The 72089-nt window shown below is 31.6% G+C and overlaps 4 protein-coding genes across 5 annotated transcripts; 1 reads left to right on the top strand and 3 right to left on the bottom strand.

Moving 5' to 3' along the window:
• Positions 1–17682: 17682 nt before the first annotated feature.
• On the bottom strand, positions 17683–23540 carry LOC143052664 (perlucin-like). Its single transcript, XM_076225739.1, has 5 exons — positions 23401–23540; positions 22048–22151; positions 21198–21288; positions 18766–18976; positions 17683–17780 (listed from the first exon to the last, which is right to left on the bottom strand). Exons 1-5 carry the CDS (start codon positions 23441–23443, stop codon positions 17756–17758), a joined length of 474 nt encoding a protein of 157 aa, XP_076081854.1. The 5' UTR covers positions 23444–23540; the 3' UTR covers positions 17683–17755.
• Positions 23541–25166: 1626 nt separating this feature from the next.
• LOC143052665 (perlucin-like protein) lies at positions 25167–33546 on the bottom strand. The gene is made up of 5 exons (XM_076225741.1): positions 33422–33546; positions 30288–30394; positions 29451–29541; positions 25738–25945; positions 25167–25228 (listed from the first exon to the last, which is right to left on the bottom strand). Exons 1-5 carry the CDS (start codon positions 33450–33452, stop codon positions 25204–25206), a joined length of 462 nt encoding a protein of 153 aa, XP_076081856.1. The 5' UTR covers positions 33453–33546; the 3' UTR covers positions 25167–25203.
• Positions 33547–41980: 8434 nt separating this feature from the next.
• LOC143052663 (perlucin-like protein) lies at positions 41981–47504 on the top strand. The gene is made up of 5 exons (XM_076225738.1): positions 41981–42118; positions 45179–45282; positions 45525–45615; positions 46279–46489; positions 47440–47504. Exons 1-5 carry the CDS (start codon positions 42067–42069, stop codon positions 47462–47464), a joined length of 483 nt encoding a protein of 160 aa, XP_076081853.1. The 5' UTR covers positions 41981–42066; the 3' UTR covers positions 47465–47504.
• Positions 47505–50055: 2551 nt separating this feature from the next.
• On the bottom strand, positions 50056–65290 carry LOC143052661 (fatty acid hydroxylase domain-containing protein 2-like). Of its 2 annotated transcripts, none has more exons than XM_076225735.1 (6): positions 65169–65290; positions 60892–60995; positions 59817–59938; positions 57304–57509; positions 55649–55921; positions 50056–54043 (listed from the first exon to the last, which is right to left on the bottom strand). In XM_076225735.1, exons 1-6 carry the CDS (start codon positions 65216–65218, stop codon positions 53905–53907), a joined length of 894 nt encoding a protein of 297 aa, XP_076081850.1. In that variant the 5' UTR covers positions 65219–65290; the 3' UTR covers positions 50056–53904. The 2 variants fall into 2 exon arrangements, with proteins under 2 accessions (XP_076081850.1, XP_076081851.1); XM_076225736.1 differs by having other exon boundaries at positions 59817–59878.
• Positions 65291–72089: the final 6799 nt, after the last annotated feature.

Below are 72089 nucleotides of genomic sequence, written 5' to 3'. Positions count from 1 at the left end.
ATTGTCAGCATAGAAACGGCATATAATGATATTTCGTCACCGCCTGACATTTTTCTAAAATGCAAGTTAAGTACCTTGTGTTATGTTAAGGTATAAAGGTATCTTTTTCTGAGACAAGTGCCTGTGATTATATTACATAACTTTTCAATTTTCCGATTTCTAGTAGATTAATTCTGATTGCTGTTTGAATGTTTAAATGAATTTATTTTTTTTTTCACGGAAAGTTAGTGTTAAAATAAAACTATACGGAAGACTTAAATGTGAATATATTAAATCATAAATTATTTTTATTCATATATATCCAATTTAAATTCTTATTTGTCAACAAGACTATTGTTTCCTGGTTCTTGCAGTACTGCACACTTCGATTAGGAACGTTAACAAAATTTGTCTGTATAATGTTCTTTTCAAATAGCATCGGAGAAGTTAAAAAACAGTTATTTCTAGCCTTTATTTCTAGCCTTTGAACACTAAGGTTTTGAATTTGAACCCCGCCCCTAGATGGTGTTTTCGACTGTGATCGCAATTGACAATGATTGTAAATGTTTCTGTCCAACGACTCGTTTACCTCAAGTACTCCGACTTTATCCGTCAATAAAATGGGTCCACTATAGTCAGTTTAAATTAAGTTAAAATAACAATCAATAGTATGAAGTATGTATGTATTTCACCTATTGACAATCCTCAACAAAAAGATAAAAAAAAAAAGCTTCATCAGTGTCCCCGTTAAATTTTAGGAAGATTGTGACACATTCTGAACACAGTTACTAAGAGATTTTGATATTTATAGTATTGTAATTGTTATAAAATACATCAAATACCATCATTACAAACTTTTAACTTTTAAAAAACCGATTTTATCAAAATTTTTGAAATTAAATGTTATTTGTTTTATTGCTTTGAAACGTTCGTGGGACGTTCAACTCGTGTTTTGATTTTGCTGTTTTTGTGTAATGTCCTTAATTCATTTTAAGTATTCACTGTTATTCAGTGAATAAAATAATGAAAAGTAGTATTATATTATTTATTTTTATATTTCTCTGTCCTAAGTGTTGCATTTATTTGTACTGTATTCTTCAACTTTGTACTTGTTTGGCTGTACAACTATTTTGATTTGGGCTTCAGTTATAAGTCTTATGTATATATACGCTCGTCTGACCTATTAAATTACAATCCTGGTACCTTTGATAACTATTTACATTTATTTGAATTGTATTCTTGTCATATGGTGTTGTCAATTTAGCGGTATTTATAACATTTCCATTTATCACGAGGTTTTGTCTAACCATCAAAACCAGGTTCAACCCATCATTTTCTCTGAAATTTTCCTGTATCAAGTCAGTTGTTATCTAATAGTTCGTTTCAATGTATGTTGCATTGGCGTGTTTTTTTCGGGGTTTTTTTCGCACTTTAGTGTTTCTGTTGTTTCATTGTTTTCCCCTTTTAGTTAATGTGTTTTCCTCAGTTTTCTTGTGTGGCCTAGAATTGTTTTTTTCCTCAGTCGATTTGTGACTTTCGAACAGTGGTTTCCAAAACAAACAAAAAAAAATCACTCAGTTCTTTTATTTTTTTCTCACTACGAAAAACCGTGTGTTCAATAATAAAATTGTGTAAATCATATTATTTTGATATTCGTTTGTTGGTTTATATGTTCCGGACCATATGAGTATTTGAACCGTACGCATATTTTACTTTTAATACTTCTAAACTCTTCATATGGTATGACTGTTCATTCAGACGCTATCATATAGGTAATTTTATCATTATATTATAATAACACGATTAGCTAAATACAAATTTGAAGTTTCACACAGTTAATTTTACTTACTTGTCAAAACTATAATAAACACGTTTTATACCGATGGTCATTACAAATTTGTTATTACGAGTGAACGGCAATATGTCGACTTAAAAAAAAAATAAAAAAGTTTCTTAATGAACTGTTACACAAGAAGTCACTGGAAAGTAATAGTTTATTTAAGTTTTCTTTTAAGTATGGTGTATTGCAGTCATGCTACGATATTTGAGATCTAGAGCGTCTTAAAAACACCGTAGACATATCGGAAATGGTCTAAGACCGCGGTATCACTGTACGCAGGTACAAATTAGGCTAGCTTTTCACTCGCAAACAAATGGTGTAAATGAAAAGGATTGTGTGGAAGTAAATGTCACCCCAAGTCTACATGCAAGAATGTAATTAGCGACGAAACTATAACTATGGCATCAATATTTATTTTTTACGTAGTATTTGAATTATAAAAATACATTGTCATGTATCCATCATTTTTTTTTATACAGGTTTTGTATTATTGAAACTTTTAAAATTCAATTTAATTTTTTTTATACCTATATGGTCCAAATACTCATATGGTCAGGCTCGTTAATAACCAAACGAATATTATACTCATATGGTCCCACCATACGCGTATGGTCGGACCATATGAGTATACGCATATGGTCATGACCGTACGCGTATAGTCCAAATACTCATATGGTCCGGAACATATACAAACGTCACCCTTATAGTATTGTTGCTTGATGTGTTTTACACCTGTTCATTCATATGTATGGGTTTTTAAATCGTGGAAGACTACACAATGACATATTGATGTAACCATCTACGTCATTTTTGCTATATCAAAGAAGTATCTTATTATCAATCGCATCACACCACCGCTTTTTCAATCGAACGTTACGAATTGAAGACATGTATGTTGCTTTTTTTTTCTGTAAAATGGATTGATTTAAAAAAAAAAAATGCTTTTTCAATTTTATTTGAATCAAAATACATCATTCTTAAATATGATATATTCTAAACATACAGTCTTCTAGAACCCAGTGATTAATAGATTTTTCTGGGATACCAATTGTAATAATATATTGCATCGTCGGTTGATTGTGATTCTATTTTCTACATTGAAAATGCCTATACCAAGTCATGAGTATGACAGTTGTTGTCCATTAATTTTTTATGTATTTTGTCATTTGATTTTTCCATGTGATAAGGGACTTTCCGATTTGATTTTGGTCGGAGATCAGAATTTTTGTGATTTTACTATTTTGCCCATCGTCCCTCAATAAGTAATAATCCGCAACACACTACCAAATAAATTAGCAGGAAATATTGAATCATGACAAAATTCTAATTACAAAATGTATAAGTTTACTTAAAATTACTGTTTTTTTTATGTTACAGTTGATACAAGTCTATTTGTTTAAATCACAGTATCATATAACTAGAAACTCAAGACCATTCATCTTTGCCTTAATTGAAAGCAGGTGTGTAATGTTTTCTATGAATATATATTCAATAGAAGGGCGTATGTTCTATCTCTATGGCGGGTTCTGATAGTTTAAAACAATATTATATGTGTTCTTTAAAACCAGTTCAAAACAAGTACTTACCTGCAATTAGTATAACATTTATATCGTGAAACCAAAACTCCGAATTATTCACAAGAAACTAAAATTAAAAATCATACAAGGCTTACAAAGGCCAGAGGCTCCTGACTTGGGACAGGCGCAAAATTGCGGCGGGGTTAAACATGTTTATGAGATCTCAACCCTCCCCTATGACTCTAGCCAATGTAGAAAAGTAAACGCATAACAATACGCACATTAAAACTCAGTTCAAGAGAAGTCCGAGTCCGATGTCAAAAGATTTAACAAAAGAAAATAAATGAAATGACAATAATACATAAATAACAACAGACTACTAGCAGTTAACTGAAATGCCAGCTCCAGACCTCAATTAAACTGATTGAAAGATTATGTCTTCCTCATATGAATACCAGGCACAATCCCTCCCGTTAGGAGTTTAGTATCATACTATAATAAAATATATGAGAAGAACATAACCTGTGTCATGCCAATAACTGTGTTTAAAAAAGAAATAAATGTGTTTAGTTCCGATGCAAAGACCCTATAAGTGAATCAATATTAATAAAAGCCAAAATATGCAATCTTTAATGACCTGACAACAGTATTGTAATGTGTACTTTTAAATCGCAGTCTTGACGACAAATGTTTAGCTTAACTACTTAACATGTTTGAAGTGCTGATTTGAGAGCCGATAGATTACCGTAGCAGGTAATTTCGTGATTTGTTTTTGTATCATTTAAAGCACATTCTTTGTCAATTGCGATTCATTTGTTTTTTTTCAACCTTTTTTCGTACTTATTAAACATTATTAATTCTGGCAAGTCTGTTTAAGATGTCATTGAATTAATGTATTTTCTACCGCCTATTACTTATAGTAATTGATCGTTCCAAAACATGTGTATTTATATGAGCATGCCACTAGTAATAGCTGTACTATTCGGACTTATTTTTCATTTTAGTAAATAATTGTCATGATAACACTTCTTATTTAGTTTACAAGCTGAGCTCAATTCATTTCTGAATAAATGAATAACATTTTGAAGCAGTCATAATTGATCTATAAACAGAATTCAAAAACACCAATTCCTGAATCTTCTAAAGAAATTAGGCTTTTGCGAAATAGACAATTTAATTAAAAAAAAACAATCTCTCGTCGCTCTCGTTTTCTGATATGTCACCTGGGAGATATGAGAAAACTGGAGCGATGAGCGATCGGTTTTTAATAAGATTGCGAAATAGATGAATCTTTCCAAGAGTCATCGACACAAGGAGAATAGTTTAACACGCCAATATGTAAACTTTATTCAGGCCAATGATAAAGTCTGTATCAGCAAAATCAGTCTGATATAATAAGTCATCTATTCACATTTTATTTATAGCCTTCAACTATAAAAAAAATTCAATAAAACACAAGTTAGGTTAAACATACTTTTATCATTAAGCTGTAATTGTGAAGCACTGTTCGTTACTAACATGTTTACGAATAATTAATTTTTTTTTTTCATTTGTCGAATATGCATTATTTTAGTCAGCTAATTTATACAATATATAAGTACAGCGTAGACTGTATAAAAGACACCAACTACGAGTTTGCGGGTATATGAACGTCATTTCAAAAAGCAGTTTATATTGTTTGGAATAAAACATGCCTTTTATTTTGAAAATAGTGTTATGTTTCTGTGTTATTTCTATTTATTGTGGTATGTATGCTAAATTTGTTTTATCTATTTTACTTATATATGCATGATAGTTGTTCATTTGTAAAATATATTGTTTATCCCAATTGTACATTTTAAAATTAAATTTTTCGGCATTCTTTTTATAAGAGTTCATACGTTTTGCATTTACTATAGATTTACGGAAGAAACATATTTCTACGGAAGATTTGTATACAATGTACAAGCTTAATTCGCTGATCTACAAGAAGTAGTTGCTCATAAAAAAACAGGTTTTCCGTACATGAATCCTACAGTAATGCGGTCTATGTTTGCATATATATTTAAAATTTAATTCTTATATATATAAATATATAATGTGCACGATTAAGAAGTAGTGATACGAATATACTAACAATGTCACTCGTGATGAGCAAAAAAAATTCAAGAAGGCATTTAAGATTAGATGTTTTGGGACTGGCAAACGCAACCATTAAAAAATAAAAATAATTGATTTACTTATCAGCCTTATCACAGACTAGGTGTTAATGTATTTTACTTTTTATGTTGTCGAGTGTCTCTCTCATTGATTTATGAACACATTTCCTTTCATTTATATTCAGTAGATAGCAAGGTATCATACTGTTTTGGGATGAATTAGAATCGTTTGGCTTCCTTATCAAACAAATTGGGAGATTTGAAGAAGAAATTATATGCTGATGTTCTGGCAGTACGGGTGGCGATGTATGTGTTGTCATATGATCACATATTATTAAATAAGGGGTTGATAGTCAAAATCGTTATTTGTGTTTTTATGAATTTTCTTACCTTTAATATGTATACATATAACACGATTATTGCATGTCTTTGTGTTATGTGTATGGGGTTATTATACCTTCAGTCAGTGAATAACTTATAAGAAATTGTTTTTTTTTTTATGTTTAACTTTATTATACATATTACACAATTTAGGAATGCATATGGCTAAAGCCTCACATCGTTTGTTCAAACATTTATTTACCTCACAGTTTACTTTTTATGATGATGCAGACGAACGTATTAGTTGACTATTACCTGAAAGAATTGATTTATCTTACTCCTTAAAATTAAAATATTCAGTCAGACTTAAAAGTGTTAATATAATCAAGGAGACACGAATATAACCTCCTCAATCTAATCAATAATTTGTGAAATTTACTCATTTATACAGCATTTTCCCTTCACTGTAATTGAATCGCAAACGGAGAACTGTGTGTTACGTTCTGCTACCTATAACATGTATAATATCTTATTCAGTTTTTAAACTATACAAAATCTAAATTTCAACTCCATCAGGCAAAGTTGGCCTAATTTTTTTTTCTGTCCTTTTTGGTTTATACATGTTATAGGTTAGAGCCTTCCACGTTTTTAAACATTCGATTTTGAGCGTTCCTGATGAAAGTAAATCCATTAAAGTGCATGAGAAGCATGAAATTAATTACGTGTTGTTTTCATTCTTATCAAAAAAGATCCTTTAAATGTACCCATTCTTATATGATGTCCGTTATACCAGAACAGGGACACTAAGGGATCTAATGATTTAAAGTTTGCGTTCATGAATGATCATCCTCAGCACTCTTCACCTTTTTTATATTATGTGAACTAATTCGACATAAAAAAATCGCCGTGTTTCAACATCACTCGAATTTTATCTTCGAGGGTGATCAAAATGCAAAGTAATTTTGTCCTTTTAAAATCAACTGTCAATTAGTTAACCGTATCGTATTCAATGTAACAGAAAATTAGTAATACATATATAATATTAGGTCAATGGAAGAAAATATAAACTGTTTTGTATGAGGTTGAGAAACTGGGGAAGAGCGAGGTTCTACCAAGCCTTTCCTCAGTTTTGCGCCGAGTACAAAAAAAAAAAAGATTATATTTATATGACATTGACCTAATATTGTTTTCATACTGCAGCTGAAATTATTACATTGATAGGTTTTTAAATCGTTACACAAAAGTCTTTTTTTCATCCCTCAATAGACCCCTGATTGTGGAGAAAGTGTTCAAAGATGAAATTGACAATGCTCAAACTATAGCTTTGTTACTATATTTTGAAAATAAACACAACTAGTTGCAGTATAAATATCAATGGTAATCTAAATGATCTCCATTCATTCTGGTAGACTCAATCTTTTAAAAATATCACTTAAAATCTTCTATTGTTAAAAGTTAATTAATTAAATTACCGATATTCCATGAAAAATTCTGAAACTGAAAGTCCTTCAACAAATGGCAAAATCAATACCACAAACTCATAAAACTTATGGAGAACAACTGCAATATTCCTGACTGGGTACATGCATTTCCTTATAATTGATTGATCCTAGTGTAATAGTTTGTCAAATCTCTCATTTAAAAAGCTTGTATGACAGTCGTATGTAAATTCTATATATTGACAACGAAGGGTGAGCAAAACAAACAGCCATAATAGGAAAGTGTATGAACAATTGGTACATAGCAGTCATCATTGTGTTATAGCAATTTAAAAATAGACCTCGTCTTGCATATGAATGATATGCTTGCTACTGAAAGATATTTTCGAAGAACTCGTTAATATGAAGGTGAAAAAGTCGTAAACTGTATTAATGATTAATTGTTTTTGTAGAAATTAATATTGAAACAAAAAATGAAACAAAAGTACTAGACGACAATTACGGATTGAATGTAACAGGTCAAACGTCAATACATTTTAAGATAAAAGCCTGCAGTGAAGTAAGCATTGGTTTACGTTATAAAATAAACAACGAACTAGCCATTTACACAGTACTGATTGGAACAGAAGTCTCGAAAATAATATCACCTTTCACTGTTTGGAATGTTTCAAGATCAGGATTACTAGTAAATTGTAACTGTTATGTAAATTTATGGATTTCCTGGACTCAACCAATCCTCAAGGCGGGAACTGGGACATATATTGGAGAAAAAATATTTATCGAGTACTTCGGCTTATTTTTAAATGGAATGAATTACATTGAAATTGCTTCTATCAATCAAGCCTATTGGATGTTTGATTATCCCGCAAACTCAAAGAATGGTAAATATTAATGTCATATGTGAAAACATCCTTAAAATCAATATTTCTTCACACTAATGTATGATGAATGTTAACTCGAAAGACTTTATTTGGTCAAATATTTATAACTTGCATGTCAAATACAAAACAAAATAAGCAATAAGGAAGATGCAGTTATGGCTTTCATTACAGACCTTTGAATTGTTTATGATAAGACATTTCAATCAACAAAAGAAGGTATGATAACCAATTTGGAGCAGATAAGGTTTAACTGATTTTTGGTGGAGTGAGTATTGCTCCATCGTCTTTTTTCCATAAAAGTTTTTTTGTGGCTGTTTGACTTTTTCAAGTGATTCTGTTGACTAATAGTTTGTTCTTATGATATCTGCTCACACTTTGATTTCCTGAAATGTCTAATAAGAACATGTAATTATGATATAGCTAATTTACGAAATTTGACCTTAATCTTACTTACAGATATTGACCTTTCTCATCACAGTAGAGTGGTGTAAAACATTGCCGTTGTAAATGAAATAAACAATCTCGTCAAAGGTTAAATAGTGATACACAGATAATCATAAGTCATCTTACCTCAATTGCTTTTCTTATTTCCCCGTACCGGGTATCGAACGAGAAAATTCGTTCAGAAGACCAACCATAATCTATAATTGTCACATGTAAGAACATGGTATATCATAGTTTGTTTATATCAAAATCTGATTAAGTAAGATATCTATGTTGATTCAATGTATGTCCTTTCATGATCGGTAAATCAATTACATGAGCAGTTTTTTTATTTATAAAAATTAAGCTCATATTCAGCTGATAAAATTGTACGGTGACCATGATGAGTATATGCATGGAACAATTGAGTGTTTGCAATTTGAATAAGAACAAATATTTTGATACAGAAAAAAAGTAAATTCTATTGACACCGCTACCAATCATCCGTTATAAACCAATTGGCGATTTCATAAACAAGTGCCAATGGTTAGTGTTGGCTTTCTGGTAGATTTCTGTTTCAACTCTGTCTTACCTCATTTCTTGTCTATTGTTTTCATTTTTTTTGTTGCTTTAATTCTTGCTGTTATGTAAGTTGTTATTATAACAATATTCTCTTTTGGAAACAGCTGTCTGTCTTTTTTTTCTAGATTTGTTCAATGATTATTCTTGCTTATCGTCAAATACCAAATATTTGCTGTCGAAATGATATCTGAAATTGATCAAAGCACATGAACATGTTTGATAATTTCCATTTAAAAGCCATGTATCCATCATCCGGAGCCTACATAGAATTTTGCAACAGGTTTTGGAATGCTCAAACTGGGACAATCAATTAGGCATTACTTGAAATTATGAATAATGAAAACAAATGTGTCATATTGTACCACTCAAACAATATTACATAAATAGATAATTTGAAATACTAAATAGTATAGAGTGTATAATATTTATCGTTTTGTAGCATGCACATCGGCGATTCCAGGATCAAATGACACGACAGCCATGACAACACCACCAACAGCTCATATGATTCAAACAGATCTTTCAACAGAATCTCAGTGTATTTGCTCATGTGATAATAAAAACTACATCCCAATACCAGACGATGCACTCATCCGAAAGATTGAACAGTTAAGAACAGAACTAACTGTGGAAATTAAGAAAACAAGCAAATACAAACGTTCACTTATGTCAGCCGCAGATAACAGGCCTTCCTCAAAATGCATTGGATCATTAAGTATTGTTATCTTAGTAATTTTGTTTTGCATTAAAGTCATGATAGACTTTTGCCATTATGCTCCTCATATATTTCCTAAAAAGAATTAACTTCGCTGAAACAACTATTAAACAAATTTACAAGGAATAACAGTAAAGTTGTTGGAGAATTGCTGCCGTTGATTGTCAATCTGATTATCATAGATGCCGTTTATTCTTGCAACGTGACCTTCAAATAAAAATTAACGACAGAGATTTCAATTACAGCACTTGTATTCCATTTTTTATGTATTACAAGAATATGGGGACGTTACTTTTACAATTAAAGTTTGGACATAATTTTACCAAAACGGCATATTTAAGGTATGTGTTTTTACCCCCGATTACATTGTAGTAATCGAACATTTGTTAATACACGTAAACATGACGTTTTTTTCCTTAGACACGACATGTCAATAGTTAAATAGATTTATGGTAAATTTTAGCCGATGAAAAGAATTGTTACATTAAAACTGCATTTAATTTGATCATATGTTCATGATTGAGTTCATACAAGCTTTTTATCAATGCTGTATCCCTTTCAAATAAAAGACTTCAATGGCTCCAAAATGTCATTAGGGGTTGTGTAATATAACGAATGACGTCAAAGTTTGGTATGTGACGACAGATACATCGAACTGTCGTATTTTCTTTACAAACTACTGGTAGTTACAGAGCTAACGATAATAGTAATTTTATGATAAAGGTTCTGCGTATCTATAGACGGTCAGCTATGTTTTGATAAAACCTTCACCATTCGGAAAGCCTCAAAGATCAGTCTTTTCCGTAAAAAGATGAGTTGCATTTTGTCAGTGTTCATTTTAAAATAAATTGGTTAACAAAAATCTCAGAAACATATTCGTGTGCATACATATTATTCATTTAATCAAATCAACACAAATACAGTGTTAAAATCTGTACTATTAAATGGGAATACATCATTTTTTGTGTTGTTTCTCTTCTTTCACATCAAATTAATTATCATGCCTGTGACCAATATGTACTATGCATAGCTGCACTTCTCATACTCGCTTAAGATTATAATTTTTTGGTAATTTTGGAGCAAAAATAAAGGCGTCCCAAATATTGTTTCTGTCATCGGACGGACTTTTAAGTCATGGACAAGACTTCCGTTTAGCATAGTCACTGTTTAAAAAAATTCACATCATTTTTATACGTACTTGGTGACAGAACCATTTTTTTGGTGTTTTTCTGCATACTATGATCATATATATTACTTACAATTCCAAAACACTGTACGCGGCTTTCACTGATATTATATAGAGATCGAGTCTCCAGATTATGACTACATGGATGTCGCCTTGGGTAGTATTCTCGGAATTGATAGTAAATACACTTTATTTATATAATATGTACTTTCATAGTATACAGAAAAACAGAAAACAAAAAATAACGGACTATGGAAAAAGGGAAAGGGCTTAAAAAGATTGGCAGGTCCACCAAGTACCTACTACTTTTGTTACCTTTCTAGATTTCCCGTCATAAAATCTTTAACACAAATGTATCCTACAACAGTTTACATACTTTCAACCACGCTCTAAACATGTTGACTGCTGTACCCATATTTGTGACATTTTTCATGTTATGTCTGATGGTATTGTTCACACATTGTTGTCAATATATTTTAATTTGTTGCGACTGTCATACAAGAGAAAGCTAGCTTTAAAATCAGGTAAAAATCAACATTTTCCACATATTAAAATGCATGTACCAAGTCAGGAATTTAAAAGTGGTTATCTATTCGTTTGATGTATTTGAGCTTTTGAATGTGCCATTTGATAAAGGTCTTTCTGTTTTGATTTTTCGCTGGAGTTTTTGTGTTATTTTACTTTATACTTGAACATCAAGTAAACCCTTATTAAAGCAGCCGTTTTACTGTTTCAATTACTCTGTTTTTATGTAATAGTATTTTTTGAACGACAAAATTAGTGTATATCTCTTCCTGTGTGACGTTAGAATTATAACATCAAACACGCGACCCTCAACTAGAGTTGATGTGAACCTTGTCATACAGTCACGAGACATCAAATATTTGGGCTGATTTTAAATACATATATAAGAAAGCAATGCATGTGATTGTTAAATCTTATATATCACCTTTTTGTGCTTCTTTGTTAAATATTTGTTTGTTTTTTGTTCTGATTGAGACTGTGACACGGTGATGATTGTTGTATCCTTAATTTGACGATTTTACCTATTTTGTCTGTTTTGTTCAGTCATCGTTATAAATATAATAAAATTTGATGCGGCTGTCAAACAAGTGAGAGGTTTAGCGCTAACAAAAACATGTTTAATCCACCATTTTCTACATTTCAAAATGCCTGTTCATTCGTTTCATGTGTTTTATCACTGAATTTTTCTATTTGATTAAGAACTTTCCGTTTTGAATTTATCTCAGAGTTCAGTATTTTTGTGATTTTACTTTTTACAGTTCAAAATAACTCATGACAAAGTATTAAAAGTGACGGAAAAAAAACCCGTAACAAGTCGATGTTTGACCATTTTTGATAGGCTTTTGTTTAGTCATACAATTATTGCCCAAGAAAATAAGAGTGCTGAATCCAGAGTCTTATATGAAGTCCAATTACGCGTGTGGCTTGTATCAAAATACATGCCTGTTATCTTTGATAAGATTTAGACTTTAAAACTGTTATTTTCGAGATAATACATTTTTGTACATCCAAACATGTATTGACTTCGCAATTTTGTAGTAGACCGTATTGACGTTATTTTTATGAATTTTTTAGTTATTCTTTAGCTCATATTAAACAAAATATATTGATGCAAGTTTTAAAAGTATTAAATAGACATGAATTGTATGAAATGTACATACACGTTAGACAATGTTTCACTTGACGATGATGTAATAAACTGTTGTTCTGTGCAGATGTGGCAATCAGAATAAAAATAGTATTTAAAAGAATGTTAAAAGAATGTGACATAAGCAACACGACGGGTGCCATATATGGAGCAGGATCTGCTTACCCTTCCGGAGCACCTGAGATCACCCCTAGTTTTTTGGTGGGGTTCGTGTTGTTTATTCTTTGGTTTTCTATGTTGTGTCATGTGTGCTGTTGTTTGTTTGTCTTTTTCATTTTTAGCCATGGCGTTGTCAGTTTCTTTTAGATTTATAAGTTTGACTGTCCCTTTGATATCTTACGTCCCTCTTTTATACATCATTTGCTTTTGAAGGTTCTTGATGAATGCAAATAAAAAAGAAAAACAGTGTCCATGCTTAACGTGTTGGTGTTTTTTTCTCAGTTTCTTGAGAGTCTATTAGTTTTGTTAATTACAATGTTTGGCTAAAACAACTCAGCTGTTTTTACAGCAGATGCTATCATAAATGTTAATCTACTAACTGTATCTTTTATCTTTTTCCTACTACTACTTTTTCGGATAGTCTACATATAATTTATTACACAGCGTTTTCTTACATTCTTGTAGATTAATGTTGATTGTGTATTAACTGTTTACATCAACTTATAAAATAAAATTTCTTTGAACTGGTAATTGACAAAAACTACATGGAAGACCTTTTACTGAATATATGGAAATATAAACGAGCTATTAGTTTTAAAATATCATATAGCTAATTACCACATTTTCCTGTTTTTTTTCAGTGAAACACAATTTTGTTATAAACATATACAACTAATTAACATATTTATGACATGTATCAACCGTTGAAGTAGTTGAATTACATGATTATCTTCATTGTGTGCGTTCAATCCTGGTACTTCCGCTTCCTGCATCAATAGAAACCGACCGCTCTTATTCGGTTTGAAGTATAGTAAAATACTTACCACCGAAATTATTCTTTCTTGATTCATTTCACATACATGTATGGATTTTTCTACACGTGACCTTACTGTGGATGCATAATTGTGTGTTAAACTGTATGTATAATAATATGAGGCAGGCATTACCTGTAAATGGGGACGAAGTCTGTATGAATTTTTTTTTTGTAACTTAAAAATATTTGTTAAAAAAAAAAGAAACGGAAATACCGTAACGTTTCCGATTTTGGTTCTGTTGTTAGGGATTTTAGTTGTGACGTTATTTAAATTATGACGTCATATGCAATGTAAACAAAGAAACGCTATCATCAGGTAACGTTTTTTCATATCAAGGAATTATTAAAAATGAAATTGGTATTGCGCGTTCCTTCCTATTTTATACTAGACTGATAAATATATATTTTACTCAAAGTTTCATACAAACGAGACCGGAAAAAGAAAGTACATTGTACATTTCTGCGTATGTCCGGGATTTCAAAACATGACATAAAAAAAAATTGAACGATTTTGAGTTCATTAGTACAATGAAAAATTCGGGAAATTTTCCCGAATTTTTTTTTATTGAATTTTCTACTGTTATTGGGGAATTCGTCCCCATATAATGGATAACAGTGAGAATAAAAGACACGTCAAGAAACATCCCCTGATAAGATTGTCTATGATGGACATGATGATCGGCAGATGATAAATTAAAGCTGCACAATTGATTAAAGTACCTGTTATTTGACAAATATATAGAACTCCTCCCATTTATTATGGTTGCTGTTTGTGTTGATGATGGACGGGATCTTGGCGGGTTTCCTTATATTTTCTTTCAATTTAATTTCCTATCCTGCTGTGGTCCTTACTCAAAATAACAATGACAGGATACACTGAAGAGGAACTGAAGGTATCCAAATTTGATAGATAATGATGAATATTTGAAACTAACTGACCATTAGAAACTAATGCCAGAGTGCCCTAAAACTTAACTCAACAATAATTTCAATATTTCAGACGCAAATACAAAAGTATTACTTTAAAGCTTTTGACGTGAAAAGACATACAGGAGCTCAGCAAATTTTCTTTTTATTCGTGTTGATCCCAACTCTATAATAAAATCGTGAAAAAAATCAAAAAACCAAAAAAGCATACTCCAAATGAAACTTAAAACGTAAAGATCCTTTATAAAATGGAAAAAAAATACTCTAAAGCTGAAACACATCTAACGAATCAATAATATCTGACATTTCTCTTTGTGAAAATCGTGAATTAATCCTGGTTTTATAGCTGCCCAAACCTCTCAGTTGTATGACAATAACTTAGAGTTCCAACTGGAATACATGTATTTACTTTTTGAAATGTCTTCTCAAAATGTTTCCATGTCGGGCGTTTTTTCATATAACATCACTCGTATCTTTTATCTAATTTAGATTGATTCAGATATCAGATAATCGCGCAACCGAGAAATTAACGTGCGGCCGGCTTATCAACCGTCTTTGTAAGAGACAAAATGCATGGACAAAAGCTATCCGCCAATTTTCAGTTAAACCAATAATTCTTGGCTAATAAACAATTTTATAAAATAGTCTTTGGTGTATGATTTTTTTTTTATTATTATTAATTGTCTTTGCTTTTAACTAGCTTTCAGTCACTGCGAGTACTCTCAAATGGTACTATCTTGTTAATTTGACCTGTTGATACAATTTTTAATGTTTTATGTTATTTAATATTTACTTATATATTATATAAATATAATATTTCGTCTCTCTATATAGACCAGCTTTGATAAGTGTTTGGTATGTCTTTTAGTTTGTACCTATTAAGGCAACAGTAGTATACCGCTGTTCAAAACTCGTAAATCTATGGATAGAAAACAAAAATGGGGTAACAAACTAAAACTGACGGAAACGCATTTAATATAAGAGGAGAAGAACGACACAACATTAAAATGTAACACATACAGAAACGGACTAAGCATGGACCTAAAAAGGACCTATGTTCTCGTACTATATTACTCTTTGTCAAGACCGTACGTTGAAGTAAAGTTGGGAACATTAAGTATATCATTTTTGTCTCGACTGGATAATTATTTCAATGGCAAGCATTCTTCGGAGTTAAATAAGTTGGTTTTACTGTTAGGTACAAGGATTTTTTTTTCACATTTCGTCAACCAAGGCAAAAATTTTCACATTTAGTACACCAACTCAAGTTAAAAAAAATCAATTTAATTACACACGTGGGAAGTGTATGATGTTGTATGGATAAAAATAAAAGTGAAATGCCTCTGAATGTTTTTTTTATGTGTCGTTCTTATTAACTTAAAACGCAATGACTTCAAGGAGCTGTTTGAAAATAAAGTCATTCCATTGGTAATATTTTCTGGTTTGTAATTCTAAATAAACAGTTTTACGGTCCAAATTAAAACAAATGTTGCATTATGTTAAATAACTTGTGTTTGCTTTCATAAATTTACATATATTGAATAGTTTTCACAATTTCTAATATTGATGAGTGTGCGTACCATTTTTCGATTGAGAAATGTTCCGTGAATTAATACAGAAGTATTGGCTGTTATTGTCAGATCTAAGGTTGATAAAAAAAATCTCTACAAAAGCTATAGTAATTCTAACTATATGCATTATAGCATATGCTGCCCTCCTCGATTTTCGATTAAGTAACCAGTTACAACAATGTTCATGTACATACATATGTTAGACTTCTAAATCGCACAATTTAAAAAGATATGTGTACCGTTTACCTCAATTGAATGGCACTCACCGAGAAAAAAAATCATTTTCAAGAAGACAAAATAAAACGTTTGTGCTCGCTCGGCCTGTATGTTTTAGGAACATTTGTCCGAAGAGCTGAACCATGTTAACATTAAACTAGTCTGGCCTTGTTATGATATGCATGTATGAAAATCACTTTTTTTCAGTTTAAAAGCTGCATCAATCCGTTTTTGACAAATACGATGATATACAACAACGTATATTAACACCGTTTTATCTTATTAAACCTTTAGCGTAGAATTGTTTTAATGCTTTATGTCTTGATTTAGGATTTAAGCTGCATTTTTTCAAAGGTATACATGTTAAATTACAATTTCTATGTATTTTTTGTTTGTATTATTAACTTTCACTTTAGGTTATGTGCTCTATAAGGTGTATATTTTCTTTTTCATTTTCCTCTATACATACAAGTTTTTTTTTGTTATATAGTGATTAAGACTAAAGCAAAATGCTTTACCTCTTTGTTCTGATCACACATTGTTGTCAATGAAATGGAATAATAATTATGTGACTGTCATAAAAGTGAGAAGTTTAACTAACAAAGGCTCTGTGTTAAAAATCCGTACTTTATCCTATAATTCATAACGTTTTATATATTGTTACTTAGATGGAGAGTTGTATCATTAGCACTCGTACCAGGTCTTATTGTTAATTGATCCATTAAGTTCTACATACTTTTTTGTAATAAAATGGCTGTACCAAGTCATGAATATGAAATTTAATTACATTAGTTTGATGTACATGAGCGTTTGATTGTACAATTTATAAAGGATTTTCTGTTTTGAATTTTCTTTGGAGTACGTTGTTTTCTTTATTATTTGTTAGTGAATTCTCAGTAAAAAAGTCATATGAAGATCGTAAATCATGTAAATGTAGGTTATAATTGTTAAATTTTTTGTGTGCATGATATAATTCAGTATGAGTCACATTTAGTTCTTTTTCTACTTATATTGGCTCATGAGGTATATGCAAGGTTCATAAATAGCTGATATCACTATAAGAACAAACACAAAGCATAGCATATCGAATATTTTACCATGACTGTAAATATAAGGTAAGTGCCTTTATTAAGGCAATTGATAATTAAGGAACCGGATACGGAATTGTATGGGTGTGTTGAAAACCCATTGGTGGTATTTGCCTGTTTTCTGCATTTGTCGGGTTGTTGTCTCTTTGACACATTCCCTTCTCACTTATACATTAAGAGTAATCAAGAGACAATAAGTTTACTTTTTAACACTGAAAATACTAACGAGTTTGTCATTTATTACAATTCTAAAAGTATATCGCTTCCAGATTTATAGTACATCAATGTTATCCAACGACTGGATTCTCTAACCTGCAACAGAATAAAAAAAGATGATTTGTAAACCAGATTAAAAAAAATCAAACACCGTAAAATACATTATAATTGAATATATAAGATATGTTCAAAATATGATGTTGTTTTGATATCGACAACGTCCTATCGGTTTTAATATGTAACTTATCAGTTTCGATATCGACACCTTATAAAACTAAATGTTTATCAATAAAGACAAAAGTATTCCATGTGTCTATCTTTCATATTATTCATATAGGCAATTGTTTCTCCTGGTTCCTGTATTAGAGATTTCGATATCGACGATATCAATAGCATCGAGTTGAAATAGACAAACGTCTTTATTTAAGATGTCGATGTGGGCAATATTGATGTCATCGAGTAAAAAACATGTCTATCTGCTACAGGTGTCAATATAGTCAGTTTAATTTTGTTTTGGTTAGTCTGTTTAATATGTTTACGATAAATATTGCATATCAACTTTTAAAAATTGTCTCAACATTTGTTTTTATTGCATTTGGTTCCGTTAAATACCTTAATGAAATATTTAGATAAGGAGATATACGTTTTCCGATCAGACACAGACAGCCGGCGTAATAATTAAGACAACTACACTATACACTATACATATTTTATATTTGAATATACGGGCATGTCAAAAGGTCAAATTATTCAAAGCCGACGTCATTGACTGAATCAGAGCTCAAGAGTCAGTCAAACTGATAATTTGGTGGGGTTAATATATATATAAGAAGATGTGGTTTAAGGGCCAATGAGACACCTCTACATCCAACTTACAATGCATTGTAAGTTAACAATTATAGATCAAATTAAGGCCTTCAAAACGGAGCCTTGGCTCACACCGATTAGCAAAATATAAAGGGCATCAAAATGACTGTGTGAAACAATTCAAACAGAAAAACCGACGTTCTAATCTTATTATTTGGAAAACTTACCACTTGAGCATCTTGTTTAAATACAAATCAAAGGTACATATTCTTACTTTTTCTCACAAATATATTTGATCTGGTTCGAGCAAGGTGAATCATTCCAGAATGTTTTGTAGACTCCACCTGTCAGCAGACAGTCTTCTTGACCATTACTATTATTAGGTTCTCCTGGAAACCAGTTTGAATAATCTAATGGTTCGCCAGTTGATGCCCATTCCCATTGTCCTTCAGAAAATTCATCTGTTCCATCCAACCAGAAAAATCCTAAACAGCAGAGAATATTTAAACATGTAGCAATATTAATTCCAATCAAAATTCTGATTCCTAATATTAGTGTTTTATACTGTTGATACTAGTAATACATTTTTTTTTCAATTTCTATAATGCAAACTTCAAGGTTTTTTTATTGAAGTTTAGAGAAGATTCGTGCTTTGAAATAATCCATCATATTAACCTTTTTGTAGCTAGAACAAGATATTAGCAGTCATATAAAAAGCTTTAAATCAAGAAGATTTCGTTTATTCTAATATGTATATGTATATATTATTTTATTCTGCCTTTTAACTATTTTTTTTATTTGAGCGTCACTGATGAGTCTTTTGTAGACGAAACGCGCGTCTGGCGCAATTTGAAAATTTCAATCCTGGTATTTATTATGAGTTTATTTGCTTTGTAATTTCAAACAATATTGAATAGGTAATATTTATCTCAATCAACTTCTTATTACCGCTTTGATTTCGTTTTAAATCAGTCAGAAACGCTACATGAAAATTATTGATTCACAAACATTATCATTGAAGCTCGATTGTTTGTTATCATTATAAAGTTTAAGTATAAGAAATGGTTGGGTTGAAGAAGACAAAATCAAGTTTTCTGTGATGTTCTTGAAAATCCTGATACTTTCACCCCAACCATTTTTTTTATTTCAATTGTCAATAAAAAAGATATATCTTAAATAAAATTTAAGCGAAAATATACTTAAATAAAATGTACAACTGGAAATCTAACATGACACAAGTCCAAGCAACAGATAATAATTAAACTCAAAAATAAATATTAAATTGTGATCCTGGTATCTATGATGAGTTTATTTGCCACAAACAGGGTCGATGCCACTGCTGGTAGAGATTTATTTCCTCGAGGGTATCACTAGCCCAGTAGTCAGAAGTTCTGTGTTGACTTGAGTCCTCAATGATATGTTCATAATTATAAATTAACTGTTAACAAAACTTTGAGTTTTTTGAAAAAAATAAGGCTTTTCTACCTGAAAAATAGATAACCTTAGCTGTATTTGGCAAAACTTTTAGGAATTTTTGGTCTTCAATGCTCTTCAGGTTTGTACTCTATTTGGCCTTTTAAACATTTTTTTCTTCGAGCGTCACTGATGAGTCTTTTTAAGACAAAACGCGCGTCTGGCGTAAATATAAAATTTTGATCTTGGTATCCATGATGAGTTTATATATAAAGTCATACTTTAAATATATTTCAAAATCCACATGTTCTATGCAAAAATGGATGCTTTTCGTCTTTTATGTAGTGTTAAAACGTTTACCAGATACAATTCATTTGAAAATATCTGTTTGTTATTCGGTTTTTATATAACGCTTTACACTGTTCCTGTCTTTACAAAGATTTATGACAACCAGAAAATAAGACGACAATAGAAAAGTCGAAGTACTCAATTATGGAGAGTTTTTGTTGAAGTAAAATCATTATACACGTTTTATTTCTATGACAAACATTTTTTTTACCATAATTATAACAAAAGTTTGGTTTCCCTAAAAAGGCAATATGTTTGACAAACATAATTTAAATTTAATTATAAGTTGTCCATAGGGATGGATTTAATAATTGGTTGTTAAGGTAGATTCATGGTATACCGCCATCTTGGATTGAACAATCACAGTAAAAAATCGGTCTAGTTATTTGCCTAAATCTGCAAATTTGAAGACAGATTAGCAATTTATTGGTTAGACTGTTTAATAATATAAAGAAAACTTGGCAATTTATTGTATAATCCAAAATATTTAAACAAATATAATTTTTCTTGCTTTTAGAATCATTTTTTTCAAACGAGCCATTTAAGGGAAGATAACTCTTTTAGTAAAAAATTTATACTGGACAGATAGGGAATTTTTTTCTTTTTACTTGTAGCAAGAAAACAAGTTCGGTGACACCATTTTTTCTTTTTATTTTCTTAAAACATATTACAAAACCTATCTTTTCACAATTTTTTTCAAAATTCTATCTCATAGATTTTTTTTTATGCACACAAATGTGTTTTCCCATGAACAATCTAACCAAATTTAGGCAATTTTCAACGACTCATAGCTTGAAAAATAGCACGGTGACCCCTCCTTTTTATTATATATTTGAAAAGAGCATATTAAAATCTTCATTCTGGCTAAGTATAAGAAAATTCTGTCTCAAAAAATATTTACTTATGATCTACCTTAAGTAATGTGTACATCATGAAGCTACCCACCTCCAAGTTTAGTCATTTCAGACCATATGAACGTATTTTCTTCATTTGTCTCTATGACAGCAAGTTCAGCATGATGTGCCTGGCAAGAAGCCTTTAAAATATACGATAACACTGTTAACGATAATACTTATTATTATATTGAATGTTATAAAAAAAAATTACGGACAAAAATACTCACTTGCGTTATCCTAACAATTAAACATTATCATATAAAAGAGACAATATATGTATGTGTAAGACATGCGACACAAACTCAACCTAGATATCAGGATGAAATGGTGTACACCAGACGCGCGTTTAATATCGTCTCGTCCCTGACGCTCATTTATAAAAAGGAAAAATAAAATAATAGTATCTAACCTTGCAATACCTACCTTAGAAGTATTAAAGGTTTCAAATGTTCGAGCAAAGATAAAAGATAATTGTTTTTATTCGTCTTATAATCATAGCTACAGACAGGTTCGCTTATGTTTTGTGGCATTTGATTCTGTTTTCAATCATGATGTGTAAAATAAAATGTTTACTAAATTCCAAAATAACTTAAAACATTGTTCATAAAACTCAAAGCATATAACCTCAATTTTAATAACTGTTGAATGTTTTTATTGATTACCGAAACATAGATATTCGATAACCATATAAAAGTGTAAGGAAAATCTGATTTCTGTTAGTATACGTACACTTAAACAAAGCTTTTGTATAAGCTTTTCACAGTTTGTATACAATTTTTTATACTTAAACATTTCCGGCCTTCATCACTTAAGACACCAAGTCGTTGGCAAAATGTCCATTTTGTACAGTAAAATTGCTACATTTCCAAGTGTATCAGATGAATTAGTAATTAACCTACAGAAGAAGTATCCCAGGTCTTCGTATTATCGCTGAAGTAATAACATGATGTAGAATTATGAATCCAACCGTTTTGACACTGACAAACAATGTTTTGGAAACAAGCTGCAAAATAATGCATATTCTAAGTCAAATTTAAGTACACTGATTGATATTAAATTTTGTACATTAATTATGCCGTTGGTTTTCTCGTTTGAATTGTATTGCATTTGTCATCACTGAGCCTTTTATGGCTGACTATGCTCATTGTTGTCAGTCGTACTGTGCTTACAATGGTTAATATCTGATTTATTTGGTGTCATGTGAGTAGTGGTCTAAACATATACCCCAGAACACTTACGAAGGGGGAAATATGTGTGTTCTATTTTCTTTGGGAATTTCAACCAAAAATGAAGGAGTGGATGTTAATCGCCGTATTTGATACCTGAAATTCAGAAGTTTCCTTGCACAAAAGTTAAATAGTAGGGTCTTTTTAAATTATCAACATTAACATTATCAGCAATCAAAGACAGTCTTCAGATTAATGGTGAAACTACTTATTATTACTTTGGGATACCACACATATATTTTGTTAATCATGTATATAGTGATCAAAGATATATGTTTCTTCTGGACAACATATGTGATAAATTTAGGTACACTCGTCAACAAAATTCTCGGCATTCATATGAGGAGGAACTGTGTGCATCTCCCCGACGATTGAGTCAGAGTTCCTTTTTCCATATGTCAAAACCAAGAAGATCGAAGAAGTGAGATAATCTGATTGCACATTCAGGTATATTTATGATGTTCTTTCCAATCCAAATTCTTCTGATTTTATTTTTTTAATTGGGTTCTATGATTACTTGTTATATAACTTCTAGAACTTGCAATTAAAGAAACAACGTTACATATCTTCTAGAACTTGAAATTAAAGAAACAACAGACACGGCTAGTTCATTAGGACATGTAGGAAGCAATTCACAATATTCATCAGATTTAAAAAAAAAAATAGTAGATATATATTATAAGTACTGACGTTGTTTATCATCTGAATTACGTGTTATAGTGTTCTTTTATCTGTCTTTGTAGATTATTAACCTGTGTAATGTTCTCTTCTGTCGCTATGTTCTTTCTTATAAACTATATAAACTTTAAGCTGGACATAATCTTTGTTTTTGAATTAACCGACTCTCGAATGATTAAGTTTGATGATCAATAAATAATTTATAAACAAAGAATATGATTTATAGGATTATATTTCATACAGTATCATATAGAAACATATAAATTGTTGTGCTTACTGATATCATTATACATAAATTACGAACAATTTTACTGAATATACTAAGTAAAGGAAATTAGTGTGACATACCAAATAAACATATCAAAATGTTACGCAGCATGTCTTTATACATAGCCTTAGATTCGTGTACATATGATCCTTATGCGTGCTTCTTCACAGTATATAGTTCTTATCATTCTTATATAGTTAGCACGTTCAAGTTAATCTTTGATAGTACAAGAGATAATGTTTGTTTTAAATTAATTGATATAACTTTCAAATATTATGAATTTATCCTGCAGTTAGGGATCGATAGATTGCAAGAATCTGATGTTAAAAACATGCATATTTTGCAAAATTGTTTTATTCAGAATAATGTTAACGAACGACAAATAATAATAAAGTGTCTGCCTTTGTTCGTAGAAATATAAACATGTGGCAATGTTTTGCTAGTTCACAACCCTTATAACATAAGGATTTTGTATGTATCATTGGTTTATGTTACCATCAAATAAACAATATTGTCACTATGAATTTATCCGCCATATTGACTCTCTAAAATTCATAATGTGTGATATATTCGATATAATCTAAAATGAAAAAAATAATCTCTAACAGGTCCTTTTAATGAGATATCATAGTAAAGAATACACATCGCGGGTCCGTGACTGAATTTAAGTACAAACGTCTGAGTTTTAGCCTAAATCTTAAATATTCGTATTGTCAATTGATAAAGTCTTGCTGATTATAAAGTCACCGTTCCAAATCTTTCTATTTGAACCCGCCTTTAGGCTTCGTATTGGATTGCCAAGGAACTTATTTATTATTGGTAAAACTAACTAATGTGGAAAATAAATAACCATCTAGACGTGTTGGGATTCGTCTGTTTTATATTTTCTATGATATTTCAGTATGTTTGCAGTCACTTAAAGTTGAAGCAAAGTAAACTTGGAGGCAAACCCTATGGAATAACCGTTTCACAGATGATATCGGATATGTTTCTGACGGCGTAACATAATCCCGTTCCATTCTCATGAATGTGACCTACCGAATTAGACTATTTACTGGGTTTATAATAACATGAGCAACACGAAGGGTGCCACATGTGGAGCAGGATTTGCTTACTCTTCCGGCGAACCTGGGGTTCGTGTTGCTCAGTCTTTAGTGTTCTATATTGTTTATGGTGTACTTTTAATTGTCTGTTTGTCTTTTAATTTTTTAGACATGGCGTTGTCAGTTTATTTTCAATCTATGAGTTTGACTACCCCTCTGGTATCTTTCGTCCCTCTTTTCTATATCACACATGCACAATATCAAAAGAAAAATTGTGGAGATTTACGCTCCGTTTGCAAGCACTGATTGAATGTTGCTGCATAGATATGGAAGTTCACAACTGGGAAGCTGAAATCATCTCTTTTGTCGTAAAGTTTTGTTTTCAAACCGACGTAAGTGAAGATATGAGGCAGATTTAACTGTATCTATAGTATCTTTTATCTTTAGTTCGATGGGAATTTGTTCAACATAGTCACCAAATTTTGTATTTTTTAGTGAGAGAACATCATATATATAGCAGAACGTAAAGTTAAAGGATGTTGCTAACTTCTTATAGAAATTAGTTCACATTGCATAGCTTATTTTTTACTATTTCACCTAAGGGGTAAATGTAATTGTATATAATCAGTAGATATCATTCGAATGTTAAAACAAGAAAAAACAATTATATGCCATCCTGTTGTATTCATTTCAGTTGATTTTGTCGAATTTTAATCAAACTTTCCTATCTTTTCCATCGTACTATGGAACATGCGTGCATTTGTGTTAATTCTGGGTACGAGAATTAATTAACACAGATTAACCACTGTTGTTTAATTCTCTGTTATATTTGTTCATTCGTTATCCCACGATTGTATTCTCCAACCTGAAAGAGACGAACAAAGTCAAACATATTAAGTATTTGCGCTTACATGGTATTGTATTAATTTATTCAATAAAAAAAGATTTTTAAAAATATATTACTTTGACCAATTAGTTTTAAAAAGTGCAAGAAAAATTAATTTCAGAATTGTATTTGGATATATAACGGACTAACATTTTCTGAACCTATGTTCTAGTTTTCTTATACATTATGATGGTATATTATAATGATAATGTTTTAAAAAAGATATTAAGTAAAACTCGTATTACATTCATAAATAGCTAAACGACACAAAAACAAAATATTCAAGATATAAAAAAAAATAATGCAAAGGTGACTTAATCAAAAACTATTTCAATGAATTTTTTTTATGCCACCTTTTTGTCAACAACGCTGAAAGTTTAGATTTTTTTAAGGTGCATTCAGTTTTTCAATTATTTAATAAAAGGCAATCAGAGACATATATACACAGCTATATAAATTCAAATCAATTAAAATATATATCTACCTACTTTTTCTCGCAAATAAATTTGTAATGATTCCCGCATTTGTCATCATTCCATAATGTTTTATAGTTTCCGCCCGTCACCAGACAGTCCTCGTCTCCATCATTATTAGGTTCTCCTGGATACCAGTTTGAATAATCCAAGGCATAACCAGTTGAAGCCCATTCCCATTGTCCCTCAGAATATTCATCTGTTCCATCCAACCAAAAATACCCTGTACGGCAGGAAATATTGAAAATGCTTATTACGATTTTATTACACTGGTATTAAATACAGTTGTTTTTCGTTAATTTGTTATACGCCCGTCAAAATTTTGACGGGACGTATTATGGTATACAAATGTCCGGTGTCCGTCCGTCCGTCCGTCTGTCCGTCTGTCCGGCGTAAACATGTCGCACCGTAACTTGAGAACGACTTATCTAAATTTCATGAAACTTGATATAGTTGTTTTTATGATGGTCAAATGATCTGTATACTTTTTGGTGAAAATAAGATATAAACTTTTTGAGTTACGGCACTTTGTATCTAAAACAGGGGTGTGTTTTTTTCACATGTCGCACCGTATCTCAAAAACGATTCTCGAATATTGCTTAAAACTTTACACACTTCTTAGTTATATTAATCTTAATTTCTGTATACTTTTTGGTGATGATTCAAAATTTCATTTGTGAGTTATTTAGTATTTTGTAAAAAAGGGGAGGGTTTTTTACATGTCGCGCCGTATCTCAAAAACGATTTATGATTATTGCTTAAAACTTTACACACTTCTTTGTTATATTAATCTTAAGAACTGTATACTTTTTGGTGATAATTCAAAATTTCATTTTTGAGCTTAGAGTATTTTGTAAAAAAGGGGGAGGGGATTTTTACATGTCGTGCCGTATCTCAAAAACGATTTATGATTATTGCTTAAAACTTTACACACTTCTTTGTTTTATTAATCTAAAGATCTGTATACTTTTTGGTAATGACTCAAAATTTTATTTTTGAGTTATTGAGTATTTTGTAAAAAAAAGGGGAGGTTTTTTTTTACATGTAGCGTCGTTTCTCAAAAACAATTTATGATTATTGCTTGAAACTGTACACACTTCTTTGTTATATTAATCTAAAGATCTGTATACTTGTTGGTTTGATTCAAAATTTTGTAAAAAAAAACCAGGGTGCCGTTTCACATGTCCCCCCGTGTCTCAAAAGCAATAAATGGTAATTGCTTAAAACTTTCTCAGAAACTATTTATGATTATTGCATAAAACTTCCACACAAGACGTCGGGCGTATCATGCGCTCATGGCGCAGCTGTTTATTTTACTTTAATTAAGCTAATAGTTTTCCACGGGCTTCTAGGGGCGTGGAATTTTTTTAGATCACCTGGCTCAAAGGGCCAAGTGAGCATGTCTCATCACTTGGCGTGCGTCGTCGTTAACTTTTACAAAAATCTTTTCCTCTGAAACTACGAAGAATGTGTCCGGTGGCCGGGTCAACCAATCAAGATGGCCGTCATGGCTTAAAATAGAACATAGGGGTTAAATGTAGATTTTGGCTTATATCTCTGAAACCAAAGCATTTAGAGGAAATCTGACATGGGATAAAATTTGTCTTTAAGGTCAAGATCTATCTGCCCTGAAATTTAATTTTCAGATAAATGGGACAACCCGTTGTTGGGTTGCTGCCCCTGAATTGGTAATTTTAAGAAAATTTTGCCGTTTTGGGGTATTATCTTAATTATTATTGTATATACGAATGCTACATGTGGAGCAGGATCTGCTTACCCTTCCAGAGCACCTGAGATCACCCCTAGTTTTTGGTGGGGTTCGTGTTGATTATTCTTTAGTTTTCTATGTTGTGTCATGTGTTCTATTGTTTGTCTGTTTTGTCTTCTTTCATTTTTAGCCAGGCGTCGTCTGTTTATTTTCGATTTATGAGTTTGATTGTCCCTCTTGTATCTTTTATCTCTCTTATAGATAGAGATAAACTGTAAACAGCAATAACGTTCAGCAAAAAAAGATCTACAAATAAGTAGACATGACCAAAATGGTCAGTTGATCCCTAAAGGAGTTATTTGCGTAAATAGTCAATTTTTTTACAATTTATCGTAAATTTTTCTAATCTTTTACAAAAATCTTCTCTGAAAGGACTACGACAAATTTAATGAAACTTGTCCACAATCATTATACGGGTATCTATTTTCAAAATTGAGTCCGATGACTCTGCTCGCAAACCAAGATGGCCGACATGACTAAAACTAGTACATAGTGTAATATACCGTTTTTGCCTCATATCGCTGAAACCAAAGCATTTTGAACAAATCTGACAGGATAAAATTGTTCATTATGTCAAGATCTAAATGCCCTGAAATTTTCGGACCATTTAAGAAACGCGTTTTTGGGTTGCTGCCTTTGAATTGGTAATTTTAAGAAAAATTTGCAGCTTTTGGTTATTATCTTGAATATTATTAAAGATAGAGATAAACTGTAAACAGCAATAATGTACAGAAAAGTAAGACCTAGAAATAAGTCAGCACGACCAAAATGGTCAATTGACCTCTTAAGGAGTTATTGCCCTTTTTTGTAAATTTTTAACAATTTTCATAAATTTTGTAAATTTTCCACTGTAACTACTGGACCAAGCTCATTATAGATGGAGATAATTGTAAGCAGCAAGAATTTTCAGTAAAGTAAGATCTACAAACACATAACCATCACCAAAACACAAGTTTCTCATGAATCCATCTGTGTCCTTTTTTAGATATGCAATAGACCAAGGTGAGCGACACAGGCTCTTTAAAGCCTCTAGTTTCATTTCCCTGGTGTTTATAGCTTATTTTTAAAGAAGAAATGTGTTTTCCCTTTTAACACGATCATGCAATGTCATTCGTGTATGCATGCTGACCATATTCTCTTATTTTCAATGGTAACAAGAACACATTGCAAAAACTAATCGTACAGCCATACTTTAAAAAAAAGTAAGAACAATAAAAATGAGGGCTCAATACACCACTGCTAATGAGTAACGCATTTAACTTTTCGCTACACATTTCCTTAAATATTTCTATAATTTATTAACAGAAGTTGTTCAGAAAAAGAAAAAAAAACGATAATGACCGTGTAAACATTTTCTTCATCATTTGAACTTTCACTTTAATCTATTAATAATGTAACAATGATTAAAAATTAATATACAAGTGAAAATTGTTACTTAAATTCTAAAAACTCGTGATTAATGACGCTTTTTCTGTCACACCTTATTCATTTTACAGAGAAAACAGATTTTCAATTAATCCTAGTAATTACCGGCATGATGCATATGAATATATTGCATATGGTCATGACCATACGCGTATCGTCAAAATACACAATACGGTTCGGAACCGACATACAATTTTCAAAATTGTTTCTTCTATGCAAATATTTATATATGTTTGTCTTTATTTACTTTTCTACCAACCCTCACCTATACAGTAAAAAAATGTGATTGACTCTTAATATTCTTATCGTATGTTTGCACAAAGATTTAAGACAACAAAGAACAAGGCACTTTATATTGAAACGTTGTGACGTACAAAAATTACATTTGAAATAAAATCAGTGGGTGTGTGTTATGGACTCTCCGCTTTTAACTTGGAATTGAATATTTTTGTTGCGTCATTTTTTTATAATTGAAGGAAACTGTTTCATTGTAGTTATGTACAGTATGAAATGTATGTAGTGTTAAATTGCTAACCTCCGAGTTTAGTCATGATAGAATATATGAACGCATTTTCGTCCGCCGTCTCTATGACAACAAGTTCTGCATGATGAGCCTGACATGAAGCCTGCAAGATATACAAAAATAATGAAGACAATAATACTATTTATATCATTACTCAAAATACTCAGGAGTGATAACATTGACATCGATAAAAATACTTGTTTACGATGTAATGTTTCACAAGTCCAATTGACAACTATCCGAACCAATTTAGATGTTCGAGTCCAAAACATTGTGTCATATGACACAGGAAAAACAATTCTATAAAGCTTATTAAATACTCTTGGTACTTTAAAGTATCAAAAGATAAAAAGTTGGAACAAAAGTTAAACCACATGTCATTTTATAAGCAACAGATTACCTGCATTGTCTTTTTCTGTGAATAACCATTTTGACCAGCGAAATCTCTTAAAAACCTACATATGATGACAATACCAGATTGTATAACTGATTGTTGATTGAATATAATAATTTTAAGTGGTATATGTTTAAAAGTTAAGTGTGACGTCCATTTTAACTCAACAAGTAGACATTTTAGTAAAGTAGTCAGCTGAAGTCAATCTCTGGGTGCTTGACTTTCTTGCTGTGTTGAAGACCTATTGGTAGCCTTGGGTTGGGTTTTTTGTTTGCTCTTCGGTTTGGTAGTTTTCTATTTGTTACATTCCCCATTTCCATTTTCAAAATTTATTTTGCTTCACTAAAGTGACAAAATCGTTGCCCAAATGAGCATTTTGTGCAGTATAATTACTAATGTTTCATGTAGAATCTACATTCCCAAGTATATTAGTTAATTTCAAATAAGTAACGTACAGAAGCAGTATCCCAGTTCTTTGTATTATCGCTGAAGTAATAACATGATGTACTATGATGAATCCAACCGTTTCTACATTGGCAAACAACACTCTGGAAGGAACACGCTACAAAAATAATCAGTGATGTTCATATGATGAAATCATAATCTTTCAGTCAGTTTAACTTGAACTGAATTTTAATGTGCGTATTGTTATGCGTTTACTTTTCTACATTGGCTAGAGGTATAGGGGGAGGGTTGAGATCTCACAAACATGTTTAACCCCGCCGCATTTTTGCGCCTGTCCCAAATCAGGAGCCTCTGGCCTTTGTAAGTCTTGTATCATTTTAATTTTAGTTTCTTGTGTACAATTTGGAAATTAGTATGGCGTTCATTATCACTGAACTAGTATATATTTGTTCAGGGGCCAGTTGAAGGACGCCTCCGGGTGCGGGAATTTCTCGCTACATTGAAGACCTGTTGGTGACCTTCTGCTGTTGTTTTTTTTCTATGGTCGGGTTGTTGTCTCTTTGGCACATTCCCCATTTCCATTCTCAATTTTATTGTATATTATTTTAAAATTGTATAGTAACGTACAATTTGTCTGTAAAGAGGCAGAATCAATGATCATCTGTGAAACAGATATTCAGATTAACGGTCAACCAACTAGTGATGGTGCCCGTAAAATTAACGAAAGAATGATTTAAACTTCACCATTTGGAAATCTTGATTTAATAGCTCCCTTGTGAGCAGCAGCCCTCTATCAAGGAAATACAATCCCGGGGATATTGTATCAATTAGAGATAAATATACTATTTACGAAGGCGCTGCTGAAATGCATAACAGCTTTGCAGGCGTTCAATAACTTTTTTTAATAAGAAAACGTGCTCTCCAAATTTAGCAATTTATGCCTGTGAGGAAAAATTGTTACAGGTAGACGTGCCGACTCACACTGAAGTAAAATTAAAGTCAAAGAAAGTTTCATATTTGGCTAAATGTAGTTGATAGTCTGCTTTATATTCACGTAGTTTTGTGTCCATTCAAACTACAGGTTATCCAAGATTTAAGATTATAGGGTGATTATAGGTGCTAAAAACAACTGCGTCTGAAGAGAAAAAAAATATGGATATTAAAATTAGATATGAATAAACCTATCATCGATTCCAGGATTTAATTGTGTATTTATGCCATAAGCGAGTTTCGTCTACAAAAGACTCATCAGTGATGCTCGAATTTAAAAAGTTAAAAAGACCAAATAAAGTACAAAGTTGAAGAGCATAGAGGACCAAAATTCCTATAAGGTTTGCAAATACAGCTAAGATAATCTATTCCTGAGGTAGAAAAGCCTCAGTATATTAAAAATTCAAAAGTCGTTGCTTGTTACAGACCAAAATAGGTTACTGAGAAACAGTACAGTGTAAGGCAGCAACCATTTGATTTTCTCGGGGGGGGGGGGGGGGGGCTATTGTTTTTTTTGGAAAAAAAAGTTTGTTTCCAGTTTTTGGAGAAAAAAATAATTTGTTTTTGATTCTGAGAAACAAACATTGTTTGTTTCACCCTCAGCTGACACTATATGTAATGCTAAAAGTGAAAGAAAAAAATTGTTTTCGAATTGTCGCGAAAAAAAAGTTGTCCAGAAAAAAAACCCATAGCCAACCCCCTCCCCCCCCCCCCCCAGAAAATCAAATGGTTGCTGCCTAAACACATTTGAATAACAAACATACAGAAATCGGCAATAGACATCACTCTATTTCTACAAACATAATAACAAAGTACAATTCAGGAGGCTACATATAGTAACGTATAACAAATAAATTACGCTACCTGTGAATACGGCATTTGATATATTGGCCTGATTTGACCTTGTTATGTTCAGTTCGAAAGACAAAACATTTTTACACTACAATATTCAACAGCCACCTAGTGTTGGTAAATTTTGATACTCCAAATTACTTAAAACCTTATTAAATTCTTCCATATATGTTAAGATTTGGTTTTAAAATTAGATATTCCTGAAGAAAACGGGATAGCAAATCCTTTATTTACGGAGATATAGTTAACCAAGCCCAGAAATTGAGAAACGATCCGGGTAAAATATCATTCCTCTCGATAAAATAATCATGTTTAGTCTGACTGTTACTGATGTATTTACATTAAATTCGTTAGATGTTAGGTATGTACTTCTTTTTGTCTAAGTGATGAGTGAGTTTGTATAAGTTGCTTGCCATTGGCTTTGAACTAGCTGTAAGTAACTTCAAATGCTCTCAGATCTGTACGTTTTGTCGTTTTTCGTGGTGATATATAAGTACACTGCCACGTCCTCTGTACTTTTGTTAGATGTTTATATCTTGGTATTCATCGGATGAATTATGCTTTTTTCAACTGATTTCATTTTTTTTAGTACTGTTACTCTACTGTCCCATGTTAAGGGGAGGGCTGTTGTTTTGGTCTAGTTTCATCTCGCTTAATTATTATGGACCTGTCCCGGGTCAGGAGCCGGTTATTTAGTGGTTGTTGTTTTAGTGTAACAAATTTATAATGCAAGGCCTTTTATACATGATATAGCTGGCTTTGTATATAAATAAAGGCCGTACAGTGACCAATAGTTAGTTTCTGTGTCATGTGGTATCTTGTGGAAAGTTTTCTCATTTGCAATCATACAACATCTTTTTATAAACAGCATACAAGATTTCGGGGAATAGAAAGTCGATACTGTATCGAATATCTTCAGTGATATGTAGGTACATAATCTGTATTAAAAAAAACTTTGTTAAATTAAAGAGTACACCACATTTAAAAAGTTAACGCATTCTATATCGGTCAGTTTGTAATTTGATGAAAGAATTCGTAGTACCCGAAACCACCAACCTTCTTGACTTTCGATCAATTATGTATTTTGATTAACCAGCTGTATTATGACTTGACCCCTATCACGCACTCTTACTTATGTCGCTATGCTTTTCTACTAGACTATTAACTTTAAGACGACGATATTAATATACCTTTATGTTCTTTTATTTATTTGATCAATACATTTATCAATAAAACAAAAAGTTTTAGTCATACTATAAAGTAGTCTAAATATACTGCCAAAGTCTACAAACATTTTTACCAATTCATCTTAGTAAATTAAAAAGAAATAAAGGTGACATACCAAATAAACATATCAAAATGTAGTACAACATGTCCTCATACAAGTACTTAGATATATGAATATATAATCTTATGCGTACGTCTTGTGTCTTATGATATTTCTTATCGCGGTTCTAAAGACAAGTCCATGTAAAGCTTTGACTGATAGTGTAACTTGAAGTAGGATCGGTGTAATGGTGGTATACAGTTAATGAAACTTAAACACTCCTTCCAAATTTCGGGCATTTAGAAAGAGGTAAAAAGCATGTAAACTGTTGTAGAAAGATTTTATGACCGGAGAATTTGAGAAAAAGTATCAATGGTAATAAGTGCTTGGGGACAGGACAATTTTTTTTACCTCCCCTTTTTTCCAAAGTCCGGTTATTCTCCCCGTTAATATCAATTGTTTTAGTGTTTTTTCTGTATAATTTGAACATACATAAAAAATGTACTATAAACTTGATAAATAATGTGTGTTTGCTTTTTCAATTCATTTACTCTTTTCACCGTCACGATCACATATATATTCTCTAGTATATAATATACAGTGACCATAGTACGTCGTAGGAAACTTGTAATTGGTAGTAAATAACAAATAAAATTTACTATTATTATAGTATATGTATGCTCATAGTAAAAAACAACCTATGGTCATCCGTTTGAGAAACATGTCCCAATTTGGTTACTGTGATTGAATAGCATTTGCAGGATAAAAGTTGGTCTCCAGGGCTCAATTTTACATCATTTGGTTAAACTATTATACTTGTCGACTGGTTACGGTTTTTCCATGTCAGAAAGCAACAACTCGTTGTCATCTATTCTTGAAACATGCCCAAAGTTGGCTACAGTATATCCTGCTTCCCAGTAGTACGTTCCAGATATTAGCAGCTGATAGCCATATAAAAGAGTTGTCTCATTGGCAATCATACCACATCTTCTTTTTTTATATAAACGCTGTCACGAGGTCCCGGTACTGGGTTATTTTAAAAATATCAAAATGGTTCTGAAGTCAGCATATTGGAGTCCTTCTCATGTAATCAAAAGTTCTAAATTTTGGACTTAGTAGACAGGAAATAAGAAAATGAATGTGCATATTTCTGCAAAAAAAATATTTCTTTAATTCAAAGCCTTAATGATTCAAATTGTGACACATATGAAATATGTGCAAACGATTTAATCCAAGCACATCCAACTTGTCTAACAACAAGGGCTTATTAATATGTGGTTCAGGGTAGATTTTACCTTCAACGCTAACCTCTATTTAATAAATCAAGCTCCTGTAGACTACATGAACAAGTATTAGACAAGATACAATGCAGAAAAAATTCAAATTGGTTTTACAGAATCATCGTTATAGTCTTATAATAACTGCATGACGGCTACAAAATTATTTGGGTCTTGAATTTTAAACCATAATTATGTGTGGGGAAATGTTCATATCATACTTATACAAATGAAAGACATGAGGACAAGCTGTTAATCAGAGGAAAAGCATGGTTACTTTTGCATCTAAAAACTATGGGTGTTGCCAAACTGGTGCATACTTGAAAATGAAAAGTTTCAATGCATGACATTCCCCATATTGGAAAAAGTTTTAAATGACTCATTGATTCTATGTTTATTTTCATTTATGCCCTCCGGGGAAACTGTTACATGCACATCCAACTTGTCTAACAACAAGGGCTTATTAATATGTGGTTCAGGGTAGATTTTACCTTCAACGCTAACCTCTATTTAATAAATCATGCTCCTGTAGACTACATGAACAAGTATTAGACAAGATACAATGCAGAAAAAATTCAAATTTGTTTTACAGAATCATCGTTATAGTCTTATAATAACTGCATGACGGCTACAAAATTATTTGGGTGTTGAATTTTAAACCATAATTATGTGTGGGGAAATGTTCATATCATACTTATACAAATGAAAGACATGAGGACAAGCTGTTAATCAGAGGAAAAGCATGGTTACTTTTGCATCTAAAAACTATGGGTGTTGCCAAACTGGTGCATACTTGAAAATGAAAAGTTTCAATGCATGACATTCCCCATATTGGAAAAAGTTTTAAATGACTCAATGATTCTATGTTTATTTTCATTTATGACCTCCGGGGAAACTGTTACATGTAAAGTTTAACATAGAATGAGTCTAACATAGTATGAGTCACCCATTTTCTCTACTATCACCCATTTTCTCTACTATCACCCATTTTCTCTACTATCACCCATTTTCCTACCATCACTTGTAACTCAGGTTTCCGTATTGGACTCTTACAATTTTAAGTATTTTTTTTAATTATACCAATGCTATTGACATTTAGCTAAATTTGTTATTATAACGTGATTAACAGGAAAGTGTTAACAATGTATCAGACTAGTCTTCTTATTGGTATAAATTAGATACAGTTACAAGATGATAGTGTTAACAGTCAACCAACAGACATAAAAGTAATTTTTTATCAGGCAAATGATGAAAGAATTCATTGTTATTCACAATTATGATGTTGATGATAGAACTTTTGGCAATTCTGTGGTATGTTACAACTTAATAGTTGTGTATTATATTTATAGAAAAATGTAATTCTCCTTGGACATAAATTTAGAAGATGTGGTAGTTTGGAACAATACAATAGACATCTGCATGGTACTTGTAAATGCAAGTCTTCCAAGACGGTTTAATTGATTTTAACCAAAAAAATATGGAGATTTGACATTTTTCATATACTACCGTAGATTTGCATGATGCAAGTCAAGTCTCGGGTAATTTGTATAATGTGTTTTTCTTAAAGGATAATGACTTTTCAGATACCAGAGAGTGGGAAAAAGATATGTTTCTTTTTGAAATGCCAATGACTAGACAACAAAAAAACAAGTAACTTTGATTAAGCCTACGTTAAAAAAAATGGATTGACGAATTATGTTTTCTTGTTTTTCAGCTCTATTAGATTAGTCCTTTCCATTGGTTTTAATTTGTGTGTGAGTAAATTTTAAAATATTTTCACATAAATGTACTTGTAAGTGAACTGCATCTTAACATATATTTAGATTGCTAGTATCTATGAGAATTCGCATGTTACAGATGACTACAACTACAATAAAGATAGACAAGACAATACTGCATATTCATGTTGAAGTACCAAAAAGAGTTTAGAAAAGTTTCTGCCAATTGATGAAGGATTGACTGTTAAATACACCACTTTTTTGTATCCTAAAGAATGTATCAAAAGTTTAACAGACCAGTTTTTGTCTATACTTGCTCTCAGAAAACACGTCATATCAGATGTCAATAATCTTATGGGAAAAAGGCCGGAACAAATGTTAAATAAAAACAGGGATTTGTGTCTGTCCTCATGCAAAAAAAAAATCCTTTCAAAGCTCAGGAAGATGTTATGATATAATTTCAAGCAAATTATATTGGCATATGTGTAACATAATGCATATTGCGATCCTGAACCAGTCTAGAGCTTCAGTATACTAATTGAGTAACATTTAATTTCCAGGTTTCCTAATTTGGTAACATTCGCCGATAAGGAATTAATGCAAACTTATATGAGGGTGGTAAAAGGGTTATTTTCAAAAACGTTATCACCGTTTTTATTTCACGTTCAACGTATTCTCCTTATTTAATTTTATGTGCATCATGATTTTCACATACTTATTTTGTGTGCTTTTTTTTCAAATAAAATTCAAACACTTGGCAGCGATCGCAAGGAAAAAAATGGGTTCAATTTAGTTTTTTGGTAAAGCGGAAAGGCCTTTAATGTTGTTACTTATCGATTTTGGAGTTACCAAGATATATGCACTGGTTTCCAATCTTTGTAAGCTATTCTATATAATGGCCATCTATAATGTATGTAATGACTCAATTACTAAACCAGTACAAAAGTTTCAAATGGTGGAAAATACAAATTTCGCCATTACTGAATGTGTCATCTACTACCAGATGTCCAGATCGTACAAACCTTACGTTAGCACAAGAAAGAAAAAGGATATGCATCATATGGTACTTTTAGTCGAGTCTTGGTAGCTAATGGCATGGATAACATGTGTATTCTTGTTAATAAAGATAATGAAATAGATCAAGAATACAGTTTCGTGGCTGCCTGATTTTTGCATTTCAAAAGTTAAGAAGATTTTTAGACTATTTATTTTGCCGTAAATCATCTATATCATTAATTTATATGGGATACTGGAGGTAAATGTTACACGGGTTGATCGAGAAGGCGACTGGAAACGGATCTTTAAAGAGTAAATTATGCATATTAGGAACGTTTTGGCGGCTGAATATTGTATGTAGTAAATGCTGAATATCTAAGCAGTGAGAATGCTATAGCAGCATTACTGAATATTGCATGCAGTTAATGATGAATATCTTAGCAGTAATTATTCAGACCTACATGACACGGACGTATGCATGTAAAACCAACAATGAAAACAGTAATGTCATTTGGTGTCTTGTGGAGGGATGTCTCTTTGGAAATCATACCACATCGCTCTTTTTTTTTTATACAAACACAATAGGTCAAAATAGGGGTACAGCAGTCAACATCTTGTCATAGTTTTAAATACTACCAAAAAAAAAAAAAACCCACAACAGATCTGTCATTTAAGAGAAACAAAGAGTCCTTCAGAAATTGAACGAAAGACAAGAATACAATAAATAACTATAGAACAATGACGGGAAGTACTGAGCCACGTCAAATGTATATCACAATAAAAACACTTAACAGTAAAAGTTACATTCAAAAAGATAAATGATTGAATACTATAAGACGATCTTTAGATGATACACATTGTCAGTAACCAAAATCTATATTTCAAATCCATCGTCCATTATTTGTGAAGTTGATACGGAATATCTATCAACAAGGTCTTGGTTTCTTCCGATGAACATTTTTCCGGAAAGGACAAGACATTTTTGACATACACCTGGTTCATCAACATTCTGCTCATACACTGGTGACGTTCTACAAAGTCTGAGTCAGCTAGCCTTGGAATACCGAACAATTTGGGAAATATATATACAGGTGAAGTTGGTATATTGCTACAAACAAGACTAATATAAAAACGAAGATGTGGTATGATTGCCAATGAGACAACTGTCCACAAGAGACCAACATGACACAGACAATAACAACTATAGGTCACCGTACGGCCTTCAACAATGAGCAAAGCCCATACCGCATAGTCAGCTATAAAAGACCCCGATATGACAATGTAAAACAATTCAAACGAAAAACAAACGGCCTTATTTAAATAAAAAAATGAACGAAAAACAGATATGTAACACAAAAACAAGGTGATTTCAAAATCAAAATCGTTTCTTGTGTCAAAGATTCTGGTACTTAGATGATCTTGTTTGTCAAATTCGAAGTGCAAGTCTAAGCATTAGGCGGAGGAAGTCGTGTTTGTTGTTCCTTCAATTTATAGTTCTAATTTGATGCAAAATTAAAATTTAAAAACAAGTACAAACAGAAATTTATACAGAATAACTATAAAATGCATAAGTACTAGGCCTAAAAGCTAGTAAATAGCCAGGGTTTGTCGAGCGTTTCTGTGCCAAGCCTATTCAGTGACTTTGTCTTATATATACTAAAAATAGTCTGTAAAATTATTGAGGACTCGGCTGGTATTCTCTTGGGCCTTTCACAAGTCACTACTGGCCTTTTTACCTATGCATAATTGAATATTAACATTAAAAAGCGTTGACTCAAAAACATATGGCTCTCATTAGAATATAATAGTCACTTTGTGGGACCTGTGTGTGCAGAGTTAATTATTTGTGTCTTGTCAAAATTATCATTATCCTATTATAACCTTTGAATTATTTATATATCTAGTTGAGATAAAAACAATAAACAGTAACATTGAACAAATGACGTGATAACCCACAAGACAGAATTTATTTGTGTTGGCAACCATAGGATTACTTGCTTCTGCTAACATGTTGAAATCCAGACGGGAAAGGATGGCTTGTTTTCAGTTTTGGGGTAATAACTCCACAAATCAACATTATCTATGTGAAATATCATCTGTCAGATTATTGTCTAAGGACAGGTGCAAACAACTGCAGCGTGATTAAACGTTTTAAGGTTACCAAACCTTCTCCCTTTTCGGAAACAATAGTATAACATCACAACATAGAAAGACACACTATAAAATGTCAAATGGAATGACTTAACTCAATCAAAAAACGTAGTTACACAAATTAACAATTTTTAGAAAACATCAACTTATTTTACAAGTCATAATTAACGGTAAATTTTCATCATGATGCCAAGCTTAAGGAGAGGCAAACAGTTTTCATGTTCCCACATAATTAATAGATTAAAACTATCTATACTATTAAACGAGAACACCTCATTTTCTTTCCACAATAAATTAATCAACACGCCTCTGTGTCCTATAGGTACAGTGCATAGTCGCATTTGTCATCCATTTATATGACTATTCAGATTGAGTTATTTTGGGAGAAAAACGAGAAAAAGGCATCCGGATATTGTCCAGAATTCTATCTGCTATCATTTTCAAGTTTACTATCCACGGCGGTCACAGAGTTTATTAAGGGTCTGTATACTATATCTATGACCACCATGGATCGATTAGAAAACTTAGAATTGAAAATAAATACACTTTATTTATATAGTAATGAACTCAGTAATGAATGTTCATGATATACAGATAAATTATTCATGTGAACCTTTGATACCTTTTCTGAAATTCTCCAGTCATTAAATCTTTTACAAAATTTATTGATTATAAAAAAAAAGAAGATGTGGTATGATTGCCATGTTGACAACTCTCCACAAGAGACCAACATGACACAGAAATTAACAACTATAGGTCACCGTACGGCCTTCAACAACGAGCAAAGCCCATACCGCATACTCAGCTTTAAAAGGCCCCGATATAACAATGTAAAACAATTCAAACGAGCAAACTAGTGGCCTTATTTGTGTTTAAAAAATGAACGAAAAACAAGTATGTAACCCATAAACAAACGACAACCACTGAATTACAGGCTCCTTACATAAATGTTCATAACATACTAAATGTATGTTCATATTGAAATAGATAGAAAACCAAAATTTGGGAATTTTGGAAATAAAGGAGGAGGGATAAAAAAAAAAACCATTTTTCTGTCCCCAATTACCTATGACTTATGATACTTTTGCTGAAATTCTCCAATCATTCAATATTTTACAAAATTCTTCCAACAACACTTTACATACTTTAAACTACGCTCTGGATTCCCGCGATTTCGCGGGTGTGTTCTAGTAATGTTTAAGTTACGTTCGTTTTCAAGTAAATATATGCTTTAGGTCACGGTATCTTATTTTCCTGTGAATCTCGTTTCCTTTTTTTGTACATGGTTCACTTAAATGAATCACCACGACTATGCATTTTATACAATGTAATTAGATAAGATGAATTACAGTTATTAATGTAAACTTTTGGTATTTGTCTATTCGAAAGCAATTATGGAACCTGAAGAAAGTGGTAAGTAAATATAGACACAGTGTTGCATGATTATATTTTATCAGATAAACATAAGCATAAAGAAATTATCTGGTATGAGAAGGCTTTTAATTATGGCAATTGCTATTTGTCCGGCAAATACAATGAGCATGTCACTATTTGTTTATGCGTGTCACCTCAACACATTTTGTTTTCAATTTGATTCAGTGATCGGATTACATGCGCCCTTCTGGTGATACTGAAGATAATATTACACGCGCTTCCGTACGCACTTAAAATGACATGTGCATTGCAACCTAGCGGCTGAGTAATTCTTTAAAACAACGCATGTACATGGAGAAATTACAAAAAGAAGATTTTACCTTTTTTGGGTCCTCCATGTTTGAATCACCGTAACTGCAATTACGATGATCAGTTTAACACCAGTGGTATAAATTATCATATATTTGACTTAATTGTTAACACTTCATTTTATTTTTTTTGTAAACAATATTTTATTCAGAAACAGATAAATGCAAGTGAACCATGTAGAACAAACACTTTATTTGTTGGTATAAACTGTGAATGTATGGTGAATATCTTTAAATTATTCTTTTATTTCCAATTTTTTTTTCTTTATTCTTTTACACCCAATTATAATAAAAAAAATTCTGTTCATTCTATATTTTGCCCATTTCATTACTAAATCGTCAGAAACGATGGCAGAATGAACAGGAAATTATTACAGTGAGTGACGCGACTGGCATAGATATTTAAAATAAAATAAAATTAACAAGACTACACGGAAATAAATCAATTCATTACTGTTTACCTTGTCATATAAAACAGAACAATCATTTACTCCCTTTGTTATGAAATAAGGTTATATATATATATATATATAAACAAAGGATGTAAACTAACACAATGTTACGACATGTCTAATTTTCTAAGTACAAAGGCAGGCACTATATTATAAATTGTTATCTTTAGTATTGCAGACTAAACAAAAATACTTGGTAGCCTTCTTTATATAGCAATCTGCCGGTGAAATTCATAATATCTGAATTGTTCACGACGTACATATATATCAATTATCTTTAAACCAAAATTGTCTCTATCAGTCAACGGTTTATATGAACGTGCCTACATAATCATGATAAGAAATTTAAAATGTTAAGAAGCACGCACTAGGATAACATATTCTATGGCATTGTGTAAAAAGTCCATGTTGTATATCATTTTGATATGTTTATTTGGTATGTATGTCAATTTGTTTTATCAACTTTAAGCAAAATAAGTTAAATCGTTAGTAGATTATGTATAATTTTGACAGTGAGCACAATGAATTATATATTTATTGCATGCATTTATATATTATATATGATGAGATCACCCCTAGTTTTTGGTGGGGTTCGTGTTGTTTATTCGTTAGTTTTCTATGTTGTGTCTTGTGTGTTGTTGTTTGTTAGTCTTTTTCATTTTTAGCCATGGCGTTGTCAGTTTGTTTTAGATTCATAAGTTTGACTCCCTTTTGTATCTTTCGTCCCTCTTTTATGTCGTAAATGTATTCAAATATGATTTGTTCATTATCATATTTAATCATTTTAACTTTTTGAAATAAACAATTTACCTTATTTTGAAACACCGAGACATTTATATACACGTGTAACAATATTAACTTATAGCAGAACGATAACTTCAGAATTGATTAATGCATGTAGACCTTATTGTTTAATAACTTACTATATATGCTATATAAGTAAGGGATAATGCTACTCTGAAATGTCTGAACACTTCTACCTTGTCTGCATTAATTTCAAGTTGTATCCCAAATGCATCATTTTTGCTGTATAATTAAGGAATGACTGTAATATTTTTTCTGTCTATGAAGAAATAACATAAAAAATTTGGTGCACACTGAATAACGCATGTAGCGGGTTATTTAACAGTGTGCACCATATTTTTTATGTTATTTCGAATAGACAGAAAAAATATTACAGTCATTTCTTATAATTTAATTCTAAATTCCGTTTTAAACCGTAGAAAATCATGAAAAAACGTTGATGACGTCACGGTCACATGACTAAATTATGTCTATGGGCTCATTACAAAATCACGTCAGCCAATCAGAAAACGCGTTACATCCAAAATTAAATTATTAAGTAATAATGTACCACAATGGAAAATGTATACATGATAAGGTGTATACTTACAACAGCGTCTGATATTTGTGTTTTAGTAAAATTTACTGATTCATTCTTTCGTCCAACTATACAATGTTGATGGTGTTATCATTTAATCAAACAATATACTTCATTTTTCTATCGGCACAATCAAATTCTAGATGGATGTATTTCTGTTTTTTTTTCACTCAGAGTTTGCATGGGCGCCGCCATGACAGGGTTGATAATCCCTTTCTGTTTTCTTACTCTCTGAAAAATTGACAGTTTCCCTTTTTTTTAAATTCTTAATCTCGAAAATTACTAGTACAGATAAGTTATTTTATAGAAGTTAAAGAGCTTTGTAAAATCACCGAAATATTATAAGTATAACGCTTACTAGAGGCCGAGGTGACGTCTTTAAGTGTGTGTTTAGTTCAGGTAAGAACACATACTCATGATAATAAGGACCTTCAAATGTTCATATGTTTTATTCTAGAAATTAACCTTATCTGACAACACTATTTCCAATTTATTTTTGACGGTATTCTTGTCTTATTTTTAACTCTCGATCTGGAAAGATTAATTTCATGGTCATATGGTTCATATATAAGCTTCGATGATTCTTAGTTTAATGTGAGAGCATTCTTTATATAGTAATGTCTGATGTGTAATTTGAATATTAAACTTATAGTATTGGTTTTTTTACGAATGATATTTATAAAGGCTGTAAGTAATCAAAATATGAAGATATAAAGTTTTGAACGGTAGAGTCATACAAAATAAATGCACAAATTATTAAATCAAATTTACTAGAACACACCCGCGAAATCGCGAGCATTTAGAGCTTGTGAGAATTTGTGTCTGGAGAATTTTAGCAAAAGATTTCATGTCTGGAGAATTTCAGAAAAGGTATCAAAATTCACAGGTAGTTGGAAAGAGTTTAAGCCCTCTCTCTTGATTCCAAAGTCCATTATTTTTTTTTCTGTTATATTCCATTATTTCTGCGGTTCTGTAAATTATGAACATAGGTATATTATAAGTAAAGTGTATTTGCTATTAGCTATGAATTTCTTCTCCTAGACGATCACTGACTGCTATATCATTTTGAGAGTCTCTATCAACGTAATAATTATTGTCCTGTCCCCGAGTACTCTTTTTTTATGTGCAAGTATAAAACCAGAAGTCCTGATTGACTTAAAAGCGGAATCGCGAGCATTTTAAGCTATAATAGTCATAAGAATGGATGACAAATGCGACAATGCATGTTACCTTTACGACACAGAGACATGATGATTAATTTATTGAGAGGGAGAATGAGAAGCGACACGCAAAATGAGGTCTTCTCGTTAAATAGTATAGATATCAATGTAAAATAATGAGTTCTAATCTACAGGTTTATCAACTATGTGTACATTGTACTCTCATAGGTTGGACTGAAAACAACATTGTATCACGCACGTTATATTTATTATCTAATTTACTAATCGGAAGTTGACCCAGTTTGTATAATAAATGATGTGTACAAATATGTTTTAAATACAGATAAAAGAGGGGCGAAAGATACTAGAAGGACAGTCAAATGTATAGATCAAACTGACAACGTCATGGCTTAAAAGTAATAGACAAACCGACAAATGATAGAGCACAGCTCACAACATAGAAAATTAAAGATTATGCAACTTTTTTAAAATATCTTGAAGTGTAAAATAGGAACGATATTGACTTTGTTAATTGCGGTTCACATGATTGTCACAAGACCTGTGATTGCGCTGTCTTTTATCATAATAGTCATGATATCAGAAAGGGAAATTAACGATAAGTTCCCACGGTGATGATAGTGTCAGTTACACCTAGGTAAAACGTTGTATGTAGTCGGGTAATCCAAAAAGATGTCGTATATTTCTCAGGAACCTTCAAACATTTGGAAAGTGTTTGTCGGACCGACCCTAGTTAAACTTCTGCTTTAACGGAAATTATTGCCCTAAAAAGTGTTGATGTGAATCAAATATTAATTTTATTCGTATATCAAGTTAAATACATTCTTAAACAACAGTAATTAAACAATAATATGATGAAAACAGTAGATTCTGGTTCTCTTCTAATATATTTAACTTTTATGTACAACTTAGAAAGTTCAATCATTATATTTTCCAGTGTGTTTCCAGAATATTATTTGTCAATGTCCAAACGGTTGGAATCATCATAGTACATCATGTTATTACTTCAGCGATAATACGAAGAATTGGGATACATCTTCAGTATGTTAATTATTAACAAATTATAGATACTGCTTCAAACATTAGTGCATTTGCTGTACAAAATAAGCATTTGGCCAAAATGTTTGTGTATTCAAATTTTAATACCGATACTAAATTACCATATCGTCGTTTGTCAATATTGTTTGTCAATATCAAATAATTCTATCCTCGGTGGTATCATGATTAATCAATTAAATAATAATATTAGTGTTATTGTCATCAATATTTTCATCTTTTTACAGGCTTCTTGCCAGGCACATCATGCAGAACTTGCAGTCATAGAGACAGATGAAGAAAACACGTTCATATGGTCTGAAATGACAAAACTTGGAGGTTGGAAACTTTGCACTATGCATTACACCAATATTTCAATTTCTTTCAATTATGAAATTCTGTTTTCTAGACAACTTATTATCAAATCAATGTCAAACAGATTTCTTTTTGAAAACCAAATCCATTATGTTAAGATCTAAAACAAATTTTAGTTCATAGAGATTATACAAACATACACAAAAAACAAATATAATTCATGTACTTGCACGGCAAAGAAACCTGTCATTACTTAGTTAGTACTTTGAAATTCCTATTGTTTGTTATTTTTCGGTTCTCTTTTATAACTTAGTAAAGACCGCTCATGCGTTTCATAAATACAACATAACAAACAATCAGTGAAATTGTTTTAATGAAAATTTAATTGTAAACGTTAAAGTATTAAATAAAAACAAAAACATCCATGCGTGCATAGGAGTCACAAATTGAAAATATATTGGTAGTATGAACAATGTTTAGGAGTTTAATTGGTATATGTTCCGAAAATTGATATGAATGAGTTTTTCAAAGCATGAATCTCTTCACACAAAAAATTACCACACTTGCGTCTTGCATTCAATCATTCAATAAAAAATACTGAGTTGTGAATACGTACTGTATAAAAACTAAATTTAATTAAATTATGATCAGAATGTCTACATGTTTCAATATTTGTTTGCTGTGCAGGAATGTTCTGGTTGGATGGAACAGATGAATTTTCAGAGGGACAATGGGAATGGGCATCAACTAACGCCGCTTTCGATTATTCAAACTGGTCTCCAGGTGAACCAAGCAATAGTGGGGGTCGAGAAGACTGTGTGTTGACGGGCGGAGGATACAAAACATTCTGGAATGATGCGCCTTGCACGGACCATTTCAAATATATTTGTGAGAAAAGGTAAGAAAATGTATATCTGATTTCCTTTAAATTAAAAACAAAATGTTTTAAATCGATAATTTATTCGTGAGTTTTGGTCACGAGCATCACTGAAGAGACATGTATTGTCGAAATGCGCATCTGGTGCAAGAAAATTTGTTCCGTTAATTTTATTGCCGCCATTCTCAACCGATTACTGTAAATTCAGAAACTATTGCGATGTTTGTATTATTGCGAAAATTGCGACGGGGTTAAAATCGCAATAATTTAAACTCGCATTTTGAAATCAAGTATATAACTTTAATAGGATTTTTTCTCAATATCGCAAAATGAAAAATCGCATATCAGTCTATAATGACAAAATCGCAATAATAAATGCACGCAATAATTTCTGAATTTACAGAATTTAATAGGAATATGTATGTTTTAATCGAGTTCTGAAATCGCACTATTTTTCTCGCATTGGTGTTAGTTGTTCAGATTAATAATCGAAATAATGAATTCATGCAAATATTACTACATTTTTACTATTTTTTACAAAAAGGAGAGGAGTAGTTCATAGAAATCTATGTACTGGATAAATTGAAACTTTTTTTAAATCTGCATTTATTTGTTTGTGTTTCTTTGTAAATTATAGTTTGCATCATTAACGATCAAAATTTAGATTGTAATACCAGTTGTACTTTTTGTCTTAAAAGTTTAACATGTTAATAATAACTATCAAAGATTCTAGAACTATAACTGTGTACGACACGTTTCGTCATCATAATAGTGACAAAAATTGACCCTTGATTAACAAATGATAACTTTGCAAAACATTACGAAGTACTGAGGACCAAAATATGAAACATGTTGCTTTTGTTATAAGACAGCTGATGACATTTGAAAATTACGATGTATATGTAGTTGCCAGTATTTTTTGTATTTGTATTTGTTTGATTTAATTATCAATTTTTTTTTATCTCTTGCAGTTTGGAAAGTCCGATCGTTAATTAAAAAATTAACTGCAGAAACCAAATAAATAATTAACAAACGATTTTTTTTTATCAATTTACCTTTTTGTACGAGAACAACAATGTACGAGTTATTGGTAGTAAATCACCTATCGCTAAAAATAGATATTTCTTAGTTAAATTTGTTTATTTATAACAGGGAATACATGCGTTTTGCAGGTATTTTTTTATTGCATTTGCTATTTTATCACCTGTACGAAATGTTCCATATGGAATGTACACGGAATATAGTAGGAATATTGCTCTGAATTCCTACTTGAAAAGAGTGATATTCTAGTCGGACAGTAGTAGGAATCCCCACGGAAAATAGGCGAAAATTTTAAATTAGCAGGAACCAGGATTATGCAAATTAGCAGGAATAATTTGGTGGGAAAATAAAATTCCTACTAGAAAACCTGGTAGGAATTTTTCAAAATTCCACCCACAAAAATATTTTCCGATAGGAATCTAAAAATATACAAAATGTAAGTGTATATTCAGAAATACACAACTGGGTCAATGATTTAAGTTTGAATCTCAATAACAGGGAACAAAGGAAATTCATAGAATACATTAATTTTTAAGAAAATGGACTTTTGAAATGTATAAGGAAACTGCAAGATGTGCAAGCTAGAAATTGTGTTATACATAAACATGAAGATTAGCCAAAAATATGCCTAAATGAAATTAAGAGTGAATTAATGTGTGAAATAATACACTATTGTTGAATTAATTGATTACTAAATATTTGTAGCAGACATATAAAAAAATCATTTTGAATGTATAAGAATTACCTTCAGTCTTCATAAGCCATATGTTCTTACCTTTCTATACTGTCGTTGTGTGAGCCTAGCTTATAGTATTGTGTTCCAACACAACTTTTCATTCTTTTCCCCTCCAACTTTTGAATATGGGAACTGGAACTTGCATGCATTTAACACTGCAAAATGTGTGTCATTAGCAAACAAGAATCCAGTTCAAGATAACTAAAAAGATTCCAGGTAGAAAGATTTTCTGGTAGGAATCTATGAATTGATTCTGATAGGAATCTTGTTCATGTAGTAGGAAAATATATATTCAAATCAGATTTTTAAAATAGAACAAAAATCCATACAGACTTTTAAAATTCCAACTAGGTTGTAGGATTTTGTTCATTTTCCATGTCCGCCTACTTTCTATATGGAATCTTTGATTCTAGGTAGATTCCTACTTCATTCCTACTAGTGTCTAGATGGATTTCTACCACTTATTACGTACGGGCTATTATAGTTTAAAATATAGTTATAACGAACTCGTTTTTGTTTATTTTGTGTTTTTCTATGAATATTGACAGATTTCAGATGTCTTGTTTAATTGACAGGTAATTAATTGGCAGCTTAACATGATTGTCTTTACAGGTTAACAATATTTAATTGAATGATCTTTTTAGTTTTTGCAATAATGCAGCGAATTCTGTTGGATTTAGTGTGTAAAAAAGTAAATGTGGTATGATTGTCAATGAAGCAACTCTACACAAGAGACCGAATGAAACAAAAACTAACAACTATAGAAACTATAAAAGCTATAAAAGACCCCTAAATCACACAATATCATGTAAAAAGCTCAAATGAGAAATTTGTAATTCGGTATTTATTATAAGTCGTTACTTCCTGTACTAAAAGAAAATAATATTGTGTGTACTCGATTATGCTTTTATGTAACCGTTAGAACAACCTGTTTTTAACTGAGTTATTTCCCCATGAAACTGTATAGACAAATTAAACCTTAAATACAAAACAAATTAAAAACCTATATAGATTTAGTTCGTAATAACTTTACCAAAATAAATGAGTAATTTTCGTTTTTTTCATAATCAAGTATACAGTGGATCATTACATTTTATACTTAAACTGAATCTGCAGATATACATGGTACACCTATACGAAATATTGACAAAATTAAAGGAATCATTTTACTCATAGTATCTCATTTCACGATATGCAGATGATACGTCTCTTATACTCGATTTATAACGTCAATATTTGGATACATCTCTCTGTATTTTAGATAAATATGTAGATTAATCAGACTTTGATATGGATTTAAACAAGATCAAGATTTGGAAGAAAAAGTTGGGCCAAGAATTTTGTGTGTGAAGTAGGGATTACATTGGGGTTCCAGCAGATGAACACTTCTTATGATAAATTTTTCAATGGATCTTAGTGAAATTGGAAATTTAAATAATGATCATAAGATCGGAAATAATATAAGAGCTTTGACAAAAAAAAAAACAAAAAAAAAAAACAAAAACAAACTCCATAATTGGAAAAATAACAATGATCAAAACACTTATTCATACCAATATCTAGTCCAAATTATACAAAGCTTTTCCCTTATACTGCAAACGGACTGCTGAAGGCCGATTGGCATTGTCTTCAACTGCCCTTGGATTTGGTTGATTATTATTTAACTGTCAACATTCCAATTAAGCCGATTTAGGTGTTCTTTAAGTGTCAATAGGTCGATTTGGTCAAAGATTAAGGTACATGATTTAAAGACGTTGATCTTTATTCATAAAGCATGACATAATAATTTCTCTCCATATTCTTCCTTTTTTTCGTGACGACATACTCAATTCTACGACGTCACTTTAAACCTCTGGGCTTCGAAACATGCCGGCATGCAGCAAAATCAGCACCAGTTAAGAAGAAAAATATGATATAATAATCAACTATAAATAATGTTCTTCTGTTGAAAAAAAACAATCAACTGTAATCTAATTTTCTTAATTAATTTAATTAAATGTCCATTTCGAAATACAAACGTGCATGAAGAGTTATAATTAAGAAAGATAAATTAGAAGAACATTAGAATACACGATTTCTTTCTTTATAACATCTTTGAGTTTTAGAAAAAAAATGACTTAAATTTTATTTCCTTGAGGAGAAACAGAAGATTTATAAGCGAACACCCTGAGCTTGCAAGGTTACAGCTGAAAATAAATATGTTTGCCACTAGACAGGATGAAAAAAATATGCTACTGATGAAAATAAGTATCAACACCAAAATCCTAATGCTCGAAAAGAATAATAAATAATAGTCTTCTGATTATATAACTCTGAAGATATGTCCTTCCTTTGAACAGTTTTAAAGAAAAGCGAGCTACAACCGCCAAAACATATGCTGGCAAAACGTCTTGGAGACAGCTGACAGAAAAAGAAATTATGTAATTTAAGCTATAGTATTAAACATTGGTTTTGCTTAGGAAGTCTTCCTTTAAAGAATATTGGAATTCATCCATGCTTAGTCAAACACCCCACTGGTTCAAAAAGGTTATTTCGAGAAATCGTTTTCAGAACATACCTTAAATTATATTGAGGTAATCAAAACAAAATAACTTATGAAGACTCTGAAAACTCTGATTCGACCTTCCTGCATTTTTTTTTTGTTGCTATGGATAAGAAGTTACGATGTAAAAGTTGTAACAAAACCCTCATTTATTAATGATGTGGAATTTAATTTAATGTTTCCTTTTTTTTTTTACAGAATCTCGTTTCTTTATCGGCCAAGGATGGACAGGTCATCATAACAGAAAGCTGTGTTAAAGTTTTTGGATGTCCGTCTCAATGTCGAAAAATTGTTTTCAGAACATACTATAATTTATTTTGAGGAAAACATAATAACTGAAGAGGTTCCTTACTAAAAACTTCGGCAGATTAGAATTTATTTTAGAACTCAGCCCTCTTGGATTATATTGTTCTGAACCAGATGAAAAGAAACAAAGAAGTAAAAATCCTAATTTATCAATGAGTCTAAAAGATAAGTTAATTTCCACATTTAAAAAACAAAATTTCGTTTCTTTATAGGCAGATGATGGACCCGTCATCCGAACAGCAGAATATGTAAAAGTTTTGCGATGTCTACTCAATCTAACTATATCTCAATTTACCCTTAAAAATGTTAAGAAGTTGAGGCATATGGAAAAAAGGATGTCACTTTACCAATGAAAGAGGATTATGAAAACGACAAAAAAAGAGTTTAAAAGAACTTCTTTTATTTTAGGGTTCCCAACCCATGTAGGGCTATACCTGACCTAACCATGAACCTAAACCTTACCCTTACCAATAACCGTACCAAACGCTTACCATAACCCTGATCCGTACATAATACTTTCTCTTACCCTTATCCTTACCCGTACCTAACACTTACTCTTACCCATAACCGTATCCGTACCTAAACCATACACTAGTTATATTCCTAAATATAAAACTTAACATAGAAAAAGCCCTACCCTAACCCTAAATCAAACATAGAAAAAAAACTAATCTAACCCTTAATCTTATATTGAAATTGCTATAACTCTACAGATATTTCTTTATAAAAAAGACACAAAAATCTCTTGCATGTTTAAGAGAGAGATGTTTTATGGTTTTAATAGACATAGAAATGAGTGATTTATGTGATTGCACACTATAACTTTACGAACGAAATTGTGTCGCAATAGAGAATATATCTCATGTTTTTTTCATTTGTAAAGTAAACAAAATTCTGTAACATAAATTTTAACAACTATTTTAGTTAGACTGTAAGAGTCCACAGAAATAATAATTCACAACTGGTGATTTCAATATAATCCTGGACTGTTAGATTTCACAGAACTAATCATGATAGATGTTGAGAATGAAGTCAAAGGAAAAGAATACCAGGAAGCTGTTATGAAAGATTAAGGAAAAAACCTTAAAGGAGAGGAATACTATGGAGATAAATACCAGATAATTATAATTCTCATGAAGAGAATGAACTCAAATGAGATGAATACTAGGGAGATAAAAACTAGGGAGCTGTTATAAAAGATGTAGAGGATAAACTCGAAGGCGATGAAAACCATAGGGTTCTAATGCAGGATGAAGAGAATAGCCTTAAAGGAGAGGAATACCAGGGAACTCTCGTGACAGATGCAGTTATTGCCTTCAAAAGAGATGAATACCAGGAAGCTCTCATGAAAGATGAAGTGAATAACCTCAAAGGAGATGAAAACCAGGGAAATTTCATGAAAAAGGTAGAAAATAACCTATGGGAAAATAAACATATAGCTCACATAAAAGATGTTAAGGATAACCTCAAAGGATATTAATACCAGGGAGCTCTCATAAAAAATGCAGAAAATTACAACAAAGAAGACCAAAACTAGAAAGATCTCATGAAAGATGAAAAGAATGAACTCAAATGAGATGAAAATGAGGGAGTTATCATAAAAAATGTAGAGAATGGGATCAAAGGAGATGTAAAGTTTGAACTGGAAGGGGATGCATACCAGGACATTTTTATTAAAGATAAAGGTACAATGTACATATACATTGATTCGAAAATATCATTAAAAAATTGCTATTTGTTTGAAAAATAACCATAATGTACTGTCCTTTAAATTTGCTTTGTTTATGATGTCAGAAGGTAAAACATAGATTGTCTGAAAATCCATCTGAATCACAGTTATTCGTCATACAGATATAGAAAGCCGTCATTGATATATAAAAAAAATAAAAAAATCAAATAACATTCCGGTTATTTTATGAGCCAAAATTGCTAACAAAAACGTAATGTTGCTTTCTGGTGTTTTCAATCATGAGCCAAACATGCAAGCGTGTGTTTAAATCACTTCCATTTGAAGTAACACATACATGACAAATTTAAAAATCATATTTCTTCTTCTGATTGCACGTACATTTAATACGTGTTTATATCATCGAAAGCTCATAGTTTGTTTAGCATTAAATTGTTTGCAAATTATCACCACGTCAGACCTCGATTTATTTCACGTAACTGTAACCTACATTGTGTCTCGAGCATTATGAAACAAGATAATCAATAAGCATATATACAGTCCTAGATGATCAAATAATCATAACCTTTTTTGTCTGGAAATCAAATAACCACCATTTGACCATTATCAAAACGACCATGTAATTTTTTTCATGATTATACTTCGATATAAGTAGAACAAACACCTTTTCCGGTTAAATATTCGCGGTAGTTTTATTTTCGCGTACCAAACTGCTACCGCGAAAATAATACCATCGCGAAAATTTCTCGATTTACAGTAAATAAAATGATTAGCTAATATACAAACACAAGGTAATGTCTTACAACATCTGTGATACTATAAAACGTGTTAAATTATAAATAATCGAAACAATGAGTACATAGACACATTCAAGTTCGCACTAGTTGTATAATACCACTCAATGATATTTGGAATTAGGTGTTGTCTCCAGATACAGTTTAGTATTTTATGGCTGATCTGGATATATTTGAGACATCGGTGTCAGACTTAGTGATATCTTGTCTCTTTTGTATGTTTTGCTGGCCCTGAAATTGTTGTCTGTTCCATGGAGACGCAATAGTTGTAACCACTAAATGATTTTAGGAATGAGTTGTTGTCTCATGATACAGTTTAGTATTTTATGGTTAATCTGGATATTGTTGAGACATCGGTGTCAGACTTAGTGATATCTTGTCTCTTTTGTATGCTTTGCTGGCCCTGAAAATGTAGTCTGTTCCATGAAGACGATCAAGAATACCGAGGACACCAAAACAGTTAATAAACCTAAAACATATTTTTATATCAATAGCAACATGTATATTATACATTATATGTACTAAAACACACCTGCAAAATAGCGAGCATGTAGAGCTTGAAATTATTATAACTGTTGTAAGATGAATTTTTCTAAACATATTTTAGCACCACTTGAGAATTTCAGGAAAAGTATCAAAAGTCATAGGTAGTGTATGACAGGACATTATTTAAGCCTTCTCTCTTCTTTTTCAAAGTCCATTATTTTTTTGTTTTTCTGTAAAATATGATCATACGTGTACTGTAAATAAATTGTGTCTGCCACTCACTATCAATTTCAAGTTTTAGTTTGTAACCCGGATTTTTTTTCTCAATCGATTTATGAATTTCGAACAGCGGACTACTACTGTTGCCTTTATTATTCAAGTCTACTGTACACGGCGTTTACTGATATATTATATACAGATTCTCGATATGATATATCAGTTGCCACCGTGCATAGCTATAGCAAACCCGGAACTGATAGCAAATAGAAAATACAAAACATCTATAGTATACGTGTATGCATTCTCATATTATACAAAAAACGCGAAAATAATTTTCCTGTCCCCAAGTATTTCTGAAAATTATGTGAAATTTAACAGTCCTAACCAAAAGTGTTGTCTATGACTTAAAAACCCGTCCCATGACGGAAACAAAATCTGTACGCCTTTATTTTCGTTTTCTTCCCAAGATAACCAAAACTGAAAATCATAAGCGGGTGAAATATGAGACTATGCATTGTGCCTATAGGACATAGAGACATAATGATTCATTTAGTGTAGAAGGGAAGAGAAGCGATAAATACAACTAAGTCTTCTCGTTTGATAAAATAAATACGTGCGGGTTTGTTTTTTTTCATGTTTGCGCAAAATTAATGAGCTTCCTTTGTTCATTGTCTCACTTTATTTTTTAATTTGTGAATTATTAAATAACAATGTTGGTGCATACCAAGGAAAACACAAAACTTTTAATGAACACAAGCGTTCCCCTCAATTTACTCTTTATTTATATTTGAAAATGTTAGTGGAATTGGAAAATAAACGACTGTTTGCTATCACATTACTTTCTTGAATAGTTAAACAGAAAATGTAAACAATACTTGGCAATCATCCATATCTTCTGATTTCTATTCTGTTCTGTATTTTCCTCGTCATAGCTAGAATTGCAAATCCATATTTTTATTATTATCGAAACTTACATGACTGTATAAGAAATACTTGCTTTTATAAATACATGATTGTTTAATAAAAAAAAAAAGTATAACGCTATACACAGTTATGCGTTAAAATGTGAGGGTATTTACTTGTACCAAGACGTCATCTAAAATCTATAATTCCAATAAATAAAGACAACACTGTTGAACGGAAGAATAAATCATGTAGACAACACATGGGATAGATAGTCTGCGCAACGCAATCCCACCTAAAATTGGGGTTAGTCCTGAAGTTTCTAAACGGTAAGCATTTTCTACTACACATTTGGTAACTGACCTATATTGAAAAAAAAAACAAAGTTTAAAGTTACCAATTATATTGCTTGTCCTAATACATGTTAACTCTAAAGTAGCAAGCACAATATTTACATTAAACTTACATTTGATGGTGAAAATCGTAGGCTTCTTGTGATGGCAGAAAAGGGAAATGATAACCACAATGAGATATAGTTGTGGACACAAGTGTAATAAAATACCACATCCATGTTGTAGATAAGTGTGACCCCATTATTATTGGTCCTAAAATTACAGGCATCATATTGACGAGACAGTGCTCTAAAGGATGAGCATATATACATATAATGCCTATAGGAGCTGTCCATTCATGGTGTATCTTATGGATGTACTTATAAACGATCGGATGGTGCATCAGCCTGTAAAAAAATATTAGAGATTAGTTTACAGATGTGAAAATGTTATAAAAACACAGGGCATATACAAACCATAGGCTGTAAATGAGTCCTCAACAGAACCAGAAAATGCCACACTCTAAGATGAGTTTCCGCTGAGTTTAACCATTATGTATAGCGAAATGAACTCTATACTAAAACCCGAAACAAACAATCGAACCAAAATTTAAAAAACGCACAGAAGACTATGTTCCTGACCAAAAATGCAACAGGGTTAAACATGTTTTGTGAGATCTCAACCGCCCCCCTAACATCTTGCCAAGCAACTGAAGATTCATTTAGTGTAGCAGGGAAGAGAAGCGATAAACACACAACACACAACAATGCTCACAGTTTTAAAGACACCATGATGTTATATTAGGTAATAGACGAAACTGACGGAAGTGACACTAATTAATATAAATTAAACAAAAGAATACTAGCAGCTCTAGGCCTCAATTAAATTGACAGAAAACGTATGCCTGCCATAAAGTAGACGAGAAGAACAAATCCCGTATCATGCCAATGACAGGTTTAAATGTAAACTGTTTATTTTAAAGAGAATTGAACACACAAGTCCCTACAATTAAGCAATTTAATATGTATTTTGTATAGGTTTAGTTGGAAAATGAGTCTAAAATATTAAAGCAATATAAATCAAGATCAATCGAGAGTAAGTAAAAACCATATGGGTGATGCCAAAGGCCAGATCTTCGATGTATTTTACTCATGCACCCTCTATGGTTCGTCACAAGTATGAAATATAAAATAAAGTCTGAGTTATTATCGACTTAAATTTTAAGCTGATCCATCAGTCTGAAACCTTATACAGTGTATAGCCTGCAATAGTGCATCAATTGCATTAATCATGTTAATGTACTGTCTGTGTGATTACTTTTATTTGCAATGTATGTGTTGTCTCTAACGGCAAATGTTTCGTGTATTTTTTGTTATAGAAAACATTGTTTCATTCTAGACTTTAACATTTGCTCAATTCCTACGCTTTGAAAACTTTTTTGTACAAGTGGTTTTTGTATTTGACGACTTAGACAATACCTTAGAGCTTTACATATGTATCAATTGTTAGAAGCCATAATACTGAATAAGACTCGTCAACATATTGTCACGCGTCTTTTTTCACTGATCATGCTGATGGAATAGGGTATGTTGGCTATTTTAAAACACTTGAGGGCGTAAAACAAGTTTAAGTGGGGATCGTGTTGCTTAGTCTTTAGTTTTCTATATTGTTGTTTTTGAATTGAATTGTGTTTTTTTAGTTTTAGTTTTGCAACATAGTGCTATAAATTACTCCCGACTTCTGAGTGTGACTGCCCCTAAGCTTGGTACATATATTAGCCTAATTATACCTGTGAGAATAGTAGAATCCAAATTCTTCAACTAAACTAAACATTATTAATTCTACCATCACACGGGTAAATGTAGGTAGATCACCGCTAAAAGCACATCCACGCAATTTCATCGTGTAAATTCCTAACAATGTCATTGGAAATGAAACAACAAATCCATTAAATAGAACAAGTTTCACAGCCTTCTTTAACTTCTTTCTATCAACCTGTAAAACATTTTATAATTCTGTATAATTCAACAGGACTAGCTATAATATGACAGGATTTAAAACTATAAAGTCAAAGCCAAAAAAAACAAAAATATGTGTAAAATACTAGAATAAAACTAAGGTATGGCAACTAGAAAACAGCGGTATTGTATTTTATTGTATTTTAAGCTCCGGCATCAATTGTTGCTTTGATGGTCGCAAATTAAGTTAAATGGCGAGGCGTCAGCGGAGCCAGTAAACTGGTATTTGCGACCAGTAAATCAGTTAATGGATGCCATTGGAGCTTAAACTACAAAATTTGTATCTCCATTCTAATGACACTGACAGAAAAACTAACGTCAAATCATACATTTAAAATCTGTCCTACGTCGTTTACGCTTGCGCGTACATTTTTATAGCATCAAATACGAATTGATGCGATGAAACTTGTGAAGTTGTCCAATCAAAATGAACGTTACAAACGATGTTGCATTATAATACTAGTTGGTAACTGATGCTCAATCTCGTAAATCGACTAATAAGACGACACAAAGCATTGTAACAAAAAAAAAAACTATCAGCATTTAATAAGCAAAAGTACCGTTACCTAGTGTATCACGAGGTAATTTTATCCGTTATACATGCATCAGAAGCTATGAAACAAAGAAGTACAAAAATGCCGAAATCCAAGGTAAAATATAAAAGGGAAAGTCCGTTAAAATTAATATAAGCAAACGTGTTATGAATCAACGAAACGGACATTTTCCGAGAAAAAATATGGCTTAAACCACACTTGGTCCACATGTTATAATCTCGAAATCGACAGGTTCAGTAAAACTATAGGTTAGACGACTATACTAGTATCATAAGATTATATACCGCGGACACATTTTGCTAGTGAGATGAACCACCAACACAGCATGCCGATTAACGATGTTGTTATGGTAAGATTTATCTTTTGAAGTGCCGATATTAAACGTTTTCCTGCATACATCGGTGGGGTAGCGGATCGTTTTTGTGCAAGGACCAAATATCTGTTGACGCAGTCCGTATAGTATAAATAGTAGTGAGATTATCGTTACAGTAGAAACTGAGATATTTAAATGCTTAACGACGAAACAGATATTATGAAATTGCTGAAAAATGGTAAGCTGACTATTCAAAAGTTGAAATAATTCTAGTTTTCATAATTGCTAGTTTGAAGTCGTCCATTCGTGTCTACATCGAGGACAAATCATGACATCTGCGTTTAATTTTAATTAGAATATGAAAGAGAAGTTGTTAGCATTTTTGTTAATGTGGGCCATAGAGTTACATAATCAATATAGGTATAAGTGAATTAAATAACATTGAGAAGGTTGTGTATAAATTCTGCTATAAACATGATAAATTAGTACACAACCTTATTGTCCAGTTTAGGTGCACATAATGGAGTACCAATTGTCTGCTGAAATATATTTTCCCTAACTCAGAAATATGTTATCGATCAAAATTTCAGCATTTAGTAACTCATTTTTGGTGCATTTTTTTGTGGGAATAAGTATCCTTTTTTTTCAAAAGGAAATCATGTGACCAAAAAACAAGGTATTTATATCTTCATTTTTATTTTTTTGTAGAACAACTTCTATTTAATAGAAGATGACGTCGGTCATTCAATTGAGCATGGGGAATAATCAATACTGTAAAGAGTGGAAAAATCACGGGTTCTCAATGTTTTTTATTTGCTATTGGCTTTCTAACTATTTGATCTGAGCGTCACTGAAGAGTCTTATGTAAATGAAACGCGCGTCTGGCGTGGTACCTTTGATAACTTTTTACATAACTGCAAAGTTTAACTAAATTTGTGATTGAAGATATTTGAGTAGATCTTTTCATTTCGAAACCAACATATGAATGACACCGCTTTGTGTTTGAATATACATCATCACACTATTGCTATAGCCTATGTTTCACTGTAGACAGAATATACATCATCACACTATTTCTATAGTCTAGGTTTCACTGTAGACAGTATGGCAGTAAGAACCTGTAGAAAAATGTTAAGTTAATCACCTAGACAACTAGAGTATATATCATTCCCATAGGGATGTTTGTGAAGGTACATTATCCAGTATATGTTTCAACGTCCTTTTTTAGGTTATTACTAAAAGAAGAGAAGGTAGATTTGCGAGTTTCAAAAATTTCCTCTTTGGTGCTTGCAGAAATAATAGAACTAACGAGGGTATTATACTGCTTAATATTGTTAATTTTTATGGAAAAAACAATAAATAAAAAATCACCTATTTGTTGTTCACAATTCTAATATATATAAAAAAAAATACTTACAGGTACATTTTTATCCATTTGAACTTTATACCTCATCAGAAAACCTGGTTTTCCAGTTGTGTCTAGTACAAGAAATATAGCATTAGCACCCCATATTACACAATTAGTAAATAAAATTGATCCTGTAAATAATTAAAAAAAACATAATAAGTACCATTTGTCACCCAGCTCTTGTGTTGTCACTTTTGTACACTAGCCCCTCCCTGTTGGACTAAAGATTTGCAAAAAAAAAAAAAAAAAAAAAAAAAGATTTGCAGCAATAAGGAGAACGCAGTATTTTTACAGATATTTCATTTTAGAAATAACCACCCGTTACTATGTAAAACTTTGGAAACCCATTTAGGACTAATAGAAATATCATATAAGTTCGATAACACGAATTGAAGGATTTGTTATCACCGATTAAATTCGTGATGATTGTGAATTCGTAACCTCCGTGTTTTGTAAACCGTGATTTAGGAGTTTCACACTTTATAAATCTTTATCGCGATTTATAAATTTTGTTATTTCGATTTAAATCTGTTATCTTGAATTAACAAAAAGTATCGAAATATAAAAGTAGAGATGGATATAAATAGGTTATCAATCAAACTCTCAATAATGATGATTCATGCCTTGCTTTGTGAAGACAAGCATTGAGGCTCATGCATATTTTATTCGCACAAAGCTGTTTTTAAAGTAAGAGGTTTGCTAGTAATGCGTTAGTATACAACTCGCATCGGTGTTCTGTTTTACCAGATTGATATATGATCAACGGCTTGTTGTAAAAAAAAGACAAAGATAATTTATTGGTTAGTATCCCTTATGTTTATTGTCAGATAAAAACAGCATACACGCTCCCTTTCATTTCTGTATTTAATAGCAAACTAAATGTGGTACCAATCCATGGAGGTTGTGGGTTGTCTTCCATTTCTAAATCATATATTGAGCAGAAGTGGTGGCCTTCGGCAGTTTTCTGCTCTTTGGTCAGGTTGTTGTCTCTTTGACACAAGCCTATTTCCATTCTCAATTTTAACACTCTTTACCCAGAAATCACTTTCTGAATGACTCTGACTTGGATTTACTTAGACATTACCTATAACTCCAACTGCAAAATTATTCCTTCCAAACAATTTATACACACTATCCCATAGGTTCTGCCAGAAATTTCCTGATGCTGCATACAATTGATGCAGGAACCTAAATATATATATATATAGGTGACGACATATAATAATTTAAACAGTACAGACGTGCATACTTTCCTCCACAAGTAACTCATTATAAATGCAATAAAAATATATCTGTTTAAATATCCAGGGGCGTAGCTACCTAAGGCTCGACTAGGCACGTGCCTATACATAAATTTGCCGATTATACCCCTTTTGGAAAAAAAATAAATAAATAAACAGTTTAATTCTAATGCGTATTTTTGCCAAATTAGGGAACTTGAATCCAGAAATAGCAGACAAAATTTACAACTCTTACCGTTCGGATTTAGGTGAAAAAACAAAATTTGAAGATGAGATAGCACTGATGACGGAAAGCCCGTTGGCGTATTGAAAACAACAGACCAGATAGACTTCTTGGTGTCCTTAACGTAACAAACGCCGATCTGTACCCTTCAGTGTATAGGATTAATTGGATTTTATTGATAATGCCTGTTTCATCGGCAACTAGTGAAAGATCCTTCAGCGCGATGAGACGCGTCAAATCCTACCTGAGATCGACAATGGATAACGAGCGACTGTCAGATTTATCTCTTCTTCATATCCAGCGGCACCTCAATGTTGATGTTGATGCGAATATAACTGATTTTATCGGCAGAACAAACCGTCGACTTGACTTTGAGTAAATGTATCATTGTTTTTGTGTATGATTAAATTGAGAATGGAAATAGGGAATGTGCCAAAGAGACAACCCGACCATAGAGCAGACAACAGCAGAAGGTCACCAAAAGGGATGTATCTCACAAAGTTATTCATAAAAGTTCAGAAATATTAAATCAGTTTAACCAATTTTTGCCTATATTTGTGTTAAAAGATTCGTTCAAAAAAGTTGAAAATCTTTTCCTATGACCCTCTGTGGGCCATTATCTAAAACTAGTCTGATCTACACTAGGCATATTGTAAATATTTATTTTTTCAGATTTTTGTTTGTACTACGTTAATTCAGGTGTTAATGTAATATTATTCATAATTCTTCGAACTTTTCTTCATGAATATTATCAAGATAAAAACCAGTAAATCTGATATTTTTGTACACAAAATTATGTAACTCAAATGCTGAAAACCGTTTTCCGTGCCCCCCTGAACCCCCTACCATGGCTCCGCCCTGGACCTGCAGGGGGCCTTGAGCGGCCCCCAGACCCCCTGCCGATTTGTGCCTACAGTTGATCTGAAACCTAGCTACGCCCCTGATATCCATGTTTTATTCTCTATTTGACCATCTGTTTTTTATTATTATTATTATAATAATAAATATTAGTAGTATTTTACTATAAATTTTAGTATAAATATTATAATTATTATCATCAGTTTCAGAGTAGCAACAACAACAAACACATGTCAAAATACAAGTAATAATAATAATGATAATAAAAATTGTAGTAAAAATACTACTAATAATTATTATTATAATAAGAATCAAAAACATATTGTAACCAAAAAGGAACATATTTTGAAAGAAAAATATTCACTTTCAGTTAAACATGTCAATTATAGTGTCAGATAACAGCTTAATTTACGCTGATTCCAAATCATGGGCGTGTTTTATACTCAAAGTAAAGGAGTTCAGACGGAACTAGTACTTTCGGTCTACAGAATTTCACTTTCTGATTTCATATGAATTTACATTGTAACCTCACACTGATTCAAAAATATAACGACATAACTTTATCGTGAAAAAAATGCACAAATTACCACTGTTGCTTTGCCTTTCAATATCATATATCGTCAACCCAATGGTACGGCCGCCTAAAGATATATCATGTACTTATAGGAAAAAGTAAAATAACAAAAATACTGAACTCCGAGGAAAATTCAAAACGGAAAGTCCCGAATCAAATGGCAAAATCAAATGATAAAAAAGTGTCACAAATAAGGGTACAACAACAACACGACCCCCACCTTTCTGGGAAACGACTGCAAAGGCCAGCATCTAGAACGTCAAACTTTAACCATGACCTGAATCTCAAGGGCATACATTAAGGACCACAAATTATAAGGCCCTATGCCTTTCCTTAATATGGTTGATAATTTATATAACTTACACCAAATTTCAGATATAACAGGGGGGAAAGTCCAATCAAATGTCAACATACCTATTTAACCAATATTTGTTTATGTTATGACATGGTGGATCTTACAGTTGAGTTAAATTATGTTGTTGATATCGTAAACAGTTCGTCAGAAGATGCGATACCAAGCCTAAATCAAATTTCAGAAAATGACCTTGATCTTTGACCTAGCGTGAGCATATCAGTTATATCAAATACATAAGAGTAATATCTCTTATTTTGAGTCCTTGGATTTCTGCGATCTTTTGAAGTTTTGAAATACTAAGACTTTTCTACCTCAAGAATAGATAATCTTAGCTGTATTTGGCAAAACTTTTAGGAATTTTGGTCCTCAATGCTATTCAACTTCGTACTTTATTTGACCTTTTTGACTGTTTTTGGATTCGTGCGTCACTCATGAAACGCAAGTCTGGCGTAAATACAAAATTTAATTCTGGTTTCTATGGTGAGTTTATTGACATCCTGACAATGTAACAGTAACTTGGAAAAATGAATTTTTCAGTTTCTTCTACAGTGGAGAAAGCATTAGAGATAACATAAAAAGAGTTCAGAGAGATTACTCTATAAGCAAATATATTCGGTAATCATGGTAATACGGTGTCAGTTTAGAAAACGTCAGCACTTCGGTGTTGACATGAATAACTATTATATGGTCATTTTTATAAATTTCCTGTTACAAAACTTTGAATTTTCGAAAAAACTATGGATTTTCTTATCCCAGGAATAGATTATCTTAGCCGTATTTGGTACAACTTTTTGGTATTTTGGGTCCTCAATGCTCTTCAACTTTGTTCTTGTTTGGCTTTATAACTTTTTTGATCTGAGCGTCACTGACGAGTCTTGTGTAGACGAAACGCGCGTCTGGCGTATGAAATTATGATCCTTGTACCTTTGATAACTATTAATGTTTTCTCTATCATAAACAAAATATCTAACCTACATCTTGCTAAACAAAACAAAAAATAACGTAAGATTTTTAATTTGCTGTAGCTAAAAGAACAAAATTGAACGACCTATTAATAATTAGAACAATACAAATGAACTCATCACAAAAAGGTCCTTCCATGAGAAAGTTGATAAACTTAATAATACACATATTGTAAATGATCAGATCAAATATGGATCATATATACTAGTGTGACGTGGTCAATTACATCAACAAGTTGGTCAGTTCTTAATTAGTTTAATGATCTTTCATCTTGATTCATGTGACACTTTATACGGCACATGAGTTGCACAGTAGAATTGCAATAAAATTTACAAGTTTATCAAAATAATCTAAGACCATTTAATTGAACGACAAATCTATGTGACGTATAAAATTTTCTGACGTCAGACACACAAATCAATGAATGTGTTTGTAGATAGATGTTTTTGTGTTCTGTTAAATTGTTCCTTTTAAAATTGTTATACAATGATGACTGATGTACCCATATTTTGACTATTTTATTTATTGTGTCTGTTTAATTAACGCATCAATGTAAATATAACGAAATTTGATGAGACTGTCATCAAAGTGAGAGAGTTAGCGCTATAAAACCAGGTTTAATTTTGATTTTGCCATGTGATTATGGACTTTCCGAATTGATTTTCCTCCAAGTTAAGTATTTTTGTGATTTTACTTTTTTTAGCAATGTTTAATCTAAATTAAGAACAGATGTTTATAGCTCGATCTTGTGCGAAACTTTATGTATTGGTCAGTTGTTTGAAGTAACATGTTGTTTTATAGAGCTGCAATTAAGTAACGTTTTGTATTGGAATCTATAAGTGTGTACTTTTATACGATTAAACATGCGAACATTATACAGACTTTGATATTCATACAGTGAGCTTATGGTGACGTACATGCAATAGCTAGTTCCGTATATTACCGGGCAAGATGGATTAGATACCGGACACATAGATTCGAAAATAATGTATGGATCCAAAACATAAACAGATTAGAAAGACCCGTTATACTAGAATATCGAAACGAAAAACTAATAATACACAAATCAAAAGTGAAAGTAATTCAGCACGAAAAAATAGAAAGTCATAAAGATAATGTGACGATATTTAACGATATGTATAATTACCCTTTGCTTCCTTCCATACCACTGAAAAATAAACAACTCCAAGCTCCCATTTTTCTTTTGTTATAATAAATAAAACTATTTTGAAAATACACGTAATAACACAAACAGTAATATAAACTATCTAGCTAGTGCACAATTGTCAAATTACACACCTAGTAGACTGTTAAATAATCTAAATATCTATAGTGTATTGATAGTTTTGTTAACAGATTCACAATTATTCAATTGGACACGCATCATATACCTCTATTCATCATAACCCTTTAATTATTTATGCAATCATTATTCCAATTGTTAGGACATTAAATGCTTACTTTATTAAGTTAAATTCAAATATTGTTATCGTTATGTAATTTATGTGCATGATGTGTGTTTTTTTTTTTCATTTATTAAATTTCTAATGGGAAACTCGGACAATTAAAGCAATCAGTCATTCTGACTACCAAACATCAATATCGTTCTTCTTCAGTTAACTACAAACCCGGTAAATAGTCTAATTCGGTAGATCACATTGATTTCGTGAAAAGGGAATGGGATTGTAGTTACGACATAAGGAACATATCCGATGTCATCTGTGAAACGGTTATTCCATAACGGTAAACCAACTCAACATATCATCATTTAGAAAAAAAGATGCATAGTGCTTCTATTTAATTTCACATTGATAAGTGCTTCATCAACAATTAATTCCAATGGACGAATTTTGTCTTATTAAAATTACGATGTACTAACCATTCTAATTTGGTTGTTAAATTCCAGGCCACCTATTACTGTGGTATTAATGTTATAGTTTCCTTGTTAGAAATGCTAGTCATAGATAATGTGTGTCCCCTTTCTTATTTTTTTCCTGTTGTTTTTTAGGTTTTTTCCCCCCTGTTTTAGCAACATTTACATTCTTATTGTTCAGTCCTGAATATGCATTATTTGAGTGGGTCTTTTAACCTTTTTAAAATACTCTACAATATAAGAGCTTAATGAGCTTTCAATTTCTGTTTGACTTATAAGTTTTATGTGTCCCCTCAATCTCTTTTTTCTTTTTTTTTTAAGAATATAGTTAGTTAAAAGCAAATTCATTCGTGTGATGCTTTTATTTTAACTTTCTAAACGTACATGGGCTTGTTTATCTCTACATTTAAAGTTTGAAAGGGTATCAAGTCGGGATCAATCTGTTTAAAAAATTATATTTATAACAGTATCTGTTAGATGTGCATGATACGTTTCAATCATTTGCAATATCAACTTCTAAACGGGATCTAGATATCAAGTTCATGATCGCCGATTTGACTCAAATTCTCATATTTGGTTTATAACATACTAAAACGTACATCCCAGTTACTTTAAGTCTAAAATAAACAGTTCACAATGCATCTTCGCAAAAAATGTATACCAGAATTTCGTGTGTATTTTAGTCTATACGCCATCTAATTACCTAGCGAGATGACCTCCGAAGACTGTCGATGGTCACATAATCAGACATAAACATAAACAAAAAATATAAATAGATAACGGCGTCGTGCAATTGGATTTTTCTAGATCTGTTTGGTTTTATGTTATATGTACAAAAAAATCTGATTTTTAATGTTGTTCATGTTGTTACCAGTCCTGTTTAAGAATATTTTTTGTGGATCGAATCAGTCAACGAAATGGTTCACCTTTATTACATATAAAATGTTGACAATCTGTTCTTTATACTCGTGCATGCTTAACCAATGTTTAGCTAATGGGTTAAATTAATAAGTTCCAATAAATAAGGCTTCAATGAGGTCGAATGGCGATGTTTCTTTGCTTCTTGTTATCAAATTGAACCAAATTGGCTGCTTTTATTAATAATTGAACCAAACAAAATCAACTATTTTTCTCGTATCTACATGTAGTGCCACTTTAAAAACACACTAATATTCATAACGGCTGACAGGCAGTTTGTTTTTATAAAGAAAAAGATGGATAGAAATTTAATAATGATATACTTCACATAGTGAACGGATTACAAAGTTTAATACATAAATACTTTTAAAAAATAGAGCCACATGTGGGCTGTTTTGGTCAGATTTAATGACACATGCATGAATGATTCTTCAAATAAAAGTAGTTATTGCGACTAACAAAAGACGAAAATATATATTTGGACAGAGAAGAAGATACTTTTGTAAATGATGGGTGTTTTATTGAAACTTGCCTGTGTCGTGTTTGTTTTGTCTATGCTCTCTTCTGTTGTGGATGCAGCTCCGAGGAAATTTGGAGGAACACAGAAAACGGTAAGATTAGGGAAAATCTCATACCTTCAATAGTATCTTTACAAACGCAATGATTTTTGCATCTATATAGTGAAGGCATCTGAAAGTTATAATTAGTTTTACTTCTTTTGTTACTACATGTAACAGTTAAATTTTTTCATTTCTATTTTCACGTTTTGTTTTGCTATGGTTCTTTCAGTTTTCTAACCTTACAGTTTGGTTTGTTTAATGAGGTGTACTTTATCATGTTTATGTTTTGTGTTATCTTTATTTTGTTTGTCAAAAGCTGTGTTTTAGCTTTACTATGATAATAAAGATGTCTGTAGCATATAACATTCAATCACAAAAAGAAAAAACAATGGATTTCTATTAAAGTTATTCGGTATGGGTATCACTTAATATATAATTAAACAACTATTCTAATATGACGTCCTTATTACGTTTTGTAAACAAAGCCGTGTTCTAATGAGCACAAAATATGTTTGACACATGCGCACAAACTTACTGTTTAAATTAACGTTATTTCCATCGTTATCCTTTAAAATATATACATTTAGGCAGCTAACATAAACTTTTATAATATATTTTTATGAAACAACATATATTTATCCTGCTCGTAGTTTTTAAACTTATCAAACATGAAATGCAATGCACAGACTCCTCGAGGAGGAAACGGGAACTGCCAAACATTTTTACGGTAATTTCGTACGCTTCGACCTATAAAAATACTGTATTTGTCCTATTAGAATCGAAATAATTCCTTCATATCGACAAATATAATGCCTACCCATGTTAAAATGAGCATAGAGCATGACACGAAGGAATTATTTCTTAAATAAATTATCGAGTTTTAATAAATTTAGTTTAAAATAATTTGGTATACGAAAAGAATACATTCATCCCATACTAAGAAAAAGGTAAAGCTTTCGACATTTCCTATCAAGTTCATTGAGGCATAAACTTTTTTTGATCCATCTACAACATATCCATTCTGTTTTGGGGGATATGTTCTCTATAACAATGAAATCATGAAAGCATTTGCACTCATAAGATCAATCCAGGGTTAAACGTTTTCGTACAAAACATTAAACAATGAAATAATCATGTCAGTTTCCATTCGCAGCAATGTGTGAACGACTCCAATTAATTAGATATTGGAAACTACACAAATACAAAAATATTCCGTAATTTTTACCGTTATGAAAAACGATGTTCATATGTGTTTGTATGATCCTAAAGGGTTATTTCAAATGGGCAGTTGAAATGGATTTTTTTTTATATAAAAGGCGTAAATAATAGCTAATGGGGAACACATCAACTAGATTCTAACTATCAACATAATATGTCAAGTATAATGATATATGGTGTATAACTACAAAGCCACACTTGATATGAATAGTGTGTCTTCTTTCGACCGGTTGTAAAGCGGTTGTCGAAGAAGGGATTCCGTCTTCGCTGTTTTGGATGTACAAGTACGCAGACACGTTCAGTCAGATCAAATACGTGTGAAAAGAGTGAAAGGTTCTTTGCAAGTTAATAACACAGTCAAAAACTTCATAAGGAGTATGTACGTGGCCTATTGCAATTACAAATGTCAGTCCTGATCCATGATACTCTTATTTTCCAGTGTTACGACCTTCATCCCTTACGCCTCTATAAAGGACCTACCTACTGTATGTATTGTTTAATTGTTCTCCATTATCAGATTGTATGACTGAAATATTTGCCAATGGACGCTAAGCAAACAACAATCAATCATTAATCCAATATGAATAGTTCAGATATCTTATATCTTATAACAGTGACCTATAGTTGTTAATTTCTGTGTTTAACGGGGCTTTGTAGTGATACGCTATATAGCATTATGTATATATACATGACGTATTATGTGTATCCCTGTATCTAGCATCCAAACCTTTTTAACAAACAAAACCCTTTCACTGCACATTTCAGATTGAAATAAACCATAAGAGAACAAACAAACACACAAGGAAATCGGTTTCTTAATTCACTAGTCACTTAAAAGGTTTTAAGCTAAACAAAAACAAGAATGTGCCCATAGTACACGGATGCCCCACTCGCTCTGTCATTTTCAATGTTCAGTGGACCGTGAAATTGGGGTAAAAGGATCATATCATTGGAAACATGTGTACTAAGTAATCAAAAACGACCTTGACCAAATACTTTAACCTGAAGCTGGACAGACGGACGAACGGACGAACAGACGAACGAACGGACGCACAGACCAGAAAATATATCGTAGGTGGGGCATACACATGTATTTTCTGGACAAATATAAATATATATAGTGAGCGAAACCTATTAATAGTAATGGTTATTCGGCATCATATCTAAAGAAGAAATTGTATGCTTCTAAACATTATAATGAACAAATTATTGTTACAAAGACAATAAACCATAAGGTGAAATTTTTGCTCCAGCTAAAAAGTGGGAAAAACTTTTTCGCAGTTTGAAACTACCATTTTGGAGTTTTTTTTATTAAAATTTCATTTGCTATTATTTTACTCAGTCTATGTACCTAAATTATTGAAGTTTTAACACTGAAGATCTGTATTATCATCTATATCGCTATTATATTATCTGATGACCTAACCAAAGGCCTGTGGTAAAAAGATTATAACTCGTCACGCAGAACGATTTAAATTGTCAAATTAAACAACTATCTTATCATTTATAATGATTTAAACTTTATCCAACCTCGCGCAATATGTTTCAACTACTGAATATCAGAGTCCCAATCTAATTATAAAAAAAGATGTGGTATGATATCAAATGTTTAAGTTGTTAAGAGACATAAGAATAAAAATATGGTCACTTTTTCTTCTTTCGACCTGTAGTAAAACTGCTTTCAAAGAAGGGGTTCCGTCTTCGCTGTTCGGGATGTACGAGTACGCAGACACGTCCGGTCAGAATAGAGATATGTGAAAAGAGATTCAAGCTCTTTGCATGTTTATAACACAGTCAGAAATTTCATTAGGAGTCCGTACGTGGTCTGTTGTAATGAAAAATATTAGTCCTGATCCAAGATACCCTCATTTTCCAGTGTTACGGTACTCTTATCTAGACTTAGTTAAAAAAATAAATAGCTACTTGATTTAAATAACAAAACCCCCATAATTGTTATTTCAAAGTTGCGGAAAATTGTTTAGCCATTTTTTTGCTGAAGCAAAAATTTCACCTTATGGTTTATTGTCGTTGTTAAAATAATTAACTCATTGTAACGTTTAGAGGCATATATTTTCTTTTTTTAATACCAAATGCAGAACATCTATCGCTAATTGAATTTGCTCGCTATATATATTTATATCCGTCTAGAATTTACATTTTTGTTTAGCTTAAAAGCTTTTTAATGACTTGTGAAATAAAATACTGCAAGGTACAAAACTAAATATAGATGTGTAGAAAACTTCAAGCTGAAACTTTTTCAAGCTTCATAGCTGATGGAATTCTTATAATAAAACAGCTTTGGTATTTGTAAATCATTTCGAAAACCTACATTTGAAATATGTTGCAAGTCAATCATAACCCTCAGACTAACGACCTGATTTATGTTGTTACATTCTACATGTAAGAAATAAACTTTTGGCAAAGAGATATGTCTCGCCTATGCGTTATTTTGATCGTATAACGCCTGCGAGATTTTGTGGCAGGTGAAACAAAAGATAAAAACCAAGTTTGCGAATAAATTTTGTTTTTAATTTAGGAATGTAATGCTTCTCTTGTAAATTCATTGGGATGTAAAAGCGTTGACAGGAGTACATTTCATATGAAGCGCGGAAGTGCTTCATTCTTGAACTGTGCGCACGGTCACCGCTTTTACAACCATATGAAATTGCTAAAACAAGTTTTTAATACTTAGTATTACAATTTTTCGCTATAATCATAAAAACACGATTACAATCAAGTTTTTCTTATATCTAACTGCGCATTTGTCTAAAAGTATAGCTAGTGTGTCATCATGAATGTTACAATTCATTTTTATATGAATGTTAATTTTAGAATGATGCAGAATTCCTGTAAGCCAATCAAAATAACGTATTATAATGAAACATACATGTAAATCTAATGTAATTATTTACAGGTATTAACACCGAGACAATCTAAAACTCTTGAGAAAATGTTCATGATGTATGGTAGAAGTTTTGATTTTGAGAGAAAGCATGGTATCAAAGGACGAAACTGTAAGTATTGATGTTATTAAGTATATCTTATACAGTATCAGTAGATATCACCAATGCCGGTACTGTACAGGAGATATCACCAATTGTGGTACTGTACAAGAGATATCACCATTATCGGTACTGTGCAGGAGATATCACCAATGTCAGTACTGTACAAGAGATACACCAATGTCAGTACTGTACAGAAGATAAAACCAATGTCGGCACTGCACAAGAAATATCACAAATGTCGGTGCTGTACAGGAGATATCACCAATGTCGGTACTGTACAGGAGATATCACAAATGTCGGTACTGTACAGGAGATATCACTAATGTCAGTACTGTACAGAAGATAAAACCAATGTCGGCACTGCACAAGAAATATCACAAATGTCAGTACTGTACAAGAGATATCACCAATGTCAGTACTGTACAGGATATATCACCAATGTCAGTAATGTACAGGAGATATCACCAATGTCGGTATTGTACAGGAGATATTAC

Source organism: Mytilus galloprovincialis, chromosome 11, assembly GCF_965363235.1.
Source record: "Mytilus galloprovincialis chromosome 11, xbMytGall1.hap1.1, whole genome shotgun sequence".
Taxonomy (NCBI): Eukaryota; Metazoa; Mollusca; class Bivalvia; order Mytilida; family Mytilidae; genus Mytilus; species Mytilus galloprovincialis.
This window is presented reverse-complemented; position numbering and strand designations above follow the sequence as displayed.

Bases quoted from the DNA above. Each gene is read 5' to 3' on its own strand.
- LOC143052663 (XM_076225738.1), top strand. From the start codon at position 42,067: ATGGCATTGTGTAAAAAGTCCATGTTGTATATCATTTTGATATGTTTA. The intron at 45,283-45,524 runs GTATGTTAATTA...ATCTTTTTACAG, and splicing joins AGAATTGGGATACATCTTCA to GCTTCTTGCCAGGCACATCA. The intron at 46,490-47,439 runs GTAAGAAAATGT...TATCTCTTGCAG, and splicing joins AAATATATTTGTGAGAAAAG to TTTGGAAAGTCCGATCGTTA.
- LOC143052664 (XM_076225739.1), bottom strand. From the start codon at position 23,443: ATGTATAAAGACATGCTGCGTAACATTTTGATATGTTTATTTG. The intron at 21,289-22,047 runs GTAGGTTAATTA...TATATTTTAAAG, and splicing joins AGACCTGGGATACTTCTTCT to GCTTCTTGCCAGGCACATCA. The intron at 17,781-18,765 runs GTAAGAATATGT...ATTCTGTTGCAG, and splicing joins AAATATATTTGTGAGAAAAA to GTTAGAGAATCCAGTCGTTG.
- LOC143052661 (XM_076225735.1), bottom strand. From the start codon at position 65,218: ATGGGAGCTTGGAGTTGTTTATTTTTCAGTGGTATGGAAGGAAGCAAA. The intron at 55,922-57,303 runs GTATAATTAGGC...ATTTTTTTACAG, and splicing joins GGATTCTACTATTCTCACAG to GCTGATGCACCATCCGATCG. The intron at 54,044-55,648 runs GTAAGTTTAATG...AATATGTTTTAG, and splicing joins TACGATTTTCACCATCAAAT to GTTTATTAACTGTTTTGGTG.
- LOC143052665 (XM_076225741.1), bottom strand. From the start codon at position 33,452: ATGTTGTACTACATTTTGATATGTTTATTTG. The intron at 30,395-33,421 runs GTATGTCACCTT...TTATTTTTGTAG, and splicing joins CATTTTGATATGTTTATTTG to CGTGTTCCTTCCAGAGTGTT. The intron at 29,542-30,287 runs GTACGTTACTTA...TATATCTTGCAG, and splicing joins AGAACTGGGATACTGCTTCT to GCTTCATGTCAGGCTCATCA.